This window comes from Salvia miltiorrhiza, chromosome 8 (assembly GCF_028751815.1).
Source record: "Salvia miltiorrhiza cultivar Shanhuang (shh) chromosome 8, IMPLAD_Smil_shh, whole genome shotgun sequence".
Classification (NCBI taxonomy): Eukaryota; Viridiplantae; Streptophyta; class Magnoliopsida; order Lamiales; family Lamiaceae; genus Salvia; species Salvia miltiorrhiza.
This window is the reverse complement of record NC_080394.1, coordinates 13,665,459-13,730,891: the sequence shown is the minus strand read 5'-3', so window position 1 is coordinate 13,730,891 and position 65,433 is coordinate 13,665,459. Positions and strand designations below refer to the sequence as shown.

General features: G+C 37.9%; 3 protein-coding genes and 3 long non-coding RNA genes across 14 annotated transcripts in view; 3 read left to right on the top strand and 3 right to left on the bottom strand.

The window, feature by feature from the left end:
* The first annotated feature begins 12,396 nt into the window (after positions 1–12,396).
* Positions 12,397–13,225, top strand: LOC130998099 (uncharacterized). The gene is made up of 2 exons (XM_057923533.1): positions 12,397–12,650; positions 12,847–13,225. The coding sequence occupies exons 1-2, from the start codon at positions 12,397–12,399 to the stop codon at positions 13,223–13,225; spliced, it is 633 nt and encodes a 210-aa protein (XP_057779516.1).
* A 2,645-nt stretch (positions 13,226–15,870) lies between these two features.
* LOC131001195 (uncharacterized) lies at positions 15,871–16,672 on the bottom strand. Its single transcript, XR_009093883.1, has 2 exons — positions 16,267–16,672; positions 15,871–16,190 (listed from the first exon to the last, which is right to left on the bottom strand). It is a non-coding gene; the product is annotated as an uncharacterized LOC131001195 (long non-coding RNA).
* A 3,731-nt stretch (positions 16,673–20,403) lies between these two features.
* Positions 20,404–21,275, bottom strand: LOC131001194 (uncharacterized). 2 transcript variants are annotated; one of them, XM_057927509.1, is made up of 3 exons: positions 20,839–21,275; positions 20,673–20,751; positions 20,404–20,595 (listed from the first exon to the last, which is right to left on the bottom strand). In XM_057927509.1, exons 1-3 carry the CDS (start codon positions 21,202–21,204, stop codon positions 20,477–20,479), a joined length of 564 nt encoding a protein of 187 aa, XP_057783492.1. In that variant the 5' UTR covers positions 21,205–21,275; the 3' UTR covers positions 20,404–20,476. The 2 variants fall into 2 exon arrangements, with proteins under 2 accessions (XP_057783492.1, XP_057783491.1); XM_057927508.1 differs by having other exon boundaries at positions 20,821–21,274.
* Positions 21,276–25,096: 3,821 nt separating this feature from the next.
* LOC131001193 (uncharacterized) lies at positions 25,097–26,395 on the top strand. Its single transcript, XR_009093881.1, has 4 exons — positions 25,097–25,317; positions 25,983–26,108; positions 26,204–26,290; positions 26,365–26,395. It is a non-coding gene; the product is annotated as an uncharacterized LOC131001193 (long non-coding RNA).
* A 7,728-nt stretch (positions 26,396–34,123) lies between these two features.
* LOC131001191 (uncharacterized) lies at positions 34,124–36,835 on the bottom strand. Of its 8 annotated transcripts, XR_009093879.1 has the most exons (7): positions 36,281–36,814; positions 35,845–35,986; positions 35,686–35,771; positions 35,519–35,579; positions 34,945–35,047; positions 34,719–34,795; positions 34,124–34,375 (listed from the first exon to the last, which is right to left on the bottom strand). XR_009093879.1 is itself a non-coding variant. In XM_057927504.1 (6 exons), exons 2-6 carry the CDS (start codon positions 35,899–35,901, stop codon positions 34,318–34,320), a joined length of 309 nt encoding a protein of 102 aa, XP_057783487.1. In that variant the 5' UTR covers positions 35,902–35,986; positions 36,309–36,835; the 3' UTR covers positions 34,124–34,317. The 8 variants fall into 8 exon arrangements, 5 of the variants coding, with proteins under 5 accessions (XP_057783487.1, XP_057783489.1, XP_057783486.1 ...); XM_057927504.1 differs by lacking the exon at positions 34,945–35,047 and having other exon boundaries at positions 35,875–35,986; positions 36,309–36,835; XM_057927506.1 differs by lacking the exon at positions 34,945–35,047 and having other exon boundaries at positions 36,309–36,819.
* Positions 36,836–63,567: 26,732 nt separating this feature from the next.
* Positions 63,568–65,433, top strand: part of LOC131001190 (uncharacterized) — a 3,651-nt gene continuing 1,785 nt past the window's right edge. The window contains exons 1-2 of the long non-coding RNA XR_009093876.1: positions 63,568–63,703; positions 65,194–65,246. This is a non-coding gene — a long non-coding RNA (uncharacterized LOC131001190). The remainder of the gene's footprint in view (positions 63,704–65,193; positions 65,247–65,433) is intronic.

The following is a 65,433-nucleotide window of genomic DNA, read 5'->3' as shown; positions in this document are numbered from 1 at the left end:
ATTGGTTCAAGTGTGGCCTTCCCTACAGGAGTATCCCGCATCTGTGGCCTGCGTCTTCTAGTTCGCTGGTAATGGCTGGCATCATCTGAAGCCCCACCCCTTTTTGACGAACTTTCTTCTTGGTGCTCGGTTTTGGGCACCTCATCTTCTTGGTTCATCTTTAGATCAACCATGTTGAGGTTAGCAAAGGATTCTGCTAACTCCTGTAGATCTTCTAATCCGATTCTGTCAAGGCTATTCATGATATTTGCCTTTCATGATTCGGATTATATCCTTTGGCTGCAACTCCTTGGGTGCTGCATCAAATATAGGGGGATTCGTCGGGTCGTTGGACCATTGCTTCCGAATTTTTCCGGAACATGGTTTTCGCCTCTCGATCTCCTTCATTCTTTTTTGAATATCACACAAGAGGGTTAATATTTCCTCTTGTTTGAGTGATATTCTGCTCAGCTCCATCGGTAGATCGTACAACTTGACGCCGTAATATTCCACCGTCTTTTGGATCTCCCGCAAATTGACGTTGTCGGAAGAGCTTGGCTCGATCTTTTGGTAGCCTGGAAAAGCTACACTCGCCTTGTCTTTGGGCTCCATCAGTAGTGAGACCAATGGGCATCCTCCCTGTTTTGTTCAATGGTCGCTCTGGCTGCGGCCATTCTCATGAGGTGCTCATGATAATTCTGGATACTCGCGATGATATCGCGAATAAGCTCGATATCTCCTCCTCGTCGTAGGTTGGTCACGAGGGCTCGATTGTTCCATCTGAGATCACTTATAAAGTGACCCATTTCTATCTCCAAATTTTGGAGAGAGTTCCTGTAGTGTACACATCTCGGACACTCGTCCGGATCCATAAACTTTAATTGGAGTCTCCTCCCACATGGGTTAATAATAAAATAAACTAAAAATTATATAATTCCTCTATAAAAACCCGCTCTGATACCATTTTTGAGAAGCGGGGGATCAGCACTATAATTAAGCCATTTTTCATTGATTGTACACAGTTGATTATTAACGTGCACAGTTGACCTAGGGGCGCAGTTGTCTTTTAATAGGATTTTGGCTAGAAAAGTCATTCTTTAAAAGGGGTGGCTAAAAAAGTCATAAACTATGTGCTTTAGGCTACAAATGTCAATTCTCACATATGGAAACTCCATTAAGCAGCGCCGTCTTTAAGGGTTCATATCGTAATATCGTACATGATATATACTAAACGGAATTTCTTGTTGACTTTTGTGACTAAATTGTTGTAATTTCGTGGCCCATGAGAGGTAGTCCAATAATTGTCTCAATCAAATTATATTCTAGTATACGTTTACTTTGTTTTTCGACACATAGTATACGTTTACTTTAAACTTAGACAAAAATATATAATTTTCATTAAGCTAATTTTTTTTATTAAAAAACATATTGTACTAGGCGGGGGATTTAATTAATTTATGCCAAGTACATAAAAACACTAGAGTGCCTTTAAATTTGTGGGAACTCCACCGATCCACTTTGAGAGGACAAAATTTGGAAGCAACAAATCCCCACAATTTTAAAATATAAGAAATTATAAGTGATTTACCCCCCTCCTTTTTTTTTTTTTTTTTTTTACCGGAAACAAACGATAGTGTTGCCATCAAGCGACGTTTATAAGCCGCTTACTAATTGAAAAGTGAGACACGTTTTCAGTATTGAGTGGCATTAGTGAGTTATAATAGCTAGGCTTAAAAATAAATAAAGGGAGCACTTAATATTCAATGTCATCATCATAGTTTATTGCGGGAGACGACTTTGAATAAGATAGGTTTCATACGAGACAGGTACAAGAGAATAATATAGAAAATATATTGTTAATTAATTGCAGAACCCGTTAAGTTATTTATTAATCATGTACTCCCTCCGTCCACCAATTAAAGCCCCATTTGAGTGTCGGCGCGGAAACTAAGAAAGCTGAAAAAGGTGGTGTAAAAGTGGTGTAAAAGACTAAAAGGGTAGTGTTATTTTATAAGCTATTTCCTTCTTTCTTTTTTTACTCTTTAATTAAATAAACTGAAAACTGGAAATAAATAAATAAATAAACTGAAATTCAGAAAATAAATAAACTGGAAATAAATAAATAAATAAACTGAAATTCGAAAATAAATAAATAAATAAATAAAAAACTGGAAAATAATTTTTTTAGAAAATAAATAAACTTAAAGTTCGAAAATAAATAAATAAACTGAAAATTTGAAAATAAATAAATAAATAAACTGGAATTAAATAAATAAATAAACTGAAAATTCGAAAATAAATAAATAAATTAATTAAAATCTAGAAAATTATTATTTTTAGAAAATAAATAAACTGAAAATTCAAAAATAAATAAATAAACTGAAAATTCAGAAAATAAATAAACTGGAAATAAATAAATAAATAAATAAATAAATAAATAAATAAACTGGAATTAAATAAATAAATAAACTGAAAATTCGAAAATAAATAAATTAATTAATTAAAATCTGGAAAATTATTTTTTTTAGAAAATAAATAAACTGGAATTAAATAAATAAATAAACTGAAAATTCGAAAATAAATAAATAAATAAATTAAAATCTGGAAAATTATTATTTTTAGAAAATAAATAAACTGAAAATTCGAAAATAAATAAATAAACTGAAAATTCAGAAAATAAATAAACTGGAAATAAATAAATATTCTGAAAATTTGAAAATAAATAAATAAATAAACTGGAATTAAATAAATAAATAAACTGAAAATTCGAAAATAAATAAATTAATTAATTAAAATCTGGAAAATTATTTTTTTTAGAAAATAAATTAACTGGAATTAAATAAATAAATAAACTGAAAATTCAGAAAATAAATAAACTGAAAATAAATAAATGAATAAATAAACTGGAATTAAAATTTTCAGAAAATAAATAAATAAATAAACTGAAAATTGAAAAATAAATAAACTGAAAATTCGAAAATAAATAAACTAAAATTCAGAAAATAAATAAACTGGAATTAAATAAATAAATAAACTGAAAATTCGAAAATAAATAAATAAATAAATTAAAATCTGGAAAATTATTATTTTTAGAAAATTAATAAACTGGAAATAAATAAATAAATAAACTGAAAATTCAGAAAATAAATGAATAAACAAAATGAAAATTTAGAAAATAAATAAACTGGAAATAAATAAATAAATAAACTGAAAATTCAGAAAATAAATAAAATGGAATTAAATAAATAAATAAACTGAAAATTCAGAAAATAAATAAACTGAAAATAAATAAATGAATAAATAAACTGGAATTAAATTTTTCAGAAAATAAATAAATAAATAAACTGAAAATTGAGAAATAAATAAACTGAAAATTCGAAAATAAATAAACTAAAAATTCAGAAAATAAATAAACTGGAATTAAAATTTTCAGAAAATAAATAAATAAATAAACTTAAAACTGGAAAATAAATTTTTTAGACAAAGGGTAGTAATTTAAAGTAAAGAGAGAGGGTAAAAGGGTACAAAAAGCACAATAGGGCTTTAATTGGTGGACAAAAATTTAAGGGCAAGTAGGGCTTTAATTGGTGGACAGAGGGAGTATGAGTAGTGAAGAGCATGTGAGCTATATACTACGTCAGCGGAATAATTGATGTAACTTTGGATTTAATTTCTTCGATAATCTAATGAGAACGAATACTTACGATCTTGTACGCATTCATGACTGATAATTGTAGTTCATGATTTTTAATTCTTTAGTAATTATGAATTTGATCTAAGAATCTTCTAATTTGTAAGAATTATATTTTCTTACAGTTTTGAACGTTGGATGAACAAGAAACTAACAACCCTAATAATCCTCGCACAAGAGCCGAGAAATTTCCACCCACTCTCTGTGGGGCAGTGTATTTACTTCTCAAAAGGTGTCGGAATTATATTCCCCCTCTCACCAATTTATAACTGTTGACAGGCAAAATTAAGAATTTCTAGGAGGATTATGATAAGACATCTTTATACACTTGAATTATCTTAAGTTAATCACAATTTAAATTTAAGTCTACTAAATTAATATTGCACTATCTATCCTCATTCATATTATGAATATGACTCATTTTCATCTAATTATTTCTCATGTTTAAGATAATGCATATTCATTAATTAATTTAAACTTGCTCACAACTATAATGGATCTATATCTGTATAATATATAAAGAATGAGTTTTTTTTTGTCCAATTTTTTCTCATTTTTTTATCTCTCTTCTACCACCAATTTTTCACTATTTCTCTCTCTCTCTCTCTCTTCTTTTTTATTTTGATTATTTTGTAAAAAATATCAAATTTGATTTATGAAAAAATATTCAATATATTTTTTATTTTTTGACAAGATCTTTAATATGGTATAAAAATAATTAAAAATAAACTTAAAAAGAATAAGTTATGATAAATACTTGTATAAATTAATAAGAAATTAATTTTTGACAAGATCATTAATACGACAGTCCTCTCTCATATTTCCTCTCTCCTTAATGTTGAACACATTGTATGTAATGGGCGGATCAAACCTACAACAAAGAGCATACCTAGAGGTATGATGATCGGAAATGGTGCCTGGAACTTGTCTGGAGATTACTTGCGAACTTGTTCTCTTAGGTTTTAGTTTGTAGTGTAATGTCTTTTTGTATATCTAATATCTTATCTTCGTTTATCTTTTTAGTTTATTATTTATCTTATTGTTTATATGTTATTTTATATTATAGGTCCTTTTTAGGTGTAATGATGATTATTGTAATGCAGATATTTTTCGGATTAGGGGGAAGGAAGGGGGAAGGGGCTAAGACATGTGTTCCAGTGATCCCAAAAGTTAGTTACAGCCCCAAAATCCTAGCTGATTCCTCATAGCACAGGTAAAAGATGTTCGTTCAGAGGGCCTGTGTTACGTGTAAAACTTTATCTCCTATTGTTGTTGTAAAAGTGTCCGCACCGATAGGGGAGACTCGAGTCACCCCACCTATCGGGTAGCCCACTGCAGCGAAGCTTGACTCGATGGGGTCCCGATAGATCGGGTGTACCCCGATAGGCGTTAGAGTTAGGCGCGTGTTTTACACGCGCCAATTTAAAAAAAAACAAAGAGGAAAATTCGAATGAAAATTCGGCTGATAGCCGTTAATCTCTCTCTCTCTCTCTCTCTCTTCCCAACGGCTCTTTTAGCCGTTTTCTAATTTTTTGTTTTTTGTTTTTTTTGTTTTTTTTTTTTCATTTCTCCTTTCCTTAAATACCACTCTATTCCTTCTTCAAACACACATACAAAAATTCTCTCTTCCACTCTTCATCTATTTCTTTTTCATTCACGCACTAAAAAATGGAGCAATTCTCCGAGATAGGCAGATGCATGCTGTGCTCCAACATGATTTGATGGAGCATGTTTTGGACCTCTAGAGCCGGAATAGTTATTTTAGGATGTCTTTAAATTTTTAAGATTTATGTAATTTTTAGGATTTTAAAATTAATGCAATTTAAATTTGAAGTAAATTGTGATGTTTAAATTTGTGCAGTTTAAATTAAATGAAAAATACAAAAATCAAAACTAAAAAGATCAGGTCAGTTATCATGTCATCCTCACTGCTGATGCTCTAAGTACTCATAGGTGCGTTTCTTTCATTAGGTCTTCCTTTGAAACTTTTCTTCCCCTTACTCCATAGATAAATGGGTACTACATATTTCACTCCCCTACTCTACAGGACTGTCGTAAGGTGTTGTTCTCTAAGGTAGAAAATGTCAGAATTTGTCTCTTGAATGAGGGTAAGACACAATTTTTCCGTACTCCCTTTAGCATATCTTCGCGAAAATTTAGTATACGACTATTCCTCCTACTCTAGAGGACTGCCGTAAGGTGTTTTCATCTAGAGTAGAAAATGTCTTTAGGTTTTGTCTCTTGAATGAGGGTAAAATAATTTGTGTATGCTCTACTAGCAATCTTTGCGAAAATTAAGTCTACGACTAGTCACCCCTACCCTAGAGGATTGTCGTAAGGTGTTGTTCTCTGGAGTAGAAAATGTCTTTAGGCTTTGCTTGTTTGATATGGGTTGGACGCAATTTGCGCACATGTCCATTGACATGTCTCGCGAAAATTGAGTTGTGACTAGTCCCCCTTACTCTAGAAGACTGTCTTCTAGAGAAGAAAATTGTTACGGTGAGTAGAAAAATATTACTAAGGTTTATCTTTTTCGTATGAATAAAACACAATTTATGCATATATCTTCTTGACCAACCCCTTCTATCATGCTATAATTGTCTCTTTTTCCTTCTCTTGCTTTCCTGTTTTACAGTTATTATGTTCGGCTATCTCATTAGTGCAGTTTTTTTTACAGTTTTTCATGATAACCATATTACCTTATTTTATCCGTGGGATAGGATGCATCGTTTGGGCTCCTTTGATCTGCGTCTTCCACGTGTACATGCAGTTTTTCTTTAGTTTTTTAGATATTCAAAGTTAACTCTCTTTTATTTTACTTTCCTGTTTTTACCATTCTTTTTCTAACTTCCATCTTAGGGATTTTTCACTCATGTTTCCTCTTTTCCGGCGATGATTCCTTCCTTTATTTTCATTCCGGCGATGTTTCCTCTCATGTCACCGGTTACTCTTTTCATTCCTCATTTTCATTCGTTTATTCTAATTAATCATGAGTAACTCTTCTGATTCCACTTCAGATTCTAGCACAATTCGAGCCGTGGATTCTGTGAGTTTAGATAAAAATGCTACTCGATGGATGAAGGCTAAAACATGTATATTGGTATTTTTGACTAACCCAATTCTAGCTTGTTTAATATCGAAAATGTGTTGAATCGCCCTTGCTCGATTTTCCGTTGAAGATTGGATTTGTATAAGAAACAAATTTAAACATTAATACTTTTATGTATTATGCAAATCAGTTTTATGCATTAAATCATATTATAAGTAACTTAATTAATAGGTGCATATATATTACTCTATCTGTCCATAAAAAATATGATATTTTTGTTATTTTTGGTGTCCACAAAAAATATGGCACTTTCTTTTTTATAATATGGACTCATATTTTTTTCCTTATTTTATCCTTACATATATATATATCTCAACCATTCATTTTTAAAATGGCGGGACCCTTTCTCTACCACACAAAAATTACCACCAATTTTATTGAAATTTGTGCCCACAAAAAATGTCATACTTTTGGTAAATTGAGGAAGTATTGTGTAATTCATTTTCTAAAATAATTAATGAAAATGTAATTAATTAATTAGAATATTAAGAAAAATAATCAATTTAAGTTGTATCATGAGTCTAATTAATACTCCCTCCGCCCCACTAAAGATGACTCATTTTTCATTTTGGATCGTCCCATTAAAGATGACTCATTTGCATAAATGACAATATTTAACTTTTCAAAAGTTGTGAGTCCTACCAATTTTATTTAATATACACATTTTTTTAAATTTTCGTGCAAAAAAAAGTAAATTATATTTAGTGAGAGTGTGACAGACTAAAAGAGAGGGTAAATAATTAAGGAAGTTGAAACTTAAAAAGATGCAGCCCAACTCTCATTAAAACATAGCCTAAATTATTAAAACCTAACCTATCTTAAAATAAAACATAAGCAGAGGCCTAAACATCAAGCCCAATTCCTCTTATAATCATCCCAAAACACATTTCCCAGTTTCTTGTACAAACCCAACAAAACTCTCTCTCCTTTTTCTTTCTGGCCACCGCCGTTACCGACAACAACAGCAGCACTGCTGCCTTCTTCTCCAGTCGACTGCAGCAACAACGGCCGAGCCTCGACACCGCGACAAGGAATCGCCGCCACTGGTACCACAACCGACCGATAAACAACAGCGGTCTTTCGATCCCGCCGTCGTTCCGCCTTCCTCCCTTTATTTCTCCTGAGTTGGAAGGACAGTAGCAGCAACGGCCCACAGGCCTGCCCCTCTCGACTGAACAGACACCCCCTCCTAAATCTCTATTTTCTAACGCAGAGGTTCGACACGTACAAGTTCGAATCAAAGTGCACATAAACTCCCCATCATTTATTCAATCTTTCTAAATCTCATTCTAATTTCTAAATAAAATATGTTGTTGGGTATGGAATTGATCAGTTAAGCATTTAGTTTCTTTATTGTTGTTAGTACATGCTTGCTCAAGGGATTGTTGAGATAAGAAAACCCAACCCGAATCGGTAGTAGCTAGGAAATACACCATTAATAATTTGAGACTATAAAATAAAATTAAAGTTGATTTATATTGTAGAAGTTTGGGGTGTCATTAAGCTTCCAATTCTGCAGTCATTGTGGAAAATTTAAAAGACATGTTAGACGCTTAATTATTTGGATTGGATATGTCACAATCGCATGCAAATCGTAAAATGCAGTGGTGATTTGGGTTTGAAAAAGAACCAGAATTAAATTTATTGGCATGGACGAGTTTGTTGAGTTATTGGAAACTTTTAGAAAAAACGAAGAATATAATAATACTAGACATGTAATATAAAACATGACAAATTTACACATAACTTAGAATAGAATAATATTATGCAACGTTGTATTTTATTTTTTTGTTGGCATTATCCTTATGAATTAATGCAAACCTTATTTTGCATTAAGATTAAATAAATATATTAGAGTATCCACAATTAGGGCTGGGAATTTCGGGATCGGGTAATCGGGTACCCGATACCCGACCCGAAAAAATCGGGTATCGGGTACCCTATACCCGATTAATTCGGGATCGGGTACGGGATCGGGTATTTAGGGGCCGAAATAATCGGGTATCGGGAATACCCGATCGGGTATCGGGTATACCCGAATTACCCGATATTTTAATTAATAAATTTTGAAAACTAAATGACTAAAGTTAAACTCCCAGTCCCCAATTCCCAAATCAGTCCCCGATTCTCATTCATCCCCAGTCCCCAATTCCCAAACTCAGCCCCGCCCGCCGCCCGGCCGCCCCACTCGCCACTCCAGTCTCCAGTCGTCCCAGCCTCCCCAGTCCCAAACTCCGACGAGGCCGCAACTCCCACCGGCCACCGCGACCCTCGCCCGTGGCCCCAGTCAGCGGTCGCCCCGCCGTTCGCCGCCGCAGCACCCGTGCAGGTGCAGCCCCCAAGCTCCGACGACAGCGTCGACAGGAGCGCTTCTTCTTAAAAACCGGTATGCCCGAGGCTTGAGCTTCTGTGGCGTCGTCTTCCCAAATGTTGTGTGTGTTCGGCCTTGCGAAACTGTTGTAACCTTAAAGGTTTTGTGTTTCTTTTTAGTGCCTGCATATTGTGGCAACTGTTTTGGCAACAACATAGGTTCAATTTAAGGTTTTTGCATAGAAACAGTTACAGATGTTCATCCTCAACAGTTACAGGTTCTTCTTCTTCTTCTTCTTCTTCTTTTTTGACCGGGTAATTAGGGTACCCGAATACCCGATTCGGGTACCCGGGTCGGGTATTAGGGTACCCAATTTCTTTTTCGGGTTCGGGATCGGGTATAGGGTTTTGGTGATTTTCGGGTTCGGGTACCCGATTTTTTCGGGTAGGGTACCCGAACCCGACCCGATTCCCAGGCCTATCCACAATGCTTGTTGCTTAGAGGGGTGTCTTAGGAGTGGGCCCCACCTAAGACACACCCCTCTCCAATGCATTGTGTCTTAGGTGGGTGCTTAGATCCCCATTTCCACAAAATTCATATTTCTACACTTTTATTTTTAAAATTCAAAATTTCATTAAAATTAAAATTCTACATTACAATAATTTAAATAAAATAAAAAATATAATTAAAATACGATAATAAAATAAAAAATAACATAATTTCCTAATTTAAATAAGCCCTCGACGCTTGAGCACTTCTTGGACTAGGTGGTTGTGCAAGGCCAATTGTGCATCCGTCATACCCGTCGTGTCCTTGTTCAAGAGCTTCATATCCATCTCCTCCCGTTTCATATTGGCTTGCATTTTTTTGACCTCGGCGATTTTTCCCGTTTTGAGAGCATGCTCCCTCATGCTTTCGGCCACCTTCTCGAGGGCGTCGAAGAACGCCGATCCTCCTCCCGAAGACCCTTCTCCCTTCTTCGCCTTGCCCTTGTCTCGCTTTGCCGCTTTTTGGCCTTGGGGTCTCGCCGTGACACTCGGCTCCGAAGAAGTAGTGGTTGCTCCACCATCGGAGCCCTTCGACTTTTTGGCGGAGTGGACATCCCTGGCTTGCGACGTGAATCTTTGGCAGTCACGAAGCACTTTCCAAGCTTTGACGTAGGAGAATTGCTTCTTGAAATTCGCTTCGAACATCGTCTGGGCTTGTTGGAAGATTTGATCGTCGCTCATACCACTCCCTCAATTGTCCTTGCAAGTGTTGTAGAAGCCCTCGAAGAATTTTGTCTTCTTTTGGACACGGGCGAAGTGGGACTTGAGATGATCCGGCTTTCGCGGCGGCGCTCTCGACGTATTGAGCGCGTTGAACTTCTCGGCGATTGCTCCCCAATATTGGAGCAACTTTTGGGAGGTCCCCAAAACAGGATTGTGGGTTGCCTCCGCCCACAATATTGCCACGAGCTCGGACTCCTCGCTAGAATATGCAGCGCGGGTGCCCTTGGCTTTCGACTTCACCTCCTCCGGCTCTTCTTGAACGTTGGCGTTCGCCGCCGGCGTAGGAACATTTCCCGTAGCCAAGACATTGGAGGCTTGTGAAAATGGAGCAAACCCCATCATTGGAAGCCTCGTTCCGCCTTGTTGCTCGAGGTATTCATCGAATTCACGATCCATCTTTGAAAATGTAGAAGAGAGAATTGTTTTTGGGAGAGAATTGTAGTTGAAGATGTTGGTGAATTTGAAAGAGTGGAAGAGTGGTATTTATAGAAGGGAAAAAAAGAAAAAAAAAATTAAATTCAAAATAGCCGTTGAAATCAACGGTCGATTTTTTTTTTTTTATAAAAAAAATAGCAAACGGTCGAATTAATTCAAAATTAACGATTTTTGTTTTTTTTTTTTAAAAAAATTGGGCGCGTCCGAAGGACGTGCCATACTCTCTCCTCTCTCGCCCCGGGTCCAGGCTTCGACCTCGCCTCGCATCTGGCCGCGTCTCCACCGCGCGGCCGTCTCCTTCGACGCGGGTCGATCCCGGCTTCGACACAGGCGCTGCAGTTGCTCTTAACGGATATCCTATTCGATCTTTTTTTGCCAAATTTGGAGGATTATTGCTCAAGATGAAGTGTAGACTGCCGAAATGCCCTGATTGAAATCATTATAAAATAATACTTTAATTGCATGCAAAATGAATTTCAGAGATGTGATAGTTTTAAGAAAATTATTTGTTTTAAAAAAAAATATTTGATGAGTTTTAGAAAAGAACCCATTTTTCCTCTAGACATATTTTGGTATTATAATAAATATATATAATATAATTACAAACATTATCAATAATAAATTAAATTTTGTTTAGCTACTTCCAATCTATTAGGCATTGTGTTTATTTGCGTCTCTTTGATCACTTGGAAAGTAAAGTGTATCCGAGCCTTGTCTGGATAGACGGACCAATTTGATGGTAAATTCATTGCAATAATTATATTTATACGTTTTAGAAGCTAGCCATTACAATTTTAGCTGAAAAGAATATAATTAAAATGCTAAATTAGTTAACATAGAAAATAAACTATCAAGAGAGACCGTAAAATGAAATTAAAGCTGTTTTTTTTTTCTTTTTCTTTTTTTTAAATTCTAGAAGTTTCCCAATTTTACATTTCATTTTTATTGCAACTAATCGATCGAACCAATTGAGTGAAAAAGGCTTCATTGTACATAACAAATGTAAACTAATGACGATCAGCCGCGCGTTCGTAAGCAGTTTTTCCTCAATGCATCAACTTGTGGTGCTACATTTTCATCACTAATCTCACCAGAGACCCTTCTAACAATAATAATACAAGAAATAAACAAAGTGTCTTTCTTGAAGGAGACATTGTAAGAACTTGATTTAATAATGCTTAACAACTTGATTTGAGGGCACTATATATATTTATATATAAAAAAAAATCAGTAAAGTAATTTTCATTAATTAGTCGTAACTTTTGTAATAAAGCATATGTGACAAGTTGTGATTGTTTTACGTTACTTGGACTGTATTACACTCTCCACTACTTAGAATCCTAAGATTGAATACAATTTTGGGATTCTATGTATGGTAGAATTTGATGAGAGTAAATTGCATTCAACTTTAATTAGTATTCGAAATATTATACAATTCGGCGAGAGTAATGCAGTCAAAGTAACGTAACACAATCACAACTTGTCATATATTACAAAAGTTATGACTAATTAATGACAATTACTTTATTGATTTTTTTTCATAACTATATATAGTGCCCTCAAATAAAGTTGTTAAGCATTATCAAATCAAGTTGTTACAATGTCTCCTTCAAGAAAGACACTTTGTTTATTGATGTTTATTTCTTGTATTAGTATACAAGAATGCAAAGGTGATGATGCTAAAGGGTATTATAATCCTCCAGTGGAGTGTTCTAGAGTCGATTGTCCACCATTTACTGTTATTTATGGTGAAAAAGATTTTGAAATCAGAAATTACAGTCAATCTTTATGGGTGACCGCTCCCGGCGTTGAGCAATACTCACTCATGGGTGGTCTTGGGAAAGCTGGGAACAAGTAACTTCTTTTTCAATGTCAATTATTTTTATCTTTTTAAGGGCAAGCATATAATCGAGTGAAAACAAACCAAAATATTTGATTCGTCTATTTTAGAATCTGATTTTTATATTTAGTTGATCACACAATTAGTTGGATCCATTTATTAAAATATTATATACTGTCTCTACTTATACAATTTGTGTTTTGTTTGCAGTTTGATACCCTATTATTATCGGCAAATTAACCAAGGAATGAGCTTTGTACCTTACGGCCCACTTGTGATGATGGATGTCATAAACAGCACTTACACAAACTATTTTTACGTGCCTCACAAGTATCAAAATGGTGGTCTCCCAAAACCTTTTACACCCGAAATAAAGCAAGTGAAATTGCCTAAATATAAATATGCAGCTGTTAGAAGGATCCATGGTGAGATTAGTGATGAAAATGTAGCAGCACAAGTTGATGCGTTGAGGAAAAACTTGAAAGCTTCTGCTTACCAACGTGCAGCTGATCGTCCTCAGTTTACATTTGTTTTGTACATTTGGGGCATTTTCAACCAAGGCTACGAACTTCTTATTTGGTTCGACTAGTTGCTGCAATTCAAATGTAATGTAGATCAATTGGGAGCTTACTCACATCCCATACTCCTACAATATACTATAAATCAGCAACTTCAATTTCATTTTACACTCTCCAATTATTAATAATTTATTTTCTACGACAACTAATTTAGCATTTTATATTATTTTCAGCTAAAATTGTGATGGATTAATCTAAAATATATAAATATAATTATTGCAATGAACTTACCATCACATCGATCTATCAGACAAGGCCCGAATATAGTGCTTACATTCCGAGTGCTCAAAGTTGCGCAAGTAAACACAATGCCTATTAGATTTAAAGTAGCTAAAACAAAATTTAATTTATTATTGATAACATTTGTAGTGATATTATATATTACTAGAACGTCCATTCGTGCGATGCACGATGAACATCAAAATTAAATGACATGTTTAAATAATATAAAAATATTAAATAAAATTTAAATATAAACAAATAAAAAATATTTTTAATAATAAAATAAAATAATCCACATTAATCACTCAATAAAATATTGAATTTGAAATGTATATTTTCAACTTTGTATAAAGTATAGATGATAATTATACTCCAGTTATTAAATAAATTTAAATTATTTGATAATGAAAATTGACATTACACATTAATATTATTGTCATTATTATTATTATTATAGAGTATTAAATGTCATGATAAATAAATTAATATTTTCATACAAATATAAATAAAAAATTGTAAAATGTTAATGAAGAGAGAAAAATTAAGTTATTTTTAATTTTTTCATAATTTTTTCATTTTAAATTCATTTTTGATGATTTTTTATACCATATTAAATATCTTTTCACGAACTTAAATTTAAGATGTAGTATATTAAGTATTTTTTCATGAATTAAATTTGACGGTGTTTAGAAGAAAAAAATAGAGAGAAAAATAGTGAAAAAACTAGTGAATGGAGGGAAAAAAAACTCTTCTTTTATACTATATTATATAGATACCATAAAAGACTGAGAGGAAAAATGGGTTCATTTCTAAAACTCATCAGATATTAAAAAAAAAAAACTTATTAAAAGTTTCACATCCCTAAAGTCATTATGCAATTAGGGTGCGTTTACTTTGATGGATAAATTTATCATGGAAAAATGAGGGATAACAAAAATTTATGCCTTTAAATGCCTCCTAGTTTTTTCAACATTTTATACAAAAGAAAAGTTCACCATTTTTCCTTTCTTATTTTCACTTCAAGAAGGGATAATATTTATCCCACTATTTTTGGAGGAATAATATTAAGCCACCCTGGAATTAAAATAAAACGACATCGTTCCATTTTGTCGGACAATTAAGCTACTCTGGAATTACAGTTGCCACATCAGCAATAAGTTGGGGAAATTAATTAAGTCGCCAGGCAAAAAATCAAATAAAATTAAACGATCATAAATTTTAATACCAATTTTAAAAGTCATTGTAAAAACTCGATTTTGGTAAAAACAAAGTCAAGAAATATAGCTCCACCAAAGTTTGTATTCATCACTTGGTTGGCTATTTTGAGAAGATTGTCTACTGTGGACAAGCTGGAGAAAATTGGGATTCCTTATGGTCAAGAGTGTTGTCTGTGCATGAATGAGGATGAAACAATTGATCACTTATTTTTTAAATGTTCCTTCTCAGCAAGTGTTTGGAAGATGTTAGCTGATTGGAGTGGAGTTCATGAGCAGGTATTTGATTGGCAAGGAGAGCAGATTGTTATGGTATCACAGTGCAAATCCAAATCTGGGAAGCAACTGTTATACAGACTTGTCTTATCTACTGCTGTGTATTGCATATGGAAAGAAAGAAATGAGAGGAAGTTTGGTGGTAGTGTTTGCTCTGTGGATAAAATAGTAAGGCAGTGTCAAATTTACATAGCTACAGTGGGTGCAAGTCACAGGACAGTAATGAGGTATTTGAAGAATTAGATTTGGATTGATAGTTGTTTTGTTTGTCTGCTTGTAGTGTTTGGCGACTATCTGCATTGGTAATAAAATACTCTTTATTTATAAAAAAAAAAAAATCAAGGATTTTTCAGCAATTAATCCTTTGAAAAAATACAAAAATAAAACTTAAACTAATTTTAGAAAATGGATAATGACAAGAATTTTATAGAAGAGGAAATGAGTGATGGGTTAATTAAAGATAGAAAAATATAAGTTCCACGGCAGATCTCTCAAAAGTAATCCTAACTTTAAATTTGAGCTAAAATAATAAAAAGTGAGATAAAATGATCATCCAACAGATCATCTATATTAAGTTGGGCCCACAAAAAAATTTACACGGCCTCAAATTTAATCCTAAATTTACACCCCCTTAAATCTAATCCTAAATTTATAAAATAGATAATGAAAAATAGGAGAGTTGTTGGGTGCAATTGTAAAATAGGGGTTAACAATAATTTAGGGAAGACTTTATGAGTATTTTTAGGAGTAAAATTTTGAGAGATCTGCTATGGGATGCTCTTATAAATACAAAAAAAAGTGGTTATGAGTCAATTTCTGAAATTATTGTTTTGCTATTTTGAGTGATTCTCTTCTCAAGATAATAATAAAGAGAATCTCCTTCTTTTAATGTTATGAAAGAACCATTTTTCCTACTTTGTCTTGTCAGATTGAAAGAAAGAAAATATGACGAACCCTCCTTTTTCTTACGGTGGCAATAAAGAGGGTTTACATACAACAGAGGCAAAGTTTATTTCCTTAAAAATTGAAATGTCGATTAATATGTTAAACCCAAATTGTTATTGAAATTTTATAAATCTGTGTCACGCTCAACTCTTAATTGGGACCCACGCAGATCAGCACCGGGTGTGCTTCTTCTACCATCCGACTTCCGGCGAGGACTTCATTAATAGGCCGCCGCACCTCGGAGTCACGGCCTTGCTAAATTACGAGGAAAATCTCCTCGATAAACGGCAAAGGTGCCTTCTAATTTGCTTGGGGAATCCTGCACATTATAGTGAATATATGCTTAATTAGTTTTTATAATTAAACACATAAAACCAAAGGAAAAGTATTCTTACCCGCGAAGGCCCCCTCGGCCATGGCACCCTCCTAGGAGTCTTCGACTTCGGGGAGCTAAAGAAAAAACAAAACAAGAAAATGATGTTGGTAGTGATTTTCCATGGCTCACGAGCCACCGCGAAAATTCCAGGACCTCGTCCACGGCGGCGACCAGGCTGAGCATGACAAAAATTACTACCACATCATTTTCTTGTTTTTTTTTTCTTTTTTTGAAAGAAGAAGCGATCGACAGGGAAAGGGTACAGGGTGGGTCGTTTCTGTGTTTTTGAAAGGTTATTTATGGAGGAAATTAATGAGAAGGTGGGTTTAACCGAATTAATGCCGGTGAAGCTTCGTAGAAGCTTCCTACCCATGACGAAAATTTACGTTAGTAATAATTATTTTTCTTGTAAATAAACAACAATATTGAAATATAAAGCATCAATAAGGTTTTTATCCAAATATATATATATATATATAGGGAATGGATCAATAAAGAATGCTAAATGTAGAAGGAAACAACGAAGGCTGAATAACTCAATACATTTACTGAATAAATCACGCGAGCGCATGAACGAAAAATGTACGTGTTTATTCAGTAAAATAACTATTCGTGCGGTCGCGTGATTTATTCGGTAAATTTATTGACTTATTCAGAACGAAATATAGTTACTTCTTCATAGATCCCAACCCTATATATATATATATATATATATATATATATATAGGGTTGGGTTCCGGTGGATCCCTATGCTTATAATAGATCCGTAGATCCAAATCTAGACCACACATTTATGACATGTGGCGCATCAAGATGGTGACACGTGGCAAGGCATTTCAAGGCAAAATCTGGAGAGGGGTAAAATTGGAATGTAATTTTCGAAATTCAAAAAAAAAAAAAAATTATATTTTCTCAAAATAGGTATATTTTAGACGCATAAAGTTTCATACGAGAATGCATGAACTTTCATATAAAAATGCATAAAGTTTCATATAAATATGCATAAGATTTCACCCCACCCCAACCCCACCCCCACCCCCCACACCCCAGAACCCCACCCCACCCCAGAACCCCACCCCCACCCACCCCCTACCCCCCACCCCCCCACCCACCCCCCCCCCAAAAAAAAAAAATTTTTTTTTTTTATTTTTTTAAAAACTGATTTTCTGACCACTGACCCACCCCTACCCCCACCCCCACCCCCACCCCCCACCCACCCCCCCCCCCCCCAAAAAAATTTTTTTTTTAATTTTTTTATTTTCTCAAAAACTGATTTTCTGACCACTGACCCCCCCACCCACCCACCCCCCACCCCCCCAAAAAAATTTTTTTTTTTTTGAAAATCAGTTTTTAAAAAAATAAAAAATAAAAAAAAAATTTGGGGGGGTGGGGGGGGTGGGGGTGGGGGTGGGGGTGGGGGTGGGCCAGCAATTAGAAAATCAGTTTTTGAAAAAAAAAAAAAAAAATTTTTTTGGGGGGGGGTGGGGGGGTGGGTCGGTGGGGGTGGGGGTGGGGGTGGGCCAGCAATTAGAAAATCAGTTTTTGAAAAAAAAAAAAAAATTTTTTTGGGGAGGGGGGGGTGGGGGTGGGGGGGTGGGTGGGGTGGGGAGGCAGGGGGCAGGGGCTGGGGTGGGGTGGCGAAACTACCAGATTTATTAAAATGAAATGCATTTTTTGTATAGTTTAATGCATTTTATGTGAAAACTTTATGCATTTTTGTTTGATTTTATATGCATGTGAAACATGCCTATTTTTGGGGGTGGTAATGGGGAGGGTTGGGGGTGGTGTGGGCTGGATTGGGGGGTGGTATGGGGTGGGGTGGTGAAAATACCAAAACTGGAAAAATTAAATGCATTTTTCTGTTCAAAGTTATGCATTTCATGTGAAAACTTTATGCATCTTTGTGTGAAACTGTATGCATCTAAAATATATCTATTTTGAGAAAATCTAAAAAAATATATATTTTTTTTAATTATTAAATCCGAAAATTACATTCCAATTTTACCCCTCCAGATTTTGCCTTGGAATCCTTGCCACGTGTCACCATCTTGATGCGCCACATGTCATAAATGTGTGGTCAAGATTTGGATCTAGGGATCTATTATAAGCATTGGGATCTATATGATCCCATTCCTATATATATATATATATATATATATATATATATATATATATATGGAGATGGAGAGGTTCAAGAAAGAACCATAAATAAAAGAAGACCGGAGAACCATTTTCAGCCATTCGATCATCAAGATCTACGGTGGATGCATCATCTTGTTGGATGAATGCAGATCCTGGGTTCGAATCCTGAAGGGAGCATTTTATTTTTTATTTTTTTAGTGCATTAATTTTAACAGCGAATGCATTAATTTTTACAGTGGATGCATTAGATTTGATGGTTCTCCCGTTCTCACAAATAATGTAGTTCTCTCTAGAACCACACCCTATAGGGGGATGTTCAAATAAGAACCTCTAATAAAATAAGAACGGAGAACCATTTTAAGCCATTCGATCATCAAGATCTACGGTGGATGCATCATCTTGGTGGATGGATGCAGGTGCTGAGTTCGAATCCTGAAGGGAGCAAAAAAATTATTTTTTTCGGATGCATTAAATTTAATAGCGGATGCATTAATTTGTATAGCAGATGCAGTAATTTTATTGGTTCTTATGTTCTCACGATAATTGTGGTTCTCACTATAACCGCACCCTATATATATATATATAGGGTGTGGTTATAATGAGAACCACACTTATCGTGAGAACATAAGAACCATTAAAATCTATGCATCTGTTATATAAATTAATGCATTCGCTATTAAATTTAATGCATCCGAAAATAATAAAAATTTTGCTCCCTTCAGGATTCGAACCCAGGATCTGCATTCATCCACCAAGATGATGCATCCACCGTAGATCTTGATGATCGAATGACTTAAAATAGTTCTCCGTTCTAATTTTATTTAGTGGTTCTTATTTGAACCACTCCCTATATATATATATATATATATATATATATATATATATATAATTAAATAGGGTATATAATTAGTGACAAAAAACTACCGCTAATCGAAAATGAAGTTGCTATGCATATATTTGGATATACATAAATAGGGGAATAAGATTAGTCACATGAGATAATTAGTCATATGCATGCATTTATTTTTGGGAAAACACGTGTAGGTCCTTATAATTTTGTATTAGTATATACTCCCTCCGTCCAGCCTTCATAGTCCCTTATTTCCTTTTTAGATGTCCCACAATATAGTCCATTTTCTAAACTAAATTAGCATTAAATTTCTTTTTTTTTACCAAAGTAACCTTATTTAAATATAGTCAAACATAGAATAAATAAGGACAAAATTGAATAATTATATATATTTTGTATTTTTCAAGTACTATTTGAATTTTCCAAGCACTATTTATTGCAATTTGTTAATATGTGTGAAAAAATGAAATGGACTATGAAGGTGGGACGGAGGGAGTATGTTTTATTAATCTTTGTAAGTTGTAATGTGAAAGGAGTGGTTATATGGATCAACTCTTAAAATTATTTTACCAGCCAATTTTCTTTCTATTTATTTGTCCTCTAAGATAGAAAGAAAATATAAAGGAAATTAGATTAATGTTAGTTTCCGTGATTTCTCGATTTCCAATGCGTTATAAAATTAACGGATGCGTGCAGAGGAGAAGATATATAATTGATGCTTTATTTTCCAACTTCCTAATGCGTTCAAATTTTAGTTCCAATGGTTCAAATTTTAAATATTAGTATTATTTCTGAACTATAATTAATTAATGAATATTCTCAACATCATTTTGTCAGAAAACTACATCAATGTGATGTGATAAATCTTTATCATTTATTTAACCGCGGCATGATCATTACTTTTTGAAATCGAATTGGCTTCTCTTTGTTTCTTGTTAGTTGTTGTTTAATTTATTTAGAATCTATGGTTGTGGACAAGTGAGTGGAAATTCTGATTTGGATGTGATGTGAGCTTAGTTTATAGGAATTTATAAGATTAATTTTAATTAGTACGTAGTATATATTTTTGCAGTTACGTACACAGAAACTTATAAAAATTACTCTAATTATATTTCCTTAATGATAAGCTGGTATAATTGAATTTGAGTGCTTGCAATGGAATCATAAAAACAAGGCAAGTTAGTTGGATAATATTAATTAGTGATATTATTACATATGGCAGCCTCCCTTAGCTAGCCTAGGCGTCGAAGTAGTCGTCGACCGTGAGGTCCCTCGCCGGCGCGGCCTTATTGACGAGGAAAATTCTCTCGATGTCCAGCTTGTAAACGGCAAAAGTGCCGTTTTGCCTCGGGAATCCTGCACATTAATTAAAGAAAAAAAGAAGTTATTACTAGCTAGACATAATAAAGGAAAAATATTAGAGTAATTCATACTGGCAAAGGCGGGGTGGTCGCGGAATAAGGCGCCCTCGGCCATGCCACCCTCGTCAGAGTCTCCGGGGAGCATACGAAGCTGAAATAGAGAGAGAGAGAGAGTGAGTCAGATAATAATTTACAACAAAACTGAATTCTGTATATATACCCGTCCTGTCAGTGCGACCTTGGCGCAGCCAGGCGACTGCGGATCCACGCCGCCGCAGCCATTGATAAACACCTCACTGATCGTGAGGCAAGCTAGCGCGGTGTTGGTCGACGCGTACGCCCCCGCCGGGTCGAGTGAGGATAGATAAAAATAGGGGCTTCCGGTGCCGCCATCGCTGTAAGAAGCGATGTACCCGAACGGCTCCGGTACCTCCACCATCTGCACGATCGCTAGAGTGCCAAACTTGGCACGCCGGACAAGCCATCTCGCAAATTCAGGCACTTTGTCTATATCCGGTCGAGGATCGCCGCCACCGGACCTCAGACTGCTCACTGAAACCATTGTTAGTAAAGCAATGCCACAAAACAACAACGAATTAGCCATAGCTGCAATATTATCGCTTTTTCTTTTTCTTTTTTTCGAAAGCTTCTATCGCTATTTTTTTTTTTGAAAACTTCTATCGGTATTTATAACCAATGAGTAAACCTAAAAAAAAATTAGCAGCATACCAAACTTCTGTACGGACACCATAATCATAACTAAGAGATGTAACACCTAATAGATTTTATCTATACCATGCATCAAATTTAAAGTAGGCGTATCACATGCATCTATTAATTTTTCCTATGTACAGGAATCTGCAGAAATATATATACCAATGCATTGGATTAAAGGAAATTAATGAGAAGATTCTGAATCGAGTTATTTCAGCCAACTCTAACATGCATTATATCTATGATTGCATATCTTTCCAGATTTGGTATTTTCTGTTAAATCCTCTACTCAATTAATTAAGAGTGATGCTAAACAGCCACATTGTGGCCACACACAAATTACTTAAATAAAAAAAGTTTAATTTATTTAATTTATTTAATTTATTTTTTAAATAAAAATAAGATTTAGTTAGTTCATTGTATTCTCTACATTGTAGTTATTTTTTTGTAACTTTTTTATTTTTATTAAAATATAAAATAAAAAATGTGAAAAAAATAAAAAAAAATAAGTAAAATGTAGATAATACAATAAAATAACTAAATCCTATTCTTATTAAAAAAAATAAATTAAATAAATAAAAATTTTCTCTATTAAACTAGTTTGTTATTGATTAATTAAACCCATAACTTTGTTACATCAATTTCTATAGAGTAGGATCCATTATTATTGTTTTAATTTTGGGATTGTAATTAATTACATTGATGGCATGTCTAGCTTCTCCGCATTATTCTATGGTTAATTGATTGAGGTCATTGTTTTTAAAAAGCTTTGACAATTGATCATTATGGGATTAATATTAATTAGTATATATATCTAAACTCCATATATATGGTTCCAATTTCTTTTGAATTGCTTGCTCACAAATTCAATTACATGCAACATCTTATCATTTAGAATGAATAACAAATTGAACCAGAGTAAGATTTATAATAAATTTATGTGTGAGCTAGGTGAGGTGCGGCCAGCCGAGATTGACGAAGTCGTCGCAGTAATTGAAGAAGCGCACGGGGCATTGAATATTTGAATGCTTGAATGTTGTTGGTTCTATTAAGTCTATGACTTATGATTGGCAGATTAATCAAAACTTCTACTGTTTTGTAATTATGCTTCATTTTTTTTCTTTTATTATGTCACCATTGCGAACAAGGATGTTAAATTTTCACTTATAGCTTTACTAAACTTCACTTGCACTTTGTTAATATTTAAATTTTTAATTGTGAATATACAGGAGAATCGAACTTATGATCGAAAGAATATTGATGAACCTCGTGTTGAGTGGGCAAGCCTGTTGTTGCTGGAAGCCTGGAACACATATAGTATGATAGATTTTCATTTAAGCTATGCAATATGCCGATACTTGGTACTTTAAATTTTGAATCGAGATATATAATTGTATTGATAACATGTTGTACTTTGTAGTTTTTTTTTTTTCTTCTGAGTTTGTACTTTGTAGTTAATTTTAAGTATGGCATTTGTATTAATACTTGCTACAAGATTGTAGGATGAAATATTTTAATTTTGAATGCAATGAAATTAATTGTATTTTAATTTGGTTTTGAATTCTAGAATTTTGAAACAGGCGTGAACTACAATATGTTACTATATTAATAAAACCTTAGTCTTTTCTATTCATAAACTACAATTAATAAAACAATAACTACATATGAAATCGCAGCCTATATATGGGACTTCCGTTTTAAACTGTAGTGTATAACAATGAAAGTGTAGTCTTTTGTAAACATAGACTACAATTGCAAGCTGTAGACTATGTGTGTGGCAATTGTAATCTATGTCTATAGACTACGAATATTTATTAAAATCGTAGGAAAAAATTGACATACACTGCAATTGACTATGAATTAACTACGATTAGACATTGTAGTCTATTAATTGAGTACAATGTAGACTAGTCTATGTGCATGCAAATCATAGTATGTGATAACTATTGACTACGATTTTATAACCGTAGAGAAAAGTGGAGGTCTTTCTCTACATACCTATTTTCTACAGTGTGAAATGTTCATACTTTACGAATTAAAATTGTAGAGTATAAGAGAATTTGTAATAGTGGCACTTGTGTCTTTGCCTCAATTGCTTGTAAAACCCTTCATCCCCACCCTATAGGTAAAGAACGCCTCGTCATATATTTTCTTTCTAGGAGTATCTGACAAAGACAAACAGAGAGGAATAAATGATTCTTTCATTTTATTTTATAAAACAAGAATTTATTTATTATTTTCACTAAAATGGCAACGCAATAATTTCATGAACTGACCCATAACCACTCTTTCTATATTTATAACAAATAACTTTTATATTTTTAACTAACCCAAAACTCATTTCCTCCTCTATAAAAATCTTGTTATTATCCGTTAATTAGTTTGGTTTTTTTTTTATTACTATTATTCTATTTATTTGAATGGTTATTATCCGTTAATTAGTTTGTTTGTTTTTATTATTATTATTCTATTTATTTGATTAAAAAAATTATAAAAATTAAAGCTTTTAAATAAAATATTTATACAAAACCTGTCTAAATAAAACGAGATAATATTAAGTCAACGTAATCTAGGAATGATTTAAAATTTAAATTTCGCATAAAGCAAAAGCATTAGATATTCAAATTAGACAGAAAAAGGTTTCTTCTTAATGCGCCCATTCGACCCTCCATGCACCTCCAACTTCAATTACCTAAATTTTTTAAAATATGGGATGATGATCCTACCATATATATATAGGGGCGCGCTCTAGTGAGACCCCCTATTTTTCATGAAACACTGAGGACAATGAATAAGACATATAATACTAATGAACAATACGTAAATCTAACGAACAAGATGTATATACTGATGAAAAATAAAATTTAAAAAATTGGTAATGAATAAGACATATACTGATGAACAAGGCAATTTATACTGATGAACAATGCAGTATATACTGATGAATAACAAAATTTAAAATATTATGCTTCCTCCAGGATTCGAACCTTGCGAAAAAAAATCTCCCTCCAGATACAATATCAGCCATAGGATTGATAAAATAAACGCACCAGATCGTGCCCTAGATCTCACTAAAATTAGGGGGTCTCATTGGAGCGCCCCTATATATATATATAGGAGTGTTAGGTTCAATGAAGAAGGCTTAAATGTAAGAGAGAAGAGATAAATAATCTCATCTGTTGATCTTATCTAATCTAACGAACATGATTTATTCATGCCATGTTCAACGGATTTTTTCGTTGAACATATGGGGGGTCGAACCCCAGAACCCCCGAAAATATTGTATATGTTCAATATATTTGATGAATGTTCAACGAAAAAATCCGTTGAACATGGCGTGAATAAATCATGTCTGTTAGATTAAATAAAATCGACGGATGAGATTACTTCTCTCTTCTCTCTTACATTTAGGCCTTCTTCATTAAATATATGTATATATATATATATATATATATATATATATATATATATATATATATATATATATATAGGGTTGCATTCTATGACAACCACTTTCTTATATGAAGAATAGAGACCACATCTAGACCATTCATCTAATCTCAATCAAGGGTCCATATAATTTCTTGATATGAATTTTCATGTAATTAAATAATGTTTACTTTCATTTTTTAATCGCAGAAGGACAAATTTGTAATCTCTAATTCATCTAATTTGGTATGTTTAACAAATCCCATGAATTACTCGATTCCTATTCTTGTGTGATCAAATCCGCTAGCATGGAGCAATATTCTAGGTTCCATCAAAATATCTTCATAGCCCTATTCAATCTGTGAAATTTTGCTCTCATATTTTAATTGCTGTTTTGCAAAAAAAGTGCCTGCGAAGGGATTTTCCCTTTTGTTCAATATCTTCAGTTTCGACCTTCACTCAATTCGATGAATCGGCTGGAGACGAACAGTGCTGTTATATGGTAAATTCACTTTCAACGAATTTGATTACATCTCTATTGTTCTCTGCTGGATAAGCACAGTCTTCTGCTAAGGTAAATCTATTTTCGTTCAATAAATGAAATTTCTTCGCCTGGTTTTCTTAATATAATTTTGTTGTGAATGACAGTGCCAAGGTTTATTTTTTATGATTCTATGAATTGAATTAAACAATTTGGACTGAATTTATGAACGTTGCTGCGAACAGTCTTCTGCTAAGGGGAATCTATTTTCATTCAATACATGAATTTTCTCCGTCTAGTTTTTTAGTATAATTTTGTTGTGAATGCCGCTGCCAAGGGTTTTTTTTTCTTTCATGATTCTATGAACTGAATTAAACAATTTGAACTGAAATTATGAACGTGGCTGCCAAGGGTTGTGAACTAAAATAGTACATATCCTTCAATTTAATACATGAATGTCATTCGTCTGTTTCCTTTATTATAATTTTGTTTAAATTCCAAGGGGGGAGGGGGAGTTGATGATTCTATGAACTGAATTTATGAACGTGATTGCCAAGGGTTGTGAACTGAATTTAATTTTTTTTTATTGTATATCATATTATTAACTTAAAATTTGTGAGGTGCAGGAAGTTTTTATAATAGAGTTATCGAATGTGTGCACTGGTGAAGCAAAAGATGTTGCTGTTTTTTTTTATATCTAAAATAAACATATTGACTAATTGATCATATTGAGCAATAAATTTTATATCTTTGCGCAGATTGTTAGAGTTGAAAATGTTAACGCAGAAGCAAGTGAACTCGAAAATGTCGGTGTAGATTCCCTGCTTAAGCATGATGCTATGATTGGTTCTGCTAATGTGCGGTTTGCTAAGGAGGCCGAACTTGTTAGTTTGTTGACCATTTCATATGTTCAATATTGTAGAATTGTTATATCTGTTTAGATAGTATTATAAAAGTTTCATGTTTGTCGACTGTATAGGATGTTCAACCACGTTTACCAAACGAACCTGATGCTCAACTCGACAACATAGTTCATTGTACACCTGTTCAAAAGTCCAAGGGAAAGGTTTGTATGGGTTGCTTGTTGATTTATTGTTTAATGTATGATATCTGGTTCTAATATGAATATAATTGGAACAGGCTACGATTGAGGGGAAATGATCAATAAAAAGAACTATGTCGATGAGCAAGTCACAGAGGGTAAATATCTGGAATCGTAGTTTTGTATATATATAAAATGATGTGTATTGTTATAGCAACTGCTTCTTGTTGTACAGGTCAAGAATCAATCAGTTGAGAATAATACTGGATCGAACGATGGAGATAATGAGAACGAACGGACAACGAATTGGATTACACCTCTTGTGATATCTGCTGGAGACGAGCACTCTTCTTATATGGTAAATCTCATTTCGTTCAATACATGAAGATCTTTCTTTTAGGTTTTGTAGTATAATTTTTTATGAATTGATGCACCGAATAAAAAAAATTTACACGACTTAACTAGTAAATCTCCCTGTTCCATGTAATACTGGAATATCCTTCATTCTGGATTTTAGTATAATTTTTTTGTGAACTGACGATCTGAATTCCAAAAAAATTTCATTATATGAACGTAGATGAACTGATGTTTGTGTTTCTTACCATATTAGTAAAAGTTAGAGATAAGTATTTCTTTAATTTGATATTTTTAAAAGAATGGTTGATATGCTTTCGTGAACATGGTTCTGCAGGTTTTTGTTTGTTTATACTGAACTTAAGGTCTTTTTTTTATAGTTATGGGTTCGGTGAGAAGTTGTGAGATGTTTTTATAGTCTATTGTGTGTTTTGATAGACATTATTGAGACAGATTGATGATATTAAACTCAATTCAAAATAAGTCATGAAAAAATTAACCAGTTTTCCAAGTACAACAACCTACCTGGACTATATGAATATTTGTACGCATGTTCGTTATTACATTTCAACATGTTTAATTGTTATGTTACTAGTGACACACAGTTCATTTGTTTGCTAGTATTTTAATTCATTGGTTCATTGATATAGTTCAACATAAAGCAATATAAAATAAAAGATATAATCCAGTAAATTCTGATTAAATGTATTAATTTGTTCAACATTTTGTAATTGTTATGTTACTACTTATGCATTCCATGGTGGTCCATTCATTATGTTGGCATGTTCATCGTTCCAGATCTTAACTATTGTAAGATTTGTGGTTATTGATTTTTTAGGACAACATTACTACTGATGCTGACTTATGTAAGCTGCCAGAGGATGGTCTTGATTTTGTAGCCTCTTTACCTCAACTATGTAATTAAAGCATACCTCATTTTTTTACATTTTTGCAAAGAATATATAAACTGTATGATTATATACAAAGAACCTTAAAATGTGTGTGATGCAGGAAAATGATATTACTGAGATGACGAATATCTGCAATGTTCAACAAAAAGAGGTTGCTAGTTTGTTCTGCAATATATATATATCGACTATTTCACCATATTGAGCAATCAATTTTATAACTTTGCGCAACGTGTCGGAGTTGGAATTGTCACCGTACAAGGAAGTGAACTCGAAAAGTTCGTCGTAGATTCCATGATGAAGGATGATGCTACGATTGCATCTCCTAACGTGATGTTTGCTGAGGAGGAAGGACTTGTTAGTTTCGTGTCCATTTCATCCGTTCACTATTGTAGAATTGTGATATATGTTTATATTGTATTCTTCAAGTTTTATGTTCGTCATCTGTATAAGATGTTCAACCAACATCATCAAACGAACCTGAGGTTGAGCCCGACAACGTAGTTCAGAGTACGCCTGTTCAGAAGGGCGTGTTATATCTTTAAGGCAAACTACTATATTAATATGCAATTACTTTATTATTAATTATATTATTTTGCTATTATTCGCTTAAATTTGACATGTATATTAATATGTGAGTCAGACATTGATTCATAATAGACTTGAGCCGATAAGCGGATTTTTTGAACATTAAGGAATCATATAATATACAAAACAGATAAAAATTTATATAGAAGATGAACTATTAACAATTTCATTGTTCAAGAAAAAATACATATTATCAATTTTGTAAAGAAACAAGTAATTTGTATTAGTTTTTTTGTATAAAACTCGTTCAATCTGCATTGTGTTGGACATAACGAACTTAAAATTTGACCATGTGAACATTAGCAACGAACATGATGCATACACATAACCTATTCTACAGAAAACCTGTGTCGCATCGTATTGTGTAACATTATAATTTCTGAATTAATATATCACTATTTCACTAACATCCTTGCGACTATTCCAATAACACCAATACCAGATAATTATATTATTTTGCTTTCGTGAGCTTAAATTTTGCATATAATTAATATGTTACTCACACGTCGATTTATAATAGCCTTGAGCCGAGAAGCGGGATTTTTGGACATTACGGAATTATATAATATGCACAACCAATAAAAATTTATATATATGATGAACTACAGAAAATCTCGAACCAGAGAAAAAACTATAGATTCTCATCTTTGTAAAAAAACAAGCAATATGCACAACAAATAAGTAATACTCCATTTCAACGAATTTGATATGTTCAAGAAATCCCGTGAATTCCTCATTTACTATTCTAGTGGGATTCAATCCGATATGATGGATCAATATTGTAGGTTTCATTAGTATGTTCATTTGTATGTTCATTTTCTATTTCAACGAACATATCAATGAACATTAGTATGTTCATTTGTTTTTATAAGAACATATCGACGAACATTAGTATGTTCATTGTTTTTTATACGAACATACCATCTCCCTCTCACATACCCACATTCAGATCTCTCTCCCTCTCGAACTCAGCCACCACGGCCTTCCTCTCTTCCCAGGGACCTGATCTATTTCAACGAGCATATCAATGAACATTAGTATGTTTATTTATTTTTATACGAACATTATTATGTTCATTTGTTTTTATACGAACATATCGACGAACATTAGTATGTTCATTTATTTCTTATACGAACATACCATCTCTTACTGCTTTTACTCAGAACTCACCTAGACTCGAATTTTATATCAATAGAAACCTCTTTGAATCTAGTTTAATTTAAAAAAACGTATGTTGAAAAACTCCAAGTAGTTTAAGAGATATGGCCATTTTCCCACTGTCTATCAGATTTGGCAGTTTCAGGCAACCTGAAGTTCGGATTTTTGAAAAATAGTAAATGTTGTCAAAATGACCTCAAATTTTATATGTGTATATCTAACACATATATCTTCACACCATAAAAAGTTGAGAAGTAAATATCAACAGATGGTTACTGAAAGAGATGACTTAAGTGTCTGCCATACGAAAGTTTCAACAGAAACTGGCAGTGGAAGTCTTGAATTTTAAAAGGGCAGTAAATGAAATTCAAATGACTTGAAAATTTGCATGAATGTTCACCACAATCGTATCTATACCCCACAAAATTCCCAAGATTTTTGAGAAACAGGAATTCATCGAAACAAAGGCTTCGACTCACCTTTGTCTATGTGAGCAAGAATAAAAGCTATTCGCCGGGGGGGTTTTCCGATCGTCGTTTCGCGATGGTGTTTAGCCGTGAAGGTCTACGGCTTGGTTGTCCTTGTGCGAGGTAGATCGGGCTACATGAAGGTGGTTTCTCGGTCCTTTTTCATGCTGTGGTGGAGTAGTCCGTCGTATAACCATTCTATGATCCATTGGGTAAAGTTGGATTGTGATACATGTAACCATTGTACACAAACTGGGAAAACTAAATGACGTGAAATTGTGAGTGAAAATGAGGGCTATATGATCTCACATATATTGTACTTAGGAATTTGTTGAGCAATAGAGGATAATCTGGAAATTGGTTTGCGTATTCATTGGATTGAACAACAAATTCAGATTTTAATAACGACGACATATGATGAAACTCTAATTGTAATCGAGCTCGATTAAAAACTATGAATCAACACCCAAAAAAATACATGATCGATGAACACAAACAAAACAACTTCAATAGTGTTAAATCGACGCACTAAATTATGTGTTTTTCTTATTATGTGTCGTGTATTCAGATGGGCAAATGGATTCAGCAAAATTACCTTGAGATTAATTCCATGGAACCGCCTTTAGTGATGAATTGCAATTCACGATGAGGAATGAAAACACGACACGTTGGAAATAAGTGTTATTCACGTAACAACCATATCCCACTAATGAATCTTCCATAAATAAATGATTTGATTATATCTAATTGAAGAATTAAACGGATATGTTGAGACCGAAATTACATAGCTAGCCTTCATTCATAAAATGAACGGAAATCATCATATCTTGATCAGCGAGATTATTGGCCGTTAGATTGTCCAGAATCGGCGCACATGATTTGGTCTTCGTTCTTTGAAATCTTAATGGTCTCCATAGAACTCCATCCTATATATATATATATATATATATATATATATACTTAGTGTGGGATGTCATACAATAATTGTCCATAGTAAAATGATGACACATATGATCATAATATTTAATTTATAATCTCAAGTCGCACGATGGCATACCAAAGACTTTAAATGTCGTGGACTCACTTAACGAGCCCCTGAAGACAATGGTTTCAATATTTCTGTCAAACCTTGTGGGCCGGGCTGGCCCGGCCCAACCCAGCAGGCCTAGGCAATTTTTTGGGCCGAGTCGGGTCGGCCCAAAATTTCAGCGGGCCTCGAAAAATGAAGCCAAGCCCAGCCCTATACGGGCTGCCGGACGAGTCGGGCTAAAACGAGCCAAAATTGATAAATTAATAAAAAAAAATTGGGTTAATTGCATCAAAATACCTGACCTTATTCCAAAATTTGATTTTTTGACAATCTTTTTAATTGTTGCAAAAATTTCAACGAGCTTTCAATTTGTTGCAATGTCTGTCCGGAGTAATTTTCCGGCCAAATTAAATCTGAGTTGGCAGCCGGAATACCAACATGGCATCAGAAATGCCAAATCACACCCACCTTCCCCCACGCACGTCACCCTCTCTCTCTCTCTTCCCTCTACGCACACCCACGTCACCCTCTCTCTCTCTTCCCCATCCCCTTTCCCCCTCGGCTCTCACCCTCTCTCTCAGGCGGTCGATTTTCAGGCGTTGGGTGAAAACCCACAGTTGAAGGCGATGGGCTCGGCGGTGGTTGAAAGATCCGCCCAGATCCGCTGCCACAACCGCGTGGAGTCCCCTCCCCATATTCCCAGCCATAAGGATGTTAAATTTTGGAACCTAGGATTTGCAGAGGGTGCCGCCGCCGCTTGAAATACGAGTGGTGACGGCTGATGATAGAGAGCGAGAGTCGAAAAGATGAGAGAGGCTGAGCTCGGCGGCGGTGATGCCGCTGCTACCCAGGCAAGGACGGATGAGAGTGGAGAGATGAGATGTGGGTGTTTGTGTGTGGTTCTATTCGAAGAGAGAGAGAGGATTAGCGAGGATTTGTTAAGGGCGGCGTCGCCGCTTCCCCTCCCACATCATTTTCTCTTTTCCCCCACCCCCCTTCCCCCTCTCCCCGTCTTTGCTGGAGTTTGGCACCACCAACGCTGGCGCACGCGGCGACGGAGACGGCCATAAGTGCTCTGCTTTGATGCCCTTCTCGAGATCTCTCTCGCCTATTCGCCGGCTGGAGGAAGCGGCGGTGGAGGAGGGGGAGGGTCTGCCGATTGGAGAAGATGCGGCGACGCCGGGGTGGAGGAGGGGGGAAGAGAGAGAGAGAGGGTGACGTGGGTGAGGAAGGGTGGGTGTGATTTGGCATTTCTGATGCCACGTTGGCATTCCGGCTGCTAACTCAGATTTAATTTGGCCGAAAAATTACTCTGGACGGACATTGCAACAAACTGAAAGCTCGTTGAAATTTTTGTAACAATTAAAAAGATTGTCAAAAAACTAAATTTTGGAATAAGGTCAGGTATTTTGATGCAATTAACCTTTTTTTTTTACTTCCAAAAATTGATAAATTAAATCAAATTTAAAGAAAAAAAGTTGAAGACAAATTCGATGAAACAAAAAGGACTTTAAAGTAGCAACTATATCTACATATCTAAATTACGTAAATTAATAAAATTAAATGTAAACAATATGACCCCCTAAAAAAATGCAAAAAATATGACAATTGACAACCTTTTCCCCTGTAAACAATATATATTCGGCATTCTCAAAACAAAAAAAATTCATCACAGCATATTCATAATCACATCAAAATTCATCACACATCATAGCATATTCATCACAAATCCACAAAAAAAAAAAAAAAAAAACATAAGTTTAGTTTCAAAATAAAATTCATCACAAATCCATAAATTAAGTGCTTGAATCTTCCTTTGACACTTCTATTTCCTCCACTTCCTCTTGCATTTAAAAAAAAAAAAAAAGAAGTTAGTATCATTAGTGCGTAGTAGGCATTTCTTTAAGTTTAATTAGGACTCAATTAGATGTTGATTGCTGAATTAAAAATAAATTTAAACGTAATTCAAAATAAATTATAGTTATTTTATTTAAAAAGTTACCTAAATGCCTATTTTACTACCGGGCCTATTTAGCCCAAAAGTCCAGCGGGCTTTTTGGCCCACGGGCCGCGTGACTCGGCGGGCTGCATGGGTCGGGCCAGATATGCCCGATTTTTTTTGGGCCTTAAAAATCCTAACCCAGCCTAGCCAAAACTACGGGCGGGCCGAGCGGGCAGGGCCACTTTTGGCCCCGTTTTGATAACTCTGCGTTTCAACCTTAATTTTAACATATATTCGCATTGTGGTGCATGTACCAAGGACCGTGATGTTCTAAACGCATTTAACGGGCTCCTAACAATACCTCATTCATGAACACATACAATTAGCACATAATATTAAAATGAATAATACTGTGCTAAAAATAGCTCTTGAAATAAATAAATAAAAATATTAAAATATATGTATGAATTCTATATAGAGAACATATGAATTCGTTGTTTAAATGTTTGACTTTCGAAAATTAAAATTTTCGCTACCTATGAATTCAGGACCATGAATTCATCAAACGAAGTGATAAATTAGCCGAAAATCTTGATGATTTAAGGGCTGAAAATTATTCCTTCTATTTCTTTTAAGATATGTTTTTATTTTAGCTCACCCTACATGTGTATTAAAGAAAAAGGGTAGTATGAAGTTTGTCATTCTTTTAATTTATTTTCAAATTTTGGAATAGAACGTTTGAAAAGGAAAATTGTTTTTTTTTTTTTTTTCAATTATGACACTTAAAAAACAAATTAAGGGAGTAATATATTTTATCATTACGATGAATATTGAATGATATGCATTAAATTTAAAGTAGGCATATCACATGTATGTATTAATTTTTCCTAAGTTTAGAGGAATCTGCAGAAATATACCGATGCATAAAATTAAGGGAAAGGAGAAGATTTTGAATCGAGTTATTTCAGCAAACTCCAACGTGCATAATATCTATGATTGCATCTCTTGCTAAATTTGGTATTAGTTGTTAAATTCCTCTAGTCAATTAAACCGATGATTTGCTACATCAAGATTCTATTAAAGTAGCTAGGCACTACAAGAAAAATGCTAATAGAAACCGGTTTTTAACCGGTTTCTATTAGCATAAAGCACCGGTTTCGTAGCTAGCGGTTTCGTAGAGGTCCAAAAAATGACGCTGATAGAAACCGGTTAATAACCGGTTTCGTAGGTATATAAGACACCGGTTTTTAACCGGTTTCTATCAGCATCATTTTTAACGGTGTCTTTTGTACTAATAGACACCGCTACACAATAACGCTAATAGACACCGGTTAATAACCGGTTTTGTAGGTTATTTGAGGATTAAAAAAAATATTTTTTAGATATATTTTGTAATCCATACAAAAGCAATTTTTAAATAAAATAAAATAAAATTAATATTAAAAATAATAAACAACAAATACAAAATTACACAATCAATTATCATCAACATTCATTAAAATCATCTAAAATATCTTGGATCAAGTTTCAACTATAAATCTAACTAATAATTTTTCGAAATCTAATAAGAAATTCAAAATCAAGCTCCAAAGATGCAATGTTCTTCAAGCCTTAACTTTTTCTTTCTTCCCTTTGCTTCCAAACCACCATTCAATATAATGCCTGCAAAAATTCAAGCCAATAACATTCTCAATAAATTATATGTATATGCACTCCTTTATAATAATGCAATAGATCCAATAAATTATTTACTTCTTATTCAAGTAGTACCACACTACAAGAAATTTCGGACAACATGCTACAAGAAATTTCTCACAATGCGCACACACACAAGTAAATACCTTAGTTTGTTGACCAAATTAAAAGTTTAAATCTCAATAAAAATACATGTTAAATGATAGAATTTTCCATCTGCTAGAATTTCCCTTCTTCTCCTCACTATCAAATCTAACTGTTAATTCTTCTTATCTTAATATAATTATTTTTTGAACACCTACATACATACCTTAATGTTCTTTCTCCTATCTCTTTCTCTCCAGTTGCTCGGACGCTTTGGCCTTCCTGAACTTCACACAAAAGACCCTATAGATTAAAAAAATACGCATTAGAGCAAAAAGAAATAATGTCTGACGTGGTAAGAAGCAAGAAGCATAAATCCTAGCCACTAATCTAATTGAGTTGGATTTTTGTTCACCGAGAGACAGAAACTAGCAATAAGTGAAGTCACTAACCTCTCCTACCCTTGCTCACTCTTTGACCCAAATCTCCCACCCATTTTTAACTATTTGACTTTCATTTAATCATTTTCCTGCTCAGTTCCACCCATCTCTTCTTCTGCATTGTGTGTGTTTTCATTAGTTTTGTCTATTTGCACTTTAACCCACAAACAATTTTAAATAGTAGCCCATGTGGTTGTGGTTTGTTTGTTTAGGTAGAAGTGTAAAAAAAGAGACAAAATTTGTTGACCTATTCAGTGAGCTCTACCAGTACTGCTGCCTCATATATCATCCTATATTTCTCTAACTCTTCTCCTGCTAACCCAGATATCATAGTTTTCCTACATTTCTTTGTTTCCTTTTTTTTTACACCAGATCTTACCTCTGAAGAAATGACTAAAGATGAAGACTTTAAACTCCTCAAAATCCAGGTACTTTCTGCGTCATAACATTTACCTTTATTTTTTAAGAAAATTTGAAGCTAACTTTTTTTCCCCCCTTGTAGTGCATTATGGACATCAAAAGATGTGACTTAGAAAGAAAACATAATGATTCAACAAATAATAAAGATGAGAAACAGATTTCTTACAGTTCTATCATAAGATCCAGTTCCAAACTCACGGCCAGTTGGTGAATAATCAATATCCATTCTGAGTATGAGCCATCAAAAATTAGTAAAGCAAAATGTTTGAACTGAATACTAAATCAGAACCTCAAAATTTTAGGATTCATAAGATATTAGTAGTTGAGACTTACACTGCAGAAACATGATCTCTATGCACACATCTCGCCTCATTCATTTTTCGAACATCATAACTATAGCAATTGCAATCTACATTTGCCTGAATTGACATGATATTTTAATTTACAATCATAGCATTTCAAGATATATAGTTTCACCAGGCCATGAACTACCTCAAAGTTATATTAGAAAATGATGCATTCAAAAGCAGATGATTTAGAGGCCAGCATCTTAATGCAGCAGGAGAAGATTTATGTAGGTTCGACAAGTCAAAACATTCATTTTTTTCTACTACTCCATTGCAAGCATGAATATCTGCAAAATTCACCAAAAATCAACATAGAAATTACTTGAAAGCTTCGAAACAATCCCAGCAAATTCCAGATAAAATTACACGAAAACGAGGAGAAACTAATTGTCAGCAATGACAACATAATAATACGGACAACACACAATTTTAACCTAATTTGACGGATACGCAGAATTGGATTTGCAAATCAAAATGGTTGCCATTTTTATCAAACACCTTGGGCTAATTACAACAAGGAACAGAAAAAAGTATTTGTTACGAGTAAAATCTATCGAAATACTATTGAAGTGCAATCTAACCGAAAATTTGAGCCTGTTTCTGGCTTGCCTTGGAGGCTCTGAGACGTGGTGGCGGTGACCAGAGAAGAAGAGGACGGCTCCGACAAGATACAGTTCTAGAGGTCGACTAGCTAGGGCGCTAAAGATTGAGGTCGGGCAGCAGAGAAGAGACGACGCAAGGCAGGGCGATGTCGGGGAGGTCGGCGGGGGAGAGAAGCGAGGCGTTGGATAGGACGGGACGGCGCAGGGAGGTCGGCGGGGGAGAGAAGCGAGCGTTGGATAGGGCGGGGCGGCGCAGGGAGGTCGGCGGGGGAGAGAGGCGAGGCGCTGGATAGGGCGGCGCAGGAAGGATGGCGAGGGCTGATGGAGTTACGCTAGGGCACCAAGAAGAAAACTAATGTTTAATTCATATAGTTTTTTCTTATTTGTTTTGTATTTTCATGTTTAATTTTTTTTTTTAAATTATAATATAAAACCGGTTTTTAACCGGTGTGGTTGATTTTAATTAAAACCGGTGTAGTATGTAACAACGACACCACATAAAAGAAACCGGTAGTGAAAAACCGGTTTCTATTAGCGCACTTTTTCTTAATAGAAACCGGTTATACCTACGAAACCGGATTTAAGAGCTACGAAACCGGTTTTTAGCAAAAACCGGTTTCTTTTTAGTGGTTTCTATTTGAGTTTTTGTTGTAGTGAGGATTCGAGGGCCCTTTCCATTATTATTTTAAGTTTGGGATTGTAATCTAAACACACACGCACCTGATAAGAAAATTTATAATTCATTCTATGCGGTGTAGTATATATAATCACTTCATTTTAATTTTTCTTAATTTTCATTTTTTTTAAATCTCAATCAATCATTGTATCTAAAAATCATTAAATAATCATACAAATTTATAAATAAATTCTATAGTACAATTAAATAATCATTCAAATCTGTAGATAAATATGGTGAGGAGCAATATATGCAGAGTAGGGAGAGAGTACAAATCAGAGGAACCACTCTCATCAGAGGAGCCGTATGGGTCAGAAGAACCATTTATACCAGAAGGATTTCATCCATCAGAGGAATGACTCTAGCCAGAGGAGTCATCCGCACCAGAGAAGTCATGCTTGACAGAGGAGCCCTCTCCTCCAGAGAAATCATCCGCGCCGGAAAGGTCACCATCGTCAGGGAGGTCATCGTCACCAGAAAAGTTAACTTCATCAGAGAAGTCACTGCCGCCAGAGGAGACGCCCTTGCCAGAGAAGACGTGTTTACCAGAGAAGACGCCTTCGCCAGAGAGGACATTTCCATCAGAGGAGCCAATAAACGCGCAGGAAGATCTCCCGCGTATTATCGAAATTACCAACGTACCCTTCCACCACGCAGGACGCATGCACCGAAGATGTTTTTACTATTTTACCCCTCCGCTTGTAAATACTATAAATAGGGTCCGAGCTCGTGTATTATTTTTTACGCTATCTCATATTTTCGAATACTACAGTTGTTTTCTCTCTTGAGCAAGGTTCCCGATCAACTCTTTTTACTCTTTCCAGCCTTCTCGACTAGGTAGAATTTTACGTTTCCTTTCATAGATTTAGGTGTTGGTTCCGTAAACACCAACTGGCGCCGTCTGTGGGAAGGCTACTGAATTAAGACGTGAGGTTACGGTCGCCGGCGTACGCAGATCTGTAAATCCAATCGGATTTGTGGGCGTCGGCACCGATGGGTCCGATAATCGGGACAACTAGTTGTTTTTGATTGTTTAAATTGTGTTTTCCGGGTCAATATGTCATTAATTTTCTTTAATCTGCGCTGATTTATGTTTTGAGTGCATGAGGAAAGGTGGCGACGGGCATGAAACATGAATCGGGGGAAATTTACGTTTATTTACCGTTGATCCGGACTAGTTGTCCGTAAATAAGGGGTTCTCTCGTAGAATTGACGTTTTCTTCACCGATCCAGTGTTTTGCATGAAGAAATTATAATTTGGTGCTCTGTTCCGATTATGTTCGTCATTTTCTTATGGATCTTCGATATCTTGAGTATATGCCACTTGTGCATGGGTGTTTTACGTGTCAATGTGATAATTGTGGGCGATTTACGTGTTTCCTCCGATAATCTTAGAATTATACTAGAGATTTACCGAATGTTGTACTGTTTTCAGTCAAGCGTGTGGCTATTACTGTTAATCCATGGGTCTGCATCGATAATACGTCGATTAGTACTTTACTTCTGCTGTGTTTGGGTTCATGCTGTTAAATCCGTGGGTCTTCTTTACTGGGGTTCGATAATTACCGTTACTTCCTTTGCCTGAATGATAAATCTTTGTTCTATATCGTTGGATTGGAGTTGATGCTTTGTTCTGGCTATGTTGGCTCTGTGACGGGGTTTATAGACGTTTTTTCGTTTAAGGGAGGGGGTTTATGGGTGTTTTTCGTGATTTTCGTGGTTGATCTTCGATTCCGATGATGGAGTGGGGAAATTATGTTCTGTTCCTGGCATATTGGGGTTTTTTACTGCAGATCTATGGGTTTTCGTGGCTAATCTTCGATTTCGAGGATATTTACCGGCATGAATGCGTATTTGTTGTGGTGAGATTCACATTGTTGTTTTGAGGACGGTCTTCACTTATGGGAAATGATTATTTATGCTTTCCATGTTTTCCCTGACTAATCTTCATATTATAGTAGCATTTTACTTAATTTCTTCTGTTATCATGTTTAATGGGGCGTACTAACATGTCTTCTGATGGTTGCTCTGCTTGTACTTGTCTCTGGGTATCTTGCATCTGTTGGATTTTACTGAGGGCTCTGTTTTCTCAAACTATGCTCTGGGTTTATTTCTCAGAGTGTAGGGTTACTTGGAAGGGAATGTTCTAACGGTCTTCGTACCGGTGATTGAGATTTTTTATTGGGTTTCTTATACCGGAATTCCCGTCGGTAGCGGAGGGTTTTGTTCTTTCGTCCTCGATATCATTTCTCACTTTGTTTACATGTAGGTACCATGGGATCATCAGATGCACACCGCAACCTAGAAAGGGAGTTCGACTCCGCTGCTCTCACCACTGAGATGCCACCTTCATTGTTCCCGGGCCTACAGGGCAATGCTACCTTCACTGCTCCACCAGGGTTTCAGGCTATCCCCGCCACTCCGTTGACAAGGTTGAATGCAAGCCTCCAGAGATCTGCTCTGGTGACTCCAGGATCTGACATGCCATGCTTAACTCCCGCGTCTGGAGCGGGACAACTCACGTTTGGATCGATGGAACAGATGATGGCGCTGCTTCACTACTCCGCTGTGCGTCACGCACTAGGAACTCCCATGTTGTCCAGTGTTCCCACTGTAGCTCCACTGGTGGGAACGGCTACTCTGCAGGGCGCTGAGGCCCCACCTCCCGCTGCTCAGGAGGTAAACACTTTAGCTATCAACAAACAAGCTGCAATGCCTCTGGAAGTACAAGGGGACCCTGCTGACAGGGAAGTGGAAAGAAGACCAGAGGGGAGCCGGGTCAGACTTAACAGTGTGGTGAGAAAGGAGAGGGTTGACGAGTCTGATAGTCAATCCGTCTCTTTGGTGTTCGAGGAAGAGAGACCGAGGGAGAAAGCTCGGCTAAAAAACCAAGTGTCTCAACTAAAACATCAACTCCAGGATCTGGAGGAATCACTGAGGGAGAAATCCCGAAGGGAGGACAGGGAACAAAGGTCAGGAAAATCGCACCGGATGGAAAAGTCCCATCGATCGGAAAAATCACGCTACACAGAGAGGTCAGAGGAAAGAGAGCCGGAGTATTCCTCTGGCAGACATGAATATAGAGTCCACAAGCACCACGCTCATGAAGTACCCAGGGACAGAAGGGAACAGGGGAGGCATAAGGGGGACAAGAGAGCTAAGACATCGAGGTTCCACCCGATCCACAACCGCAGTCCTTTCTCGGACGATATTTTGGCAGATGCCTTACCTAGGAGCTACAAGCCCATCTCACTGGATTACGATGGCACTACCGATCCGGAGGTACACCTCAATCGGTTTGAGGGGTTGGTTACGTTGCACATGTACACGGAGGGCATCAAGTGCCGGATCTTCTCCACTACCCTTACTGGACCAGCCCAGTTATGGTTTGGGACGCTGCCCCCAAATTCCATTCACTCTTTCGAAGAATTACAGACTCGTTTTTTGCGTCAGTTCGCGAGCTCACGGAGGGTAGGGAAATCAGCCCTTTCGCTGATGGATATTAAGCAGGAGCAGGGAGAAACGCTTCGGGAATACACAGCAAGGTTTAATCTTGCCGCTCTGGAGGTGCCAGAGGCGGAATCGCAAATTAAAAACTGTGCCTATGTCAGAGGACTCAGGCCAGGGATCTTTTTTGACGAATTACAAATTCGACCCGCAAGGGATTTTGATGACATCATGGCAAGGCTGCCGGGGTATCTACAGTTGGAGGATGCCAAAATGGCGAGGAAGGTGGAAAATGAGAAACACAGAGTCAAGAAAGCTGAGGAAGCACCCGAACGACAAAGACAGCAGGATAGGGCCCCATTCAGAGGGTTGCCTCCTAGGGTACTCCCACCCCAGGGAGGAATGCCATCTAATCAACAGCGCACAGTGAATGAAGTAACACGGTTTACCGAATACACGCCTCTGATTAAACCACAAGAAGAAATTTTTCATCTAATAAAGGATCAGCCGTTCTTTAGGGCACCGGGGACTTACCGGACTGGGCCGCCGCAGGAAGGGCCTAACAATAAATTGTGTGAATATCACAATTCCTTCGGGCATTACACGAAATATTGCGGACACCTTAAGCACCAATTGGAGTTATTGGTGCGTCAGGGATGTCTCGACCACTTCATTGACAGGGGAAATGAAGGTCAGAGGAGAACTGATCAGAGGGATCAGCGGGATCAGAGAGATCAGCGAGATCAGAGGGATCCAAGAAATAACCGGGATCAGCGACGAGAGCAAGGGAACAACAACAGAGATCGCAGGCCCGATGATAACCAGGATAACCGCAGAGAAGGGGCAGATAGACAAAATCTTCCTCCCCCCCCATATAGGAGGGAAGTTCACATGATTTGTGGGGAAAACGGGATGCCCACATCAAATAGGGCTAAAAAGCAAGTCGTCAGAGCAGTCAAAGCAGGGTATTATCCTAAAAGGGTCATGGAAGTCACCAGCGCGGCAGAGGAGCCGGCAATCACTTTTGGATCAGAGGATATACGCACATTAATGTATCCCCATGATGATGCGTTGGTCATCACGGCAGACATTGCTGGTTGCATTATTCACCGTATTTTCGTGGATTCGGGCAGCGCTGTAAACATCTTGTACAAGGAATGTCTCCAAAATATGGGAATTAACGCTCATGTTGAGCCGACAAATGCTCCTCTGTTTGGGTTTGGAGGAGAGATGGTCATGCCCTTGGGGTATGTAGAGCTGCCGTTGATTCTTGGCAGTACAGCGGCGGGCAACAAAACAAGGATGGTACGTTTCTTAGTGGTGGATATGCCTAAACCTTCGTACAATGTCATACTTGGCCGGCCCGCCTTGACGGCGTTCAAGGCGGTTATCTCTTTGTTTCACCTAAAAATGAAGTTTCCAATCGAGGGCGGAAGAGTGGGAGAAGTTTGCGGCGATCAGACGACATCAAAAGCATGCCACGTGCAAATGCTCACACAGTCAGCGGGGCAGAAAAGGGAAAGATGGACAGAGGGGTCGAACGCCCGGAAGAGGGGGAAAGTGGGCGAGGTGCATGCCCTAGCAGAAGAACGCCAAGAGTTGGCGGATTTATTAAAAGACAGAGATTCCACAGAGAAAACCGCGCTGGTGTCCACTAGCGATGTTTGCAATATGATAGAGTTATTTCCAGGGAAAGAGGGTTTCCAGACCAAGATTGGATCGGCCATGAGTGATCAAGTCAGAGAGGAGCTCATTGGCTGTCTTCGACGAAATGCGGATGTGTTCGCTTTTAGTACCTCAGATTTGAAGGGAATCGATAGAGGGTTGGCGGAGCATTGCCTCAACGTGGACCCTAAGGTCAAGCCGGTAAAGCAACGGACAAGGAATTTTGGGGCTGAAAAGGACGCTGCCATCAGAGAGCAGGTCTATGAATTATTGAAAGCTGGGCATATTGTGGAAGTGCAATACCCAGAGTGGATCTCAAACGCAGTGATGGTACCCAAGAAGACAAACACCTGGAGGATGTGTGTGGACTTCCGAGATTTAAACGCTGCTTGTCCGAAGGACCACTATCCTCTGCCGAGGATTGACCAATTAGTGGACTCCACTTCAGGATGTGCCTTATTATCCATGATGGATGCGTACCAAGGGTATCATCAAGTAAAGATGAACAGGGGAGACATAGCCAAAACGGCCTTTGCCGTCTGTTGCGGAGTATATGGGTGGAAGAGTATGTCGTTCGGTCTGAAGAATGCAGGAGCCACATATCAGCGGATGATGGAGAAAATTTTCAAAGAACAGCTTGCTAAGAATATCTCAGTATACGTAGACGATATGCTCGTGCGGAGTAACAGGGCAGAGGACCATGTGGCAGATCTGGAAGAAATCTTCACGGTAGTCAGAGATCACAGACTCATGTTGAACCCAGCCAAGTGCACTTTTGGGGTCACAACAGGGAAATTCTTGGGGTATAAAGTCACGCCAGCAGGGATTGAGGTCAACGCCGACAAGGTCAAAGCTATTTTGGAAATGACACCGCCTAGAGGAATCAAGGAGGTGCAGACCCTGAACGGGCGTATCACTGCCCTAAGCAGGTTTATATCGAGATCGGCAGAACGGAGCATGCCGTTTTTCAAAGTGTTGAGGAAGGGAGCCAAGTTTTTGTGGACAGAGGAATGCCGCGCAGCATTTGAGGATCTTAAAGTATACCTAGCGAAACTCCCAACCCTGACCAAGCCGGTCCCGGGAGAAACGTTGTATTTATACATAGCTATGGGGGAGGAGTCAATCAGCTCTGTGCTAATCAGAGAGGAAGGAAGTCATCAGAGACCTATCTATTTTGTCAGCAGAATTATTCAGGGCCCTGAGCTCAACTACACAGAGATCGAGAAGGCGGCTCTGGCAGTCATGATCACGGCAAGAAAGCTGAGGCCTTATTTCCTTTCACATCGAGTGGTGGTACGCACGTCTTTACCTTTTAAACAAGTGTTGGGGCGCGCGGATTTGTCGGGAAGAATGGTCAAATGGGCTGTGGAACTAGGGGAATATGATGTAGAGTACGAGCCACGAACGGCGATCAAGGCGCAGGCATTGGCAGACTTCATACAAGAAACAACTCGTCGTCCCATACCAGAGTTCTGGGTGGCTTATGTGGATGGGTCAGTGACAAAAGAGGGGTGCGGAATTGGGGTTTATATTACTTCGCCAGGTTATGGGACATACCAGTTCGCCATCAAATTCACCTGTCGGTTATCTAACAATGAGGCGGAGTATGAGGCCGTGGTCAGAGGGGCTCATATCCTATCCGAGCTTAAAGCTGAGTGCGTTATTATAAAGACAGACTCCCAACTGGTTGCACAACAGTTTTCGGGAGGTTACAGTGTCAAGGATCAGAGGATGAAGGCGTACCATACCAAAATTAGCGAAATGAAAGAAAAATTCATGGAGTTCAAGCTCGAACAGATTTCTCGGGAAGAAAACACGAAGGCCGACCTACTGGCGCGCATGGCTAGCGCAGTTGAGCAAACTTGGAGTGACGAGATCATTTTACTCTGTGATACCAGAGAGATGGAAACTTCGCAGGTGTTCTCGGTAGAGATCAGAGATGATTGGCGGGCTCCGATTGTACACTTTCTGAAGACAGGGGAACGACTAAGCAGAGAGTCCAACCAGAGGGCTCGCTATGAAAATTACTGCCTAATCAATGATCAACTCTTCAAAAGATCTTTTACTCAACCTCTGCTAAAATGTTTATCGCCAGAGGAAGCTAACTTTGCTCTGAAAGAGATTCATGCAGGTTGCTGCGGCGGGCACACCGGATTTCGAGACCTTGTGCGCAAGATCATTCGGGCAGGTTTTTACTGGCCTCACATCAACCAGGAAGCCAGAGAATTTGTCCGTAAGTGTGAAGCTTGCCAGCGGCATGCCGGGAAAATCAACATACCAGGGGAGCCCATGGGTGTAATGTACGCCGCTTGTCCGTTTGATAAATGGGGCATTGATATAGTTGGGAAGCTGCCTACAGCACCTGGAGGGAAATGCTTTCTCATTGTGGCAGTGGACTATTTTTCCAAATGGGTCGAAGCTGAGGCCGTGAACAAGATCGATGAAGTTACAGTAGAACGTTTTATCTGGAGGAATATCTGTTGCAGATTCGGAGTGCCACGCATTATCGTGTCTGATAACGGGACTCAGTTCACGGGGCAAAGGATCGCGGATTTCTGCGACCGAATGGATATCACACAGCGTTTTGTCTCGGTGGCTCATCCACAGGCAAATGGACAAGTAGAATTGGCTAATAGGACCATATGTGAGGGCATCAAGAAGAGGCTAAATCAGAGCAGAGGGAAGTGGGTGGAGGAGCTGGATACCGTTCTTTGGGCTTACCGAACCAGTCCAAAAACGGCGACAGGGGAGGCACCATTCACGCTGGTGTATGGATCCAATGCGGTGATACCAGCAGAGGCACGACTAGAATCATACCGAATTACCACGTATGACACTGAGCACAATGAGGAGCTCCGCCGAGCAGAGCTGGACTTGGTGGAAGCACAGAGGGAGGAAGCCCGTATCAGAGCGGCCAAGTACAAAGGCATCATCAAGGCGGGATATGACAAAAGGGTCAGAGTGAGGAAATTGTCGAAGGGAGATTTGGTTCTCAAGCGAGCTGACGCATTAAAGGCGGTGGGTAAGTTCGAAGCCAATTGGGAAGGGCCATACATTGTCACAGAGGTTTTGGGAGGAGGTGCGTACATATTGTCGGATTCAGACGGCAGAGCTCTACCCAGACCATGGAATATAAACACACTCAAAAAGTTCTATGTATAACTGCTTCTTAGCAGGAGAAATCACTTGTAGACCGGATACTCTTTTTCCCCACAGGGGTTTTAACGAGGTCCGGGGCCATAATATCAATAAAACAGATATGTGGTTCTAGGGAATTCCCTGGTGTTGTGTCTGTTTATTTCAATTTTTGTTTTCTTACATTACATATGCTACCTAACATGTTCGTGCAGAGCACTGCACATGTCACCAGAGGGGGGAGTAGGGTGCATACCCATAATCCTCAATTTTTAAATTCAAAATGCAAACTGCTTCTTAGCAGGACAAGGGAGAAATAAGTACAAAAACTGCTTCTTAGCAGGCCAAAGGGAAAACAAGCATCAGGGATGGACGTCTCTCTTTCCACGATCCAACACTCCGAGTTCTTCTTCGTGGCTGGGACACGCTCACCTCTCAGATCTACTTCAACTTCACTTTGTGTCTGCAGAATATCAAGGAAAATAGCAAGTCAAAATGCTACAAAAAAGAAATACAGAAGAGGAACAAACCAAGGGTCAGATCTGAGGAACCAACGCTCAGATCTGAGGAATCAACGCTCAAATCAGGGAAGTCAACGTCTAGATCTGGGAAGCCTGGTTATAAAACACTCAAGCAAGGGAACTCCACTCGTTACAACCACGAAGTTAGAGATCTACACCAGAAGCACAGGGGAAAAGGCGGAGACCTCAGGGATGTGAGTGTTTAGAGGGGAAATTCCCTTACCTGAGTGCCTTACAACCGATCTAGGGAGGCAAAACATCAACAGAATCCAGGGTTGGAAGGATCGGAGGAGGATATATATAGAGGTGATTCTGGGCTTAAGAAATGGGCTAAGGGATAATGGGCCCGCATGAGCTTATGGGCCGGAGAAGGGTGTAAGAAATAATTGGGCCAACATGTTCATAACAGAGTATTGCACATGCCACCAGAGGGGGGAGTAGGGTGTATACCCGTAGGTCCCAATTTTTAAATTCAAAAAGCGCTTCTCAGCAAGACTAGGGCAAATCAGAGGAATTACGCTCCACCAAAGCAGAAGGGTCACGCTCAACCAGAACAGAGAGGTTGCTGACAATCGTAAGCCGCGAAAGTTGGTTGTGCCACTCGGGCCCTCCATGCTCCGCGCAGAGGTTGCTGACAATCGTAAGCCGCGAAAGTTGGTTGTGCCAGTCGGGCCTTCCATGCTCCGCGCAGAGATAGCACTTAATCGTAAGCCGCGAAAGTTGGTTGCACCCCCCGGGTTTTCCATGCTCCGCGCAGAGGTTGCTTTAACCGTAAGCCACGAAAGTTGGTGGCACCCCCCGGGTCCTCCATGCTCCGTGCAGGGTGTTCTTTCAATCGTAAGCCGCGAAAGTTGGTCGTGCCAACCGGGCCTTCCATGCTCCGCGCAGAGGTGGCACATAATCGTAAGCCGCGAAAGTTGGTTACACCCCCCGGGTCTTCCATGCTCCGCGCAGAGGTTGTCCTTAACCGTAAGTCACGAGAGGTGGTGTGCACCCCCCGGGTCTGCCAAGCCTCGTGCAGGGTGATCACTTAACCATAAGCCACGGAAAAAGGTGTGCACCCCTCGGGTTTACCAAGCTCCGTGCAGGGTGATCCTTTAACCGTAAGCCACGAAAGTTGGTCGCACCCCCCGGGTCTTCCATGCTCCGTGCAGGGGGTTACTATTCAATCGTAAGCCGCGAAAGTTGGTCGCGCCAGCCGGGCCTTCCATGCTCCGCGCAGAGGTGGCACATAATCATAAGCCGCGAAAGTTGGTTACACCCCCCGGGTCCTCCATGCTCCGCGCAGAGGTTGTCCTTAACCGTAAGTCACGAGAGGTGGTGTGCACCCCCCGGGTCTGCCAAGCCTCGTGCAGGGTGATCACTTAACCATAAGCCACGGAAAAAGGTGTGCACCCCTCGGGTTTACCAAGCTCCGTGCAGGGTGATCCTTTAACCGTAAGCCACGAAAGTTGGTCGCACCCCCCGGGTCTTCCATGCTCCGTGCAGGGGGTTACTATTCAATCGTAAGCCGCGAAAGTTGGTCGCGCCAGCCGGGCCTTCCATGCTCCGCGCAGAGGTGGCACATAATCATAAGCCGCGAAAGTTGGTTACACCCCCCGGGTCCTCCATGCTCCGCGCAGAGGTTGTCCTTAACCGTAAGTCACGAGAGGTGGTGTGCACCCCCCGGGTCTACCAAGCCTCGTGCAGGGTGTTCATTTAATCGTAAGCCGTGAAAGTTGGTCGTGCCAGCCGGGCCTTCCATGCTCCACGCAGAGGGTTACTATTTAATCGTAAGCCGTGAAAGTTGGTCGTGCCAGCCGGGCCTTCCATGCTCCACGCAGAGGGTTACTATTTAATCGTAAGCCGTGAAAGTTGGTCGTGCCAGCCGGGCCTTCCATGCTCCACGCAGAGGGTTACTATTTAATCGTAAGCCGTGAAAGTTGGTCGTGCCAGCCGGGCCTTCCATGCTCCACGCAGAGGGTTACTATTTAATCGTAAGCCGTGAAAGTTGGTCGTGCCAGCCGGGCCTTCCATGCTCCACGCAGAGGGTTACTATTTAATCGTAAGCCGTGAAAGTTGGTCGCGCCACCCGGGCCTTCCATGCTCCACGCAGAGGGTTACTATCTAATCGTAAGCCGCGAAAGTTGGTTGCACCCTCCGGGTCTTCCATGCTCCGCGCAGAATATGCAAACTTGAATGGGAAGCGGCTTGGATGGGAAGCAGCGCGGATGGGAAGCAGCTTGGAAGGGAAGCACGAAATCGCCAGCAAAGAAATCAACCAAATCCTCGTTAGAGGAGGCGGTGAAATCCTTCCTAGAAGAGTTAACAAAATCCTCGCCAGAGGAGTCATCGCAATCCTCGCCAGAGGAGTCATCAGAATCCTCGCCAGAGGAGTCATCAGAATCCTCGCCAGAGGAGTCACCAAAATCCTCGTCAGAGGAGTCATCAGAATCCTCGATAGAGGAGTCATCGCAATCCTCGCCAGAGGAGTCATCAGAATCCTCGTCAGAGGAGTCATCAAAATCCTCGACAGAGGAGTCATCAGAATCCTCGACAGAGGAGTTATCAAAACCTTCGCCAGAAGAGTCATCAACAAGCAACGAAAACAAATATAGGCAATAAAGATAAAAGGAGCAAGGAAGGGAAGGAAATTTCACTAAAACATGCCCGGAGGGCATAGCTATACACCAAAATTTGAAGGTAAATATTCAGCTTATACAAATCAAAGAGTTACAAAAATTTCTTTCGGTAAAGACAGGAAAGGGACAAGGAGCATCAAGAGGGAGGAACAGAGACAGCTGGGGCAACAGCAGAGGAGACAGGGGCAGAAGCAGATGGAATTGGGGAAGGAGCACCACTTGCAGAGGCATGGCCAGAAACGGTCTTCTCTGTGAACACGGGCAACGGACCAGTCTCCACCGGTTGGGGAAGACGCACGCCCAAATTCAACAACTCGGCAGCTTCCTGCACATATAGATCCTCATCTTGATACAGGTCGAACAGCTGTTCCACCGCAGCAGAGGAAGAGACAGAGTCGGTGAAGGCAGAAGCCGCTAAGTCAGAGGGCAGAGGGGGCTCTAGGCCGAACTGAGAGAATGTTCGGATGCTCTTGCCAGAGGGATCCCATAGCCGGTTCACAAAGTTCATCAGGGAAGCAGAGAACGCAGGCGCATATATGGGAGCAGAGGGCAGCGAGTCAGATCCAATCCCAAGAGAAAAGTAGGGAATGGCTTTCTCTAGCACTGGATACCACCACTCTGGCTTCTCTGGAGAGTGTTCAGGGATGCCCATCCGTTTGTTTATCTCCTCGTCTTGGAGGTTATCCATCAGGGCTCTGAAATTCAAAGTGGCAAGTTGTTCTGGGGTGGCCCCCGCCATCTCCAATGCCTTGGAAGCTGTTTGCTCTATCACATAAGCGAAAAGAGGTCCGAAATCTGCCAAGTATTCGGGAGTCTTTTTGAAAGACTCCAGAGTGCCTTCCAGCATCATCCCCAGGAAGTGTTGGCCTCGCGGAGACAAGAAGTACTCCAAGCGTTGATCTCGAGCCCCCAGGACGTACGCACGGTTCTGAGCTTCCACAAGCATCCTTTTCCAGCCCCGCCTGGCTTCTTCGTAGTCTCTTTCATAATCAGCTTTAAACTTGGCCAGGCATTCATGGCTCTCTTTTGTGGCTCTCAACAACTCGGAGGCCAAGGATGCTCTCTCCACCTCCACCTGAGCTAATTTATCTTTCAGATCAGCGATCTCCGCTTCAGCTTTACTCAGACGCTCTACTACCCCGGCGACATCGTCATCACGCTTGGCAATGTCCGCCTGTTCCTTCTCCCGTTCTTTCTCAGCCGTTTCGTAGTCATGGATGCATTTAACAGCCCCCCACATCCCTGACTCCACCTACAAGAAGATAAAATGGGTTCCAACAAAACCATAAAAAGGTTAGTAATTTAAAACAATTTTCTTAATAAAGAGCATAAGATGCAGGATACCTGAAGGGCCAACCGGCAGAGCTGAGTAGCTAAAGTCGGTCGGGTCAGCTTCACCATTCTCTCTTGGTCCTTCGAGTGGACACGAGCTATCAAGGCGTCAATCAATTCCTGCCCCGATAAGCTCGAAATCGGTCCAGGAACAAGATCCTCTGGCTCATCAGCCGAGGGCATTGCAGCTTTGCCCTTACCCTTTCCACCGGCAGAGGGGAGAACCTTGGAACCACCAGCTGACTTCTTCGCTGGCCCTTTGCCCTTGTCCCCAGCAGGAGTGAGAATCTTCACACCGCCAGCAGACCTCCTCGCTGGCTCTGAGGACTTGCCAGCCTTTTTTAGGCCCTCCTGTCTCTCCTTCTCACCCACAGAGATCAGGGAACCTCTCTTCCTCTTCTTCGTAAGATCAGCAAGGGTGGCATCGGGAGCCGAATCAGGTGAAGGAATCTCATCGGTGATATCCACGACTTGGACATCTTCTTCACGGGTGCCAGCGGCATCACCAGCACTGGAGTGCCTCCCCCTGTGAACAAGAGCACCCGCATCAACTTCCCCCGCATCAAAGGGGCGCGAGGCTTCCACATTCCCCTCTGGGATTTCAACTACAGGGGGAATGGGGATCAGTTGGGAACCAGCAGGCTGCTCCGAGGGACTTGTTCCGGAAGCAGAACCGCCCGAGCCATGTGCTCCTCGGCCAGCAAGAGAAGGGGTGTCAGGCAAATTGTCCCCACATTTCAATCTCCAAGACATATCTGCAAATCAAAATTTCACACCATTACAAGCAGGGTAACAAGAGCTAATGTATTTTCTAATGTATATTTTTTACCTATTGATCTCTCTGGATACAGGGGAAACAGACCATTATATGCCAGAGAGGAATTGTTCTCGGCCAGGTACCTACAGTCTAGAGGTTGGGCCTTATTCATAGCATTAAGGTGAGCTATAATACTCTGGTCACGAGTAGAAGGGACTTCGGAAGAGGCTGGTTTATAAGTAGTGCGACTTGTATGCCATTCCAGCTCCGAAGCACCATAATCGCGCCAGTTGCCGAAAGGGGTGCGCACATAACAATAATATTTCAGGAAACCCTTATCGAAAGAATTCAGAGAGGAAAGGAAGGTGGTAGGATATTTCGGGTGAGCAGCAAAGCTATACAGGGGATTGCCCTGCATGCGGAGAGTCTGGGTCTGACAGAACAATTTGGCGGTGTCCCCAACACCGTGAGCGCGGCACAAAACGTGAAAGGCATATAATCTCCGAATGGCAGAAGGAGCGACTTGAAAAAAGGGGATGTGAAAATAGTTACAAACATCAACCAGCAGAATAGGAGGAGGGAGTCTCAAACCAGCATCTATTTGAGCTTTCCAAACAACTATCACCTTGGGATGACGAAGGCTTTCAGGAGGCGTTGAATCCTTACAAAAGGCCTCGAATTTTAAACCATCAGGACGCCTACATTTACTTTTCAATTTTTCCACCTCTGCGACACTAAGGCGGGATGGAGGAATACGTTTGGGAGGTAGGCGGGGCTTTTTCCCTTTTCTCCTAGGTGGAGAAGGAGGAGGTGCAGTTTGAGATTCGTCAGAAGTAGAGGGGGAAGGAAGATTTTCAGGATCTGTCCGCGTTGGGGAGGAAGATGAAGGGTCTTGGGCAGAAGGAGAGGGCGAGCGAGAGAGTTGAGGGGCGGAGGTGCAGGCCATGATGGGAGATGCCAACCCTAGGGTTTCTAGCACGCTCAATCAGAGCACCAACAGATATACCACTACACTACGATTAAATACAAAATTGCAGTGAAGAGGATACGCAAGTTACCTAGACCGGAAAAAGATGGACGGTAAAACCTGGAGCAAAAGGGTCGTGGGAGAATGCCGGAACAGTGAGGAAATCGCCGAAAAATGCAGAAAATTCGCTCGGAAAACTTGGAGAAGAAGAATAGTGAAAAAAGGGGAGTTCGAATCGGCTAAGTAAGATTGTACGCGGGTAACCACCAGCACGCGGGATGAACGGCACGTGGCATAAGGAAGAAATCAACGGATGGGAATTTATACGGAAAGGCGAAAGGACGCAAAAGTTTTAAAAGTAACCTCGGGTACGGGGAAAATACTGTAGACTGGGCAGACATTTAATGCGGATGACGTCATCCACGCGGGCGAATCCTCTGACTAGTTGCACCTCTCCAGAGTGAACTAGCCAGACCAGGGAGCGGGAGTAACAAAAATGCCAGAGAACAATTTACAGGGTCTCTTTTTACTCTCATAATGTCAAAATGTCAAAATGCTTATGTCTTTATGATTTACAGGGGCCAAGGAAAATAACAAAGCTTCGATGCTGATAACACACCACTGGTTGAACGCGAAGAATACCTGGTTCAACCAGACTAGAGGGGGGAGTGGTTGGTGAGGAGCAATATATGCAGAGTAGGGAGAGAGTACAAATCAGAGGAACCACTCTCATCAGAGGAGCCGTATGGGTCAGAAGAACCATTTATACCAGAAGGATTTCATCCATCAGAGGAATGACTCTAGCCAGAGGAGTCATCCGCACCAGAGAAGTCATGCTTGACAGAGGAGCCCTCTCCTCCAGAGAAATCATCCGCGCCGGAAAGGTCACCATCGTCAGGGAGGTCATCGTCACCAGAAAAGTTAACTTCATCAGAGAAGTCACTGCCGCCAGAGGAGACGCCCTTGCCAGAGAAGACGTGTTTACCAGAGAAGACGCCTTCGCCAGAGAGGACATTTCCATCAGAGGAGCCAATAAACGCGCAGGAAGATCTCCCGCGTATTATCGAAATTACCAACGTACCCTTCCACCACGCAGGACGCATGCACCGAAGATGTTTTTACTATTTTACCCCTCCGCTTGTAAATACTATAAATAGGGTCCGAGCTCGTGTATTATTTTTTACGCTATCTCATATTTTCGAATACTACAGTTGTTTTCTCTCTTGAGCAAGGTTCCCGATCAACTCTTTTTACTCTTTCCAGCCTTCTCGACTAGGTAGAATTTTACGTTTCCTTTCATAGATTTAGGTGTTGGTTCCGTAAACACCAAAATATAACATGCTCGAATCTTTATGTTTGTTAAACATTAAAATAATTTATGAAATTCAAATCTAAAACTTCACTATAAATAAAAGAATTTTATACAGATTCCATCATTTTAATTTTCAGATTTCTTAAATTTTATAAACTTCAAATCTAAGACTTTGCATTAAATGTAGGATAGGAAAACCTAATATATTCACATTAAATAATTTATAATTGTTATCACAATTATTAACAAATAAGATATTGACTCAAATATAGATAATTCATATCAAAAGAAGAATTATTTGACAAATCAACTATTCTTATATTTCATCCAAAAATTAGGATAAAATAAATTTAATTTTTTTTCACCTTCTATCTCCAATTTTTCTTCATTTTTGTGTTGTTCTTATCGGTTGCTCACCTCTCATCCAAAAGGCAAATTCATAATTCTTTACAATATGTATTTTATTGTTATAGATAAGCGATTTCAATTATAATATTTGGAAGAATTTAACTAAAGTCGTTGATTGATTTATTATATGTAAGAGTGGAATTGGGTTGTTTCATCTTTTTTAATATTATTAATTCATGTTACCTGCTACATTGTCAAATCCTTGCGTGACAAATTCAATGTACAAATAGATTTTTCCTTCTTGCTGCTGATTGAGCGGCGGTTTGTTTCTCTTTCACCAAACTTTGGTTCATTTTTTTTTTTTTGCAGCGTTATAGGATACCAAATTTTTAATTAAGGTTTTTTTTGTTTTGTTTTTTTACTTTATGGGGAGGGGGTGGGGAGGAGTTTGAATCCTAAATAAAAGTTCGTACCGCTTGGTATCCCCTGGGGACGTGTGAAATTCTTGAAGCAGTCGTTTGTTAAATGAATAGTAAATAATACAATTTCATTGGTGTGTTTAGTCGGCCTCTCTTGATGTGCTTTGCTCCTCTCTTTCTCTTTTGTTTTTTTTTGAAAATAAGTACTCTTTGTCTCTTTATTTTAAGGATATTCTCCCCCTCCACGTCATGTGGAGATTCAACTAGACCTGCTTCACGTTTGCAGATCTCAAACTTATCTCGAGGTAAGGACTTGGTAAACATATCTGCACCATTCTCATCGGTGTGGATCTTCTCGAGCTGCATTAGTTTCCTTTCAAGTGCATCTCGAATCCAGTGATATCTCACATCAATATGTTTCGATCTCGAGTGAAAACTCGAATTCTTACTCAAGTGAATTGCGCTTTGACTGTCGCAGTAAAGCACATACTTCTCTTGCTTCAAGCCCAGCTCTTGTAGAAACTTCTTCAACCACAACACCTCTTTGCAAGCTTCCGTCACAGCAATGTACTCAGCTTCCGTTGTGGATAATGCCACGCATTTTTGAAGTTTCGATTGCCACGAGATAGCTCCCCCTGCAAGTCTCATCAGGTATCCAGATGTGGATTTCCTGGAATCTATGTCACCAGCCATGTCTGCATCCACATATCCTTCAAGTAGAATATGGTTATCACCAAACTTCAGACAAAGTTTAGAAGTACCTCTCAAGTACCGAAATATCCATTTCACTGCTGTCCAATGCTCTTTTCCTGGGTTTGAGAGAAATCGACTTACCACACCAACTGCATGAGCGACGTCAGGTCTAGTGCATATCATAGCATACATTAGACTCCCCACCGCAGAAGCATATGGAATCTTTTGCAGTTCTTCCTTTTCTGTCTCACTTGTCGGGCATTGTGCTGAGCTTAGCTTCATGTGACCCGCAAGTGGAGTGGCGACTGGCTTCGACTTGCTCATTCTAAATCTTTCAAGAACTTTCTCAATATATTGTTCTTGAGATAACCAGAGCTTCTTGCTCTTCCTGTCCCTGAAGATCTTCATTCCAAGGATCTGCTTAGCCGCGCCTAAGTCTTTCATCGCAAAAGACTTGCTTAGCTCTTTCTTCAGCTTATCAATCTTGCTGGCATCATGGCCTACAATTAACATGTCGTCAACGTAGACAGACAATATGATAAAATCACCTCCTGCGAACTTCTTGAAGAAAACACAGTGATCTGAGGTGGTCTTGTTGTAGCCATGGGTTGACATGAAGGACTCAAACTTCATGTACCATAGTCTGGGAGCTTGTTTCAGGCCGTACAAGCTCTTCTTCAACCTGCATACAAGGTTCTCTTTTCCTTTGACTTTGAAACCTTCAGGCTGGTCCATGTAGATTTCTTTGTCTAAATCTCCATGCAGAAATGCAGTCTTCACATCAAGTTGCTCGATCTCCAGGTCCAAACTGGCAGCAATCGCGAGCACCACTCTGATTGAAGACATCTTCACCACTGGTGAGAAAATCTCTTCAAAATCAACACCCTTTTTCTGACTGAAACCCTTCACAACCAGTCTCGCCTTGTACCTTGGTTGTGAGCTATTCTCCTCAGCCTTTAATCTGTAGACCCACTTGTTTTTCAGCGATCTCTTGCCGGCTGGCAACTTCACTAAGTCATAGGTGTGATTTTCAACTAAGGAGTTCATCTCCTCCTTCATGGCTTCTAATCACTTCTCCTTTTGGTCATGCGCCATGGCTTCTACAAAACTCTGTGGCTCTCCTCCATCAGTGAGCATTACATACTCATGTGGGCTATATCTGGTAGAATGTTGTCTTTCTCTGGTAGACCTTCTGACTGGAGGGACATCATCTTGTACAGGTGGAGTCTGATCGTCACCTGCTTCATCATCAACCGGATCACCATGCTCCGATTGGGTATCTCCCCCGTAATTCTGGAGTGTCGGTGAAGGAACTGGATCTAAGTTGACAGGAACTTCTGAATTAGATTCAGGCTTTTCCTTCGCATCATCAGGAACTTGATCTTCAAGGAATACAACATCCCTGCTTCTGATGACTTTCCTGTTAACTGGGTCCCATAATCTATAACCAAACTCTTCATGAGCGTATCCCAAGAAGATACATGGTTTGGTTTTATCATCAAGCTTGGATCTCTCATCTTTTGGAATGTGAACAAAAGCCCTGCAGCCAAACACTCTCAAGTGTTTGTAAGACACGTCTTTCCCTGACCAAACTCTATTTGGAATGTCACCACCCAGAGGAGTTGATGGAGAAAGGTTGATCAAGTCAACTGCGGTCCTCATAGCTTCACCCCAAAAGGATTTTGGCAGTTTGGAGTGCGACAGCATACATTTGATTCTCTCACAAATTGTTCTGTTCATCCTTTCTGCCACGCCATTGTGTTGAGGGGTCTTTGGGACGCTTTTCTCAAGCTTGATACCATGGTTCCTGCAGTGTTGCTCAAACGGGCCTTGGTACTCACCGCCATTGTCTGCACGAACACACTTCAGTTTCCTTCCTGTTTGTCTCTCGACTTTTGCTTGAAAATTCTTAAAGACCTCCAACGTTTGGTCTTTGGTTTTCAAAGCAAAACACCAGACTTTCCTCGAAAAATCGTCAATGAAAGTGACGAAATATAGTGCGCCACCAAGAGTTCTGTCTTTCATGTAGCACAAATCTGTGTGCACCAAATCAAGAGGTTGAGCTCTTCTTGAGGGAGAGAAGCTCTTGAATGCAACTCTGTGTTGTTTTCCGGCCAAACAATCAACACAGGTTTCCAAGTGCATTCCTTTAACCTCAGGGATGAGGCTTCTTCTAGCCAAGATCTCCAGACCTTTCTGGCTCAGATGCCCAAGCCTCTTATGCCATATCTCAATGGAGGAATTTTTGACGACTGCATTCACCTCTCCATTGGACAACGTTGCATGCATCATGTAGAGAGAATTTTGCTTTCTACCCTTTGCTGCAATTAGAGAGCCTTTGATTAGCTTCCACTTTCCTCCGCCGAAATGGTTGATGTAGCCATCATCGTCGAGCTTGCCAGTGGAAATAATATTGAGTCTGATATCAGGAACATGTCGGACATCTTTTAAGATAAGCTTACATCCAGTGTTAGTAAGCAGGACAATGTCTCCTATACCAGCAACTTCTGTCACACCATGATTGGCCATTCTGATTTTGCCAAAGCTGCCACCGGTGTAGGATGTAAACATATCACGATGTGGTGAAATGTGATATGATGCACCTGAATCAACGATCCAGTCTGTTTGTTGGCATGACGAACTCACAAGAGCATCATCGCAAACTACGACAACATCGCCATCAGTTGCAATTGCTGTTGTGTCATTCTCAGCTTTTTCATTATTTCCACGCGCTTGATCTCTTTTCTTCTTTCTGCAGTCTCTCTCATAGTGGTTTGGACCACCGCAATAATGGCATTTGAAGTCTTTTCTGGGTTTAGACTTCCCCTGGATTTATCTCTCGAGTATTGAGAGCCTTTACTTTTACTTCTCCCTCGATCTCCGTTTTCAGCAATCATCGCCTTTGTCTCAGAAGAACGTTCTTGATCTTTTCTTCTGGATTCTTCATTAAGAAGACAATCTTTGACCATCTGCAAGGTCAGTGCTCCACCTGGAGCCGAGTTGCTGATTGACACTACAAGAGTGTCCCAACTGTCCGGCAACGAACTAAGTAGCAATAAAGCTACGACTTCATCATCAAGAGAAATCTTCATGTTGGTGGATTGGTTGATAAGACCCTGGTATGCATTGAGGTGCTCCGTCATGTTGGCACCCTCCGCATATCGCAAGCGAACGATTTTTCTGATGATGGAAGCTTTGTTTAAAGCATTTTTCCTTTCAAACATAGCTTCCATTTTCTTCCAAAGAACGTCAGCTTTTTCCTCATTAGCAAAATGATGAAAAATACTGTGTTCAATGAAGCGCCGGACGTAACCAACTGTTTTTCTGTGCATGATGACCCATTCATCATCACTCATATCCTTTGGTTTGGCATCATCTCCATGTAAGGGCAAATAGAGATCCTTACAATAGAGAAGATCCAACATGCTTGGCTTCCAAATTGAGTAATTTGATCCGTTCAATTTGAACATACCACCAAGCGACGACGATTCCTCCATTTTTAATCCGCCTCAGAACCAAGGTGGCTCTGATACCACTTGTTGGGAAAAAATGGTGAATAAATATTCACGAGTGTCCAAATAAATGACACTTGCACAGCGGAACCAGGATAATTCTTTTCCCTCTTGCTGGATTACAAAATGGGATCCAAACCAAGAAAAATATTTGGTGCAAAATATAAGAAAATATGAGACAAGAATTTTTACGTGGAAAACCCAAATTGGGAAAAACCACGAGACCGTAGTCTAGAAATCTTCCACTATGTATATAGTAGGCTTACAAAATTCTCCCTACACAAAATAGGGGAAACACAAAACTCAAGTTTAATAACTTGGAAAACACAAGAGGACTGAGCTACTATTTTAAGAGAGATGAAAAAATCCTATGATTTTTCCTCACAATTTTCTTCTCTCAAATGCACTCACCAAACTCTCTCTTGTTTTGCCTCACACCTTTCTCTTCACTTCTGCACATCTTTCCTTCTGCAGAATGAGCTCAATTTATAGGAGATTTGAGCTGCAAATTGTTGAACTTAAGCAGCAACATTTCAACAACGGTGGCTGCAGCAATTGTTGAAGGCTGCAGCAATTGTTGAACTCTTACCAAATTGTTTCAAAGTCTTTTGTGGGGTCTACCACATGATGTGGACAGCTCAACAGAAATCGCTAGGTTCTTCGTAAATGAAAAGGAAAAAAGCCCAACCAAATTATAGATATTGTAGCTTGTGATAACTTTGCCTCAATTGTAAAACCCCTCCATCCCCACCCTTAAAAAAAGAGAAGGGCTGGTCATATTTTCTCTCTGACGACAAAGACAAACGGAGAGCTAGGAATAAATTATTCTTTCATTTTATTTTATAGAACAAGAATTTCTTTATTGCGTAATTTCACTAAAATGGCAAAGCAATAATTTCATGAACTGACCCATAACCACTCTTTTTATATTTATAAAAAATAACTTTTATATTTTTAATTAACTCAAAACTCATTTCCTCATCTGTAAAAATCTAGTTATTATCGATTAATTATATAGTTTGCATTTTTTTTATTCTATTTATTTGAATTGTATTAAGCTATAAGGTTACAAGGGAGCTTGTCGTACCCTACTCTAATTAAAATGTTAATTTTAAATTCCAAGTTAATACGGAAAAGCAAAATATATTTTCTTTTGTTATTTTAAAACAATTTATAAGAAATAAAGCTTTTAAATAAAATATTCATACAAAATCTGAATTGAAGCTAATTAACATGATCTAAAGAAAATCAAGATAATATTAAATCAACGTAATCTAGGAATAGTTTAAAATTTTATTTCGCACAAATCAAAAGTATTAGATTTTTAAATTAGATGCAAAACGTTTCTTCTTGTGCGTCCATTTGATCCTCCACGTACGTACCTCTAACTTCCATTATCTGAAATTTATAAAATATGGAATGATCCTACGTACATGTAAACTTAGTGTGAGACCTCATGCAATAATTGTCCATAGTAAAACAGTGACACATGATCATAACATTTATGATCTCAAGTCGCACGATGGCATACCAATCAAGTCTCTACAAAAATATTGTCATTATCCTTTTTTCTATAAACTTATTTTAGGTTATTTTTTTGTATTTCACTTATTCGAATTGTATATATGATGCTATCAAAGCAATCAAATGGCTACAAGTGATCGTTTATATAACATAATGAATATATATTATTGTTACTCGGTAAATTGATAGAGTTCTCTAGCATTAAAACTAATTGGATATACAAGTCAAAAAAAAAAAACCTAATTGAATATTTGCATATTTAAGTATAAAGATTTATATGCATATTTAAGGAATGATGTGTGAAGATATGACACCTAATAGATTTGATTTACACTAAACAACAAACACTATATTATGTTTGTGAAGGAATGAAATGCATCAAATTTAAAGTAGGCATGTCACATGCATGCATTAATTTTTCCTACTTATAGAGGAATCTGTGTAAATATACCAATGCATTAAATGTAAAATGGATATGCCAATTAACTAATTTCATAATCATCAAGTATGTATATATATACTCTCCTCGCCGCTGCGGCGGATGTAGAATTTCTAAATTGGAGGTGTAAAAAATAATTACATCATCTCAAAACGTAAAAGATATTTAATGTTAAAAATAATACATCTCGTGGTGAGATTGAAACGGAGAACATATTATCTTACTAACTTAAGATTAATTCTAGCCCTTTATCTTAATTCTCTGACTCTGTTTTCGTGGGGTTGCATCTTTTTTTTCTTTTCTTTTCTAACTACTTGCCCGTTCAACTGTTCTGTTCTTTTAATTTATTGCCTTCGTTATTCTTCTGTAATTTGAAATGAAGAAAGCTAAGCCCAAAGCTTAAGAATAAATGGACTGAAAGGAAATGTGCGCAGTTTCTCTTTCAATGGGTCATAATAATACTATAAAAATTAATATTTAAATATATAATACTACTAGAAAGATAAAAATTTTGGGGGTATATTTAACATGACCACTTATTTTTTGGCATGCAAATTAATAAGAAAAGTGAGCAAATGATAAAAGTGATAGAAAATGATAGACCCACAATTTTGTGTGAGATAATTAAATAGATTCCTATTTTGGAAGTGATCTTGTTAAATTGAACAGTTCAAAATAGAAAAATGATCATGTTAAATGGGACGGAGTGAGTATAATATATACTCCCTCGGTCCCTGAAATGACTTTCTATTTGAGGACGGCACGAGTTTTAAGAAAAAGTTATAAAGTGTATTGATAGTGGAGAAAAAATGTTATGATTATTATTGGAAGTTGTGAAAATGTATTATAATTAGTATTGAAAGTAGTGAAAAGTGAAAAAAAATAAAAATAAATAAATAAAGTATTATTAGTTGTGAGATAGTTGTCCAAAAATGAAAAGAAAGAAATAAAAAGTTATTTGGGGACGTACCAAAAAAAAAAAGTTATTTCAGGGACGGAGGGACCGAGGGAGTATGTATTTATGTATATCCAACATATGCATGACAACTTTAATTTCGATTAGAGGTATCTTTTCATCTCAATTTACCTTTATATTACTGCTATTCATTTACAAGAAAATTAATTAATACGATTTACGTACTGTGCAAATGATAAGTAAGAAAGATGTGTCAACAGACCTAATGCCGTCAGCATATTAACACACACAAACGGAGGTATATATGCACATATAACGCAAATGTACGTATATAGAGCGAAAATTATTAGTGGCGTAAATTTTGGGGTCGCGTAAGAAGCTTCACCGGCATTAATTGGTAAACCCACCTTCTTATTTCCTCTATAAATAACCTTTGAAAAACTCAGACACAAGCCACCTCTCGATTGCTTTTATTCTTTCAAAAAGAAAAATACTCCCTCCGTCCGCGATATCGTTTCCACATTTGCCATTTCGGTCCGTCCGCGATATCGTTTCCACTTCCATTTATAGAAGTAGGGTCCACAAACTTCCACTCACAACAATAGTGGGACCCAAACTCCACTCACTACATATCCACTACAATCCACCACTTTTCTTAAAACCCGTGCCATCCACAATGTGGAAACGATATCGCGGACGGAGGGAGTAAAAAACAAGAAAATGATGTTGGTAGTGAGTTTAACGGCTGCGGCGGGCCATTTGGATACGTGGCCTCCTATAGTGACGCAGGCACAGGCAGCCCATTCTTTTTGGGCTAGGAGCCTCGTTCACGCCGCCGACTGCGCTAGCTGCCCAGGAAGCTGACGGTAGAGGACTACCTAGCTCAACCTTAACTACCAGCCAGCTTGTATTTTATTTTGTTTTTATTATTTTATCCTCGAATTTGCAAGTTCGGGGTACTCTCGAACGACGCGGGCACTGGTAGCCCTTACTTCTTCCTTGTCAAAACTTCACCCGGCGGGGAGTGGTGTACAGAAACACCCACGAGCCTTTCATTTAGAATGAAAAACAAATTCAATTACACTAAGATTTCTTTATTAATAAGGCCGCGTCGCCGACGGTACCTCAATGTCAACTAGCCTTATCTTTTTTTCTTTGTTATTGTATCCGCTGCTGCTTACTAGCTTGCTTATCTTGTCTTCTTTTCTTTATTATTGTATCCGCTACTGCTTACTAGCTTGCTTATCTAATTCTAATGTATATATTATTATCAGCAATGTTATGTTTCCATATGTCTGCATTTATTTTATGGTTCCAATTTCATTTGAATTGCTTGCACAGCAGTTTATCATTTAGAATGAAAAACAAATTAAATTAGAGTAAGATTTATACTAAATTTCTTTGATCTGCGTGGGCCCCAATTAAGAGTTGAGCGGGACGGATATTAATAAAATTCCAATAAAAATTTGGGCCTAATTAACATATTAATTGAGCTTTCAATTTTTAACGAAATAAACTTAGCCTCAGTTGTACGCTACAAGAAAAAAGAGGGTCACATTTTTTTCTATCTGGCAAGACAAACAAATAGAAAAATGGTTCTTTTTCATTACATTGATTCAAGGATAATTTCTTTATTATTTTGAGAAGAGAATCACTAAAACAGCAAAGCAATAATTTCAGGGATGGACTCATAATCACCTTTTTTTAAAAAAAATAAAGAACTTGTACTTTTCTATCTTTACCCATCACTCATTCCCTCTTTAAAAATCTTGTTGTTATCCGTTTTCAAAAATTAGTTTACTTTTTTTTTCTTTTTTTTTTTTTTTGTATGAAGCTATCAAAACAATCATATTCCTAACATGTGAGCTCGTTTATACACAATGAAGAGTTCTCCAACATTAAAATTGTTTGGATATGATATTATGGTGAATGTTGTATATATACTCATCAGCAGGGGCGTAGCCAGGGGGGCGAGCCCCCCCAAATTTTGAATTTTTTTTTTTTTTTAATAATATGTCTAAAAATGTTGTTATTATTATTATTATTATTATATTTGTATTTTAGTAAAAAAATGTCTAAAATGTATTGAATGCCCCCAAAAAAAATTTAGTAAATGTTTTGAACTATATTATCTATGAAAATGTTGTTATTATTATTATTATTATTATTATATTTGTATTTTAGTAAAAAATGTCTAAAGTGTATTGAATGCCCCCAAAAAAAATTTTAGTAAATGTTTTGAACTATATTATCTATGAAAATATTGTTATTATTATTATTATATTTGTATTCTAGTAAAAAATGTCTAAAATGCCCCCCAAAAAAATTTAGTAAATGTTTTGAACTATATTATCTATGACAATGTTGTTATTATTATTATTATATTTGTATTCTAGTAAAAAATGTCTAAAATGTATTGAATGCCCCCAAAAAAAATTTTAGTAAATGTTTTGAACTATATTATCTATGAAAATATTGTTATTATTATTATTATTATTATATTTGTATTCTAGTAAAAAATGTCTAAAATGCCCCCAAAAAAAATTTAGTAAATGTTTTGAACTATATTATCTATGAAAATGTTGTTATTATTATTGTTATATTTGTATTCTAGTAAAAAAATGTCTAAAATGTATTGAATGCCCCCAAAAAAAAAATCTGTTGTCGAGACCAGGGATGCCATCTCAGGCCCTCGTCTCACATCGCCACATCCTGAAGGCGGTGAGGTACAAATTTGTAGTCTTGAAAACTGAAAAGTGCATTTGGACGCAATCGAACAAATTGCTTTAACGGTCACGATTGCATAACCCGTGGATAAGCTTTAATGTAATTAGTTGATCGGCTGACTTGTAACTTAAAAACAAGAAATCCGATTATAGTGGATTCTCCTATTAACTAGAACCGTGGACGTAGAAGTGTTCTCAAAACCACATAAAATTGTTCTGTACTTACATTTTGTTCAGCTTACCCTCATTATTTATTTGCATACTGACCACATACTCATTGCATTCTACATTTGTCATTCATACTTAATATTGATTAAGATGAAATGATAATTAGCAAGCCTCTTTATGTTGCGTTGGCACAGCGCAAGGAAGAGAGGAAAGTCAAGTTACAGGTGCATGCTTTTTATTTTTAAGAACCTTTTTTTCTTTTGTCTACATATGAAAGTTGAAAACGTGCCTTATTATATATAGACTCTCTGACATGGAGTATTTTTTTTTAGTTTATTTGAATTCTCTTTTGTTTGTATATGTTTCAAATTGTCTCCTGACTTCGTATTTGTTATGAATACTCACTACAAGAAAATTGGTCGAACACCGACGGATATCACCGACGGACTATTTTCCGTCGGTATCTACCGACGGATCACCGACGGACCGTCATCCGGCAACATCGCCGGAGGCGGCATCTATTTCCGATGAAAATACCGACGGACTACCGACGGAATCACGACCGACGGACAATATCCGTCGGTAAATTGGGTATTTTCGATTTTAATAATTATTTTTATTTTTTACCGACGGAATACCGACGGAATCTCTACCGACGGATTAAACTCCGTCGGAAAATTGGGTAATTTCGAATTTAATAATTATTTTTATGTTTTACCGACGGATTACCGACGGAATATTCCGTCGGTAATTTCAATAAATATTATTATTTTTATTTTTATTGTTTTTTTTTATTTTTTTATTCATTTTATTTATTTTTAATTATTTTAAAAATTATTACCGACGGATAAAGTCCGTCGGTAAATTATTTTTTTATTATTTTATTTTTTTTATTTTTTATTTCTTATTTTTTTATTATTTATTTTTTTATTTTAAATTATTTTAAATTGATTTTCTATATTATTATTATTTTTAAATTATTAAAAATATTGTTAAAATTATTTTTCTCTTTTTAATAAACGATAATATTAATTTTTTTTATTATCTTAAATTCGATCATATATTTACCGTCATTTTTTTGCCGGCACCACAAGTCTTAGATATCATCTCGACATATTCTAAGATTATGAATAAATGATATTGTATATTGAAATAGAGTTTAAATGAATTAATAGGTGCTAGTTATATCAATAATACGCGTGTTCTCTACTGGCGACCACTCGAAAGAAACTTCCAGGTTAAGCGTGCTTGACTCAGAGCACTAGTAAGATGGGTGACCCACTGGGAAGTTGGCCAAATCATATGCAATTAAGTTCAAAATACATTAGAAATATGAAATACTTGTAGAATACGAACATAGGTTAAAAAAAAAAAAAAATTAAAAATTAAAAATTAAAATTTAAAATTTAAAAATAATAATTAATTTACCGACGGAATTTTCCGTCGGTAATCCGTCGGTAAACGCGCCACCTACCACGGCCAACGCCGGCGCCGGAGACTTACCGACGGCGATGTCCGTCGGTAATCCGTCGGTATCCACCGACGGACAGAAAAGATCCGTCGGTAAATCATTTACCGACGAGCGTTTTCACGACGGGTAAAATCCGTCGGTAATCCGTCGGTATCTCCATTTACCGACGGAATTTTGATTCTTACCGACGGAATATTCCGTCGGTGTTCGGCCAGATTCTGGTTGTGACTGTGTGATTTATAGGACCAATTTTTTGCAAATGAGGCATGTTGCAATTAATATCAGCAAACTTATAGGTATAATCATCTCTTGACATATCTCTTGAGTTTGTTTCTACTTTTACATTCTTTTTTGCTAAAATAAAGTTTAAAAATACACGTTTTCTTGTTTCAGGAATTGACATGCTTGATTTTGTTAAGATCTTAAAGAACTTTGACAAAGTAATAGAATAAACCTCAAATCATTAGAATTTAACAACAAAAA

Excerpts from the sequence above, each read along its gene's own strand:
- LOC130998099 (XM_057923533.1), top strand. The coding sequence starts at position 12,397 with ATGTCTCCTTCAAGAAAGACACTTTGTTTATTGATGTTTATTTCTTGT. Across the intron at positions 12,651-12,846 it reads CTTGGGAAAGCTGGGAACAA|TTTGATACCCTATTATTATC; the intron begins GTAACTTCTTTT and ends TTTTGTTTGCAG.
- LOC131001194 (XM_057927508.1), bottom strand. The coding sequence starts at position 21,204 with ATGGCTAATTCGTTGTTGTTTTGTGGCATTGCTTTACTAACAATGGTT. Across the intron at positions 20,752-20,820 it reads AGGTCGCACTGACAGGACGG|CTTCGTATGCTCCCCGGAGA; the intron begins GTATATATACAG and ends TCTCTATTTCAG. Across the intron at positions 20,596-20,672 it reads CGACCACCCCGCCTTTGCCA|GATTCCCGAGGCAAAACGGC; the intron begins GTATGAATTACT and ends ATTAATGTGCAG.
- LOC131001191 (XM_057927504.1), bottom strand. The coding sequence starts at position 35,901 with ATGCTGGCCTCTAAATCATCTGCTTTT. Across the intron at positions 34,796-35,518 it reads CTGGATCTTATGATAGAACT|GGTCTTTTGTGTGAAGTTCA; the intron begins GTAAGAAATCTG and ends TTTAATCTATAG. Across the intron at positions 34,376-34,718 it reads ATAGGAGAAAGAACATTAAG|GCATTATATTGAATGGTGGT; the intron begins GTATGTATGTAG and ends GAATTTTTGCAG.